General features: G+C 28.4%; 4 protein-coding genes across 4 annotated transcripts in view; 1 reads left to right on the top strand and 3 right to left on the bottom strand.

The window, feature by feature from the left end:
• Positions 1–30,086: 30,086 nt before the first annotated feature.
• LOC142225196 (uncharacterized) lies at positions 30,087–30,919 on the bottom strand. Its single transcript, XM_075294975.1, has 4 exons — positions 30,830–30,919; positions 30,768–30,770; positions 30,384–30,707; positions 30,087–30,233 (listed from the first exon to the last, which is right to left on the bottom strand). The coding sequence occupies exons 1-4, from the start codon at positions 30,917–30,919 to the stop codon at positions 30,087–30,089; spliced, it is 564 nt and encodes a 187-aa protein (XP_075151090.1).
• Positions 30,920–39,381: 8,462 nt separating this feature from the next.
• Positions 39,382–45,245, bottom strand: LOC142225195 (uncharacterized). The gene is made up of 4 exons (XM_075294974.1): positions 45,182–45,245; positions 40,115–40,119; positions 39,684–40,007; positions 39,382–39,528 (listed from the first exon to the last, which is right to left on the bottom strand). The coding sequence occupies exons 1-4, from the start codon at positions 45,243–45,245 to the stop codon at positions 39,382–39,384; spliced, it is 540 nt and encodes a 179-aa protein (XP_075151089.1).
• A 4,661-nt stretch (positions 45,246–49,906) lies between these two features.
• On the top strand, positions 49,907–68,921 carry LOC142225194 (uncharacterized). Its single transcript, XM_075294972.1, has 3 exons — positions 49,907–50,245; positions 67,714–67,823; positions 68,852–68,921. The coding sequence occupies exons 1-3, from the start codon at positions 49,907–49,909 to the stop codon at positions 68,919–68,921; spliced, it is 519 nt and encodes a 172-aa protein (XP_075151087.1).
• A 2,979-nt stretch (positions 68,922–71,900) lies between these two features.
• Positions 71,901–72,089, bottom strand: part of LOC142225193 (uncharacterized) — a 467-nt gene continuing 278 nt past the window's right edge. The window contains exon 2 of the mRNA XM_075294971.1: positions 71,901–72,047. Coding sequence (XP_075151086.1) covers positions 71,901–72,047 — 147 coding nt within the window. The remainder of the gene's footprint in view (positions 72,048–72,089) is intronic.

The raw sequence follows: 72,089 nt of genomic DNA, 5'->3' as shown, positions 1-72,089 counted from the left end.
TTAAATTAATTTTAATTAAAATTGAAATTAAATTTAAATTTCTGATTTTCTGTCATACTTTCCCTCGGTGTATTTTTATATTTAATTAAATTTAATTAAAAATAAAATTAAAATTTTAATTTAAATTAATTTTAATTACAGCTAAAATTAATTAAAATTAAAATTAAATTAAAAATTTAAATTAACTAAATTTAATTAAAAGTAAAATTTAAATTAATTTTAATTAAAATTAAAATTAATTAAAATTTAAACTAAATTTAAATTTCAGATTTTCCGCGGTGTATTTTTATATTTAATTAAATATAATTAAAAATAAAATTAAAATTTTAATTTAAATTAAATTTAATTGAACTTAAAATTAATTAAAATTAAAATTGAAATTAAATTTAAAATTAAATTTAAATTTAATTTCAATTTTAATTTTAATTAATTTAAATTAAATTTAATTGAACTTAAAATTAATTAAAATTAAAATTGAAATTAAATTTAAAATTGAATTTAAAATTAAATTTAAAATTTAAATTAACTAAATTTAATTGAAAATAAAATTTAAATTAATTTTAATTAAAATTGAAATTAAATTTAAAATTTAAATTTCTGATTTTCCGTCATACTTTCCCTCGGTGTATTTTTATATTTAATTAAATTTAATTAAAAATAAAATTTTAATTTAAATTTATTTTAATTAAACTTAAAATCAATTAAAATTAAATTTAAAAAGTTAAATTAACCAAATTTAATTAAAAGTAAAATTTAAATTTAAACTAGTTTTAATTCAAATTAAAATTAAAATTAATTAAAATTGAAATTAAATTTAAATTTAAATTTTTGATTTTCCGTCATACTTTTCCCCGGTGTATTTTTATATTTAATTAAATATAATTAAAAATGAAATTTAAATTTTAATTTAAATTAATTTTAATTGAACTTAAAATTAATTAAAATTAAAATTGAAATTTAAAATTAAAATTAAATTTAAAATTTAAATTAACGAAATTTAATTGAAAATAAAATTTAAATTTAAATTAATTTTAATTAAAATTAAATTAAATTGAATAAAAATTTAAATTTCTGATTTTGCGTCATACTTTCCCTCGGTGTATTTTTATATTAATTAAATTTAATTAAAAATAAAATTAAAACTTTAATTAAACTTAAAATTAATTAAAATTAAAATTGAAATTAAATTTAAAATTTAAATTAACTAAATTTAATTAAAAATAACATTTAAATTTAAATTAATTTTAATTAAAATTAAAATCGAAATTAAATTTAAAATTTAAATTAACTAAATTTAATTAAAAATAAAATTTAAATTTAAATTACTTTTAATTAAAGTTAAAATTGAAATTAAATTTAAAATTTAAATTTTTGATTTTCCGTCATATTTTTCCTCGGTGTATTTATTGATCACACTCATGCTTCATCAAAAAGTGCATAAATTACTTTCAGAGGGCTGATGCTTAAGTCGGAATGAATGAATGGAATGAGTGAGTGAGTGGTGGCCCGGTTGGATATTGTAAAGCAATGGCCCATAAATTTCGCTATGCTATATGAGGAAATGTTCAAAGATTAATAAATTTTCAAAATACAAATACCAGTAGGTGGATGTTAAGCCGGTGATAAATTATGTCAAGCAATCATAGAGATAGACCATAGCCGGTATGGTAGGGACAGACTCTGGTAGAATACATTGTAGCTGTCCTAAGATGTACAACACAAACGTTTGGTTTTTGGGCCATATTGAATGTATGTCAAAGACCAGCAGAGATGCCAAACATTCATCTTGTCCAACCACAAAAGGTTACATTAACTACATGGGCCAAATGCAAGAGCCAGCCACCACATAACTTGAAAGACATTTACATGGAACTCCATTAATATGATGATGATGGTCGTGGAGGCGATCTTCCAACTATGATGAAGACAATGACGAATAATCATTAACCACCATCTATCACAAAAGATGTTGAATAACTGGTTGTTTGATTGGGTGATTGTCTAGTTAGCCGTGTTCCAACAAGTTCTGATCTGATTATGACCACAAGTAAGAAGGAACATTGATAATTTCAAAAATGAAATTGGCCCATCTACCATTTGTGCCCAAACATAGATACAGCAGCTAGTCAACCAGCGAGCTACCAGCTACAAGCCATACATACACTGTCTCATAAAACTAATAGCCCAAATTTACATAAAAATCAATTAATGTCTTGCTGCAGTAACAATCATTAGGCCACATGAAAAATATCGAAATGTTCACATATAGTCAATGCTGGGTCATAAACTTCACATGTATGGAATTCTAAAGAGGATTTCATAAACAGAAGATTATATCGTATTTAAATTTACATAAAAAAATCATTGAGTGCGATTATGGCGGTGGAGATAAAACTGAGCTCATACCGCATTTTTTCAGTGGTGGCACTAGATTACCAAAAAACAGACTAGCTAGATTTGGATCTAAGAATTTAAACATAACTTTTTTTAATGTTTTTAGTTTAAAATTTTAAAATTATAAATTTTTCGATCCAAAAACATCGGTAAAAATAAATTTCGATACATAATTTCGATAAACCAACAATTTCGATTAAAATCGATTTTATGTTAAAAGTTATCGATAACAAAATTTATTATCGCTATAACTAGCTCTTATCGTCAGTTCATTTGCCTTTACGTTTCCCCTTATTCTGTCATGTCGCGACATACATATGGTAGGAAGGGTGCCGTATTCTGAGTATTCGTTGATCATTATTTTGAATTCTTATCACGGTTGGCAATCGAGCCCAAAATAATCTACCAAAATTGGACAAAAAATTTACCAAAAAACTACCAAACAAAGCAAAAAATAATAATATTTTGCTAAATTTTATTTCTATAGAAAATTGTGTCAAAATTTTATTTCTATAGAAATTTTTTTTCAAAATTGTGTTTCTATATATATTTTTTTTCACAATTTTATTTCTATAGAAAATTTTTTCAAAATTTTATTTCTATAAAAAATTTTGTCAAAATTTTATTTCTTAGATAATTTTGTCAAAATTTTTTTTCTATAGAAAATTTTGTCAAAATTTTATTTCTATAGAGAATTTTGTCAAAATGTTATTTCTATAAAAAATTTTCAAAATTTTATTTCTAAAGAAAATTTTTTCAAAATTTTATTCTATAAAAAATTTTGTCAAAATTTTATTTCTATAGAAAATTTTGTCAAAATTTTATTTCTAAAGAGAATTTTTTGACAATTTTATTCTATAAAACATTTTGTCAACCTTTTATTTCTATAGTAAATTTTGCCAAAATTTTATTTCTATAGTAAATTTTGTGAAAATTTTATTTCTACAAAAAATTTTGTCAACCTTTTATTTCTATAGAAAATTTTGTCAAAATTTTATTTCTATAGTAAATTTTGTCAAAATTTTATTTCTACAAAAAATTTTGTCAACATTTTACTTCTATAGAAAAATTTGTCAAAATTTTATTTCTATAGAAATTTTTTTCAAACTTTTATTTCTAAAATTTTGTCATAATTTTATTTCTATAGAATATTTTGTCAAAATTGTATTTCTATAGAAAATTTTGTCAAAATTATATTTCTATAAAAAATTTCAAAATTTTATTTGTATAGAAAATTTTTAAAAATTTTATTTCTAAAGAAAAGTTTGTCAACATTTTATTTCTATGGAACTTTTTTGTCAAAATTTGATTTCTATAGAAAATTTTGTAAAAATTTTATTTCTATAGATTTTTTTTTCAAATTTTCTATAGAAATAAAGTTTTGGCAAATTTTTTTTTCTATAGAATTTTTTTTTTCAAATTTTCTATAGAAATAAAGTTTTGGCAAATTTTTCTATAGAAATAAAGTTCTGATATAATTTTCTATAGAAATAAAATTTTGAAAATTTTTTATAGAAATAAAATGTTGACAAAATTTTCTATAGAAAAAAATGTTGAAAAAATATATCAACATTTTTTTCTATAGAAAATTTTCTCAAAATGTTATTTCTAAAAAAAATTTTCAAAATTTTATTTCTATAGAAAAATTTGCCAAAACATTATTTCTATAGAAAATTTGTCAAGACTTTATTTCTAAAGACATTTTTTTTTTCGAAATTTTATTTTATAAAAAATTTTGTCAAAATTTCATTTCTATAACAAATTTTCCAAATTTGTTTTCTATAGAAAATTTTATCAAAATTTTGCTTCTTTATAAAGTTTTGTGAAAATTTTACTTTATTTTATTTTTTATTTATTTTATATTTTGTCAAAATTTTATTTCTATAATTTTTTTTTTTAATTTTATTTCTATAGAAAATTTTGTCAAAATTTTATTTCTATAGAAAATTTTGTCAAAATTTTATTTCTATAGAAAATTTTGTCAACATTTTATTATTTCATTTGTCAAGACTTTATTTCTAAAGAAAATTTTTTCGAAATTTTATTCTATAAAAAATTTTGTCAACATTTTATTTCTATAAAAAATTTTCCAAATTTGTTTTCTATAGAAAATTTTAGCAAAATTTTACTTCTTTATAAAGTTTTGTGAAAATTTTACTTTATTTTAGTTTTTATATATTTTATATTTTGCCAAAATTTTATTTCTGTTCGTTTTTTTTCAAAATTTTATTTCTATAAAAAATTTTGTCAAAATTTTATTTCTATAGAAAATTTTGTCAAAATTTTATTTCTATAGAAAATTTTTAAAATTTGTTTCTTGTAGAAAATTTTGTAAAAATTTTACTTCTTTAGAAATTTTGTGAAAATTTTACTTTATTTTATTTTTTATTTATTTGATATCTTGTCAAAATTTTATTGCTATAAATTTTTTGCAAAATTTTATTTCGATAGAAAATTCTGTCAAAATTTTATTTCAATAAGAGATTTTATCAAAATTTTATTTCTTAGCATTGTCAAAATTTTATTTCTATAGAAAATTTTGTCTAAATTTTTTTCTATAGAAAATTTTGTCAAAATTTTATTTCTATAAACAATTTGCCAAAACTTTATTTCTATAGAAAATTTTTAAAAATTGTATTTCTAAAAAAAATGTTTTCACAATTTTGTTCTATAAAAATTTTGTCAAAATTTTATTATTTCATTTGTCAAGACTTTATTTCTAAAGAAAATTTTTTCGAAATTTTATTCTATAAAAAATTTTGTCAACATTTTTTTTCTATAAAAAATTTTCCAAATTTGTTTTCTATAGAAAATTTTATCAAAATTTTACTTCTTTATAAAGTTTTGTGAAAATTTTACTTTATTTTAGTTTTTATATATTTTATATTTTGTCAAAATTTTATTTCTATAAATTTTTTTTCAAAATTTTATTTCTATAGAAAATTTTGTCAAAATTTTATTTCTATAGAAAATTTTGTCAAAATTTTATTTCTATAGAAAATTTTTAAAATTTGTTTCCTGTAGAACATTTTGTAAAAATTTTATTTCTTTAGAAATTTTGTGAAAATTTTACTTTATTTTATTTTTTATTTATTTGATATTTTGTCAAAATTTTATTTCTATAAATTTTTTGCAAAATTTTATTTCTATAGAAAATTCTGTCAAAATTTTATTTCAATAAGAAATTTTATCAAAATTTTATTTCTTAGCATTGTCAAAATTTTATTTCTATAGAAAATTTTGTCTAAATTTTTTTCTATAGAAAATTTTGTCAAAATTTTATTTCTATAAAAAATTTGCCAAAACTTTATTTCTATAAAAAAGGATTAAACATTTTATTTCTAAAAAAAATGTTTTCACAATTTTATTCTATAAAAATTTTGTCAAAATTTTATTTCTATAGAAAATCTTGCCAAAATTGTATTTCTTAGCATTGTCAAAATTTTATTTCTATAGAAAATTATATCGAAATTTTATTTCTAAAGAAAATTTTTTCACAATTTTATTCTATAAAAAATTTTGTCAAAACTTTATTTCTATAGAAAATTTTTCAAAATTTTATTTCTAAAGAAATTTTTTTCACAATTTTATTCTATAAAAAATTTTGTCAAAATTTTATTTCTATAGAAAATTTTCCAAATTTGTTTCTATAGAAAATTTTGTCAAAATTTTATTTCTATAGAAAATTTTGTCAAAATTTTATATCTATAGGAAATTTTGTCACAATTTTATTTCTTTAGGAAATTTTGTCAAAATTATATTTCTATAGAAAATTTTGTCAAAATTTTATTTCTATAACAAATGTCGAAATTTATTTCTATAGAAAATTTTTTCAAGATTTTATTTCTAAAAATTTTTTTTTTATAATTTTATTTCTATTGAATTTTTTGTCAAAACTTTATTTCTATAGAAAATTTTGTAAAAATTTTATTTCAATAGAAAATTTTTTTCAACATTTTATTTTTATAGAAATTTTTTTCAACATTTTTTTTCTATAGAAAATTTTGTCCAAATTTTATTTCTATAGAAAATTTTGTCAAAAATTTATTTCTATAAAAAAATTTGTAAAAGTTTTTGTTCTATAGAAACTTTTGTCAAAATTTTATTTTATTTTATACTTTATGATTTATTTATTTTATATTTTGTCAAAATTTAATTTCTATAGAAAATTTTGCCAAAATTTTATTTCTATAGAAAATTTTGCCGAAGTTTTTTTTCTATACAAAATTTTGCCAAAATTTTTTGCCTATAGAAAAGTTTGTTAAAATTTTATTTCCATAGAAAATTTTTTCAAAATTTGATTTCTTTAGAAAATTTTGTCAACATTTTATTTGTATAGCAAATTTATGAAGGACCTCTTATTTCGAAAGGAATAATTTGCAAAATCTACCAAAACATCAAGAACTCTACCAATCTATAAAAAGTCTACCATTTTTCGTAGAATTCTATCAACTGTGGCAATCGTGGTTCTAATACGGTTCGCGATCGAACCATAATGTCTGCTATTGATTTCATTGCCCACCGACAACCTGTGAAAATGTTGAAATTTTGTGGCCTCGTGTTATTTCTTCACCAATTAACACATCCCATTATGACACGCAGTTCTGCCTGAAAAATTGTGTACATAGAATGTCTCCACATATACGTTCAGACTCGTCCTGCCACTCATTTTCGATCCTTCGGCATTATTTCCTTCTGGTATGTGTTCTGAGGCTCCATTATCCCTGTCCCAGGGGGATAATGGAATGACACACGCGGCCGAATATATGACCACGGATTGTTGCGGCATCCACCATTACACCCACCGTCTCTCCTATTATGCTTTGATGGTTATTCATGTTTCGTGTTTACGTCCATTCTCCACCTCTATAGGTCATAAGTTCAGTATCGTCTCCACGACTCTGGTTGACATGATCCATTTTATTTAGGTTTTAGGGATAATTTTCAAGGGCCCCATATTCATAGACCCTATACAAATATCGATTTTTGAAATCATTTAAAATTATCGATATAAATCGACTATCAATTAAAATAAATTTCTATCAAAATGCGAAGTTAAATCCGTATTCTTTTCTTACTTTTTTAATCATTTCTACTAAATAAATTGTATACAGGTGTCATTCTATGGCTTTGTATCGTTTACTCTCATCGATATTGTAACAAATGATGTGTTGAATTTATTTATGATATAAGCCAGTTTTATTGATTGTGATCCAAGGGATTTCTACAGAAAAACAAATTTGATTTTAAACGACCAACATTTATAATTGGAAATAAACAATCTCCGACCCATTTCCCTCCCTACAAACAAAAATGGTAGCATCAGCATTTCAAAAAACAATTAAAAATTATTAGGTCTCCATTCTTATGTTAATATTTTTTCCAAACAGACATCATTAGCGTTAAATCCAAACGAAAACCAAATCAGATAGCTAATTGTGTTTTTCGCACTAAAGCCACCATAATACGCAGGAATCTGTAGTGAGTTTTTTTGGGTTGTTTAGGTTTTTTTGTTTCGTTTGTTTTTTTTTTCAAAAACACTGAGGGACCAATTTAAAATTAACCCAAAACCAATATTTTGTGGTTTCTTATCATTTATCAACAAGCCCCGGCCACAGTTGGGACTGTTGACAAAAATAACAAATTATTCTTTGATTTGTTGCCGACTTTTTACGCCATTCAAACTTTGCATATTTGTAAATAATTATCCAGCTCAAAAAAATGCTGATACAAGCAATCAAACACCAGCCAAGTATTCAACCAATTATGGCTTTAAAACAAAAAATGAAACAACTTTGCTTTCCAATACCAAATTATCTGAAGAGGCTAGAGTGAAACAAGTATATACGGCCGTAAGTTCGGCCAGGCCGAATCTTATGTACCCTCCACCATGGATTGCGTAGGAACTTCTGCTAAAGGCTGTCATCCACAATCGAATTACTTGGGTTGCGATAACACTTGCCGATGGCAAGGTATCGTAAAACTTTTTAACACTGTCTTCTAAATTGTAAGTTAGTCCATAAGGGATATATATTAAACAAAAAAAAGGCCGATTAAATACGTATATAATTCAGTTTGACAAAATTTTCTATAGAAATAAAATTTTGACAAAATTTTCTATAGAAATAAAAACTTGACAAAATTTTCTATAGAAATAAAATGTTGACAAAATTTTCTATGGAAGTAAAATGTTGACAAAATTTTCTATAGCAATAAAATTTTGACAAAATTTTCTATAGAAATAAAATGTTGACAAAATTTTCTATAGAAATAAAATGTTGACAAAATGTTCTATAGAAATAAAATGTTGACAAAATTTTCTACAGAAATAAATTTTTTACAAAATTTTCTATAGAAATAAAATTTTGACAAAATTTTCTATGGAAATAAAATGTTGGCAAACATTGCTATAGAAATAAACTTTTTACAAAACTTTCTGTAGAAATGAAATTTTGACAAAACTTTCTATAGTAATAAAATTTGACAATTTTTACATGGCTGTTAGAGGCCATATACTAACGAAATGTACCAAATTTCAACCGCATCGGATGACTTTTGCTCCTCCAAGAGGCTCCGGAGGTCAAATCTGGGGATCGGTTTATATGGGAGCTATATATAATTATGGACCGATATGGACCAATTTTTGCATGCTTGTTAGAGACCGTATACTAACATCAGGTACCCAATTTCAAACGGATCGGATGAATTTTGCCCCTCCAAGAGGCTCCGGAGGTCAAATCTGGGGATCGGTTTATATGGGAGCTATATATAATTATGGACCGATATGGACCAATTTTTGCATGGTTGTTAGAGACCATATACTAACACCACGTACTAAATTTCAATTGGATCGGATGAATTTTGCTCATCCAAGAGGCTCCAGAGTTCAAATCTGGGGATCGGTTTATATGGGAGCTATATATAATTATGGACCGATATGGACCAATTTTTGCATGCTTGTTAGAGACCGTATACTAACAACAGGTACCCAATTTCAAACGGATCGGATGAATTTTGCCCCTCCAAGAGGCTCCGGAGGTCAAATCTGGGGATCGGTTTATATGGGAGCTATATATAATTATGGACCGATATGGACCAGTTTTTGCATGGTTGTTAGAGACCATATACTAACACCACGTACCAAATTTCAATCGGGTAGGATGAAGTTTGCTCCTCCAAGATGCTCCGGAGGTCAAATCTGGGGATCGGTTTATATGGGAGCTATATATATTTATGGACCGATATGGGCCAATTTTTGCATGGTTGTTAGAGACCGCATACTAACATCGGGTACCAAATTTCAACCGGATCGGATGAATTTTGCCCCTCCAAGAGGCTCCGGAGGTCAAATCTGGGGATCGGTTTATATGGGGGCTATATATAATTATGGACCGATATGGACCAATTTTTGCATGGTTGTTAGAGACCGTATACTTAGACCACGTACCAAATTTCAACCGGATCGGATGAATTTTGCTGCTCCGGAAGGCTCCGCAAGCCAAATTTGGGGATCGGTTTATATGGGGGCTATACGTAAACGTGGGCCGATATGGCCCATTTTCAATACCATCCGACCTACATCAATAACAACTACTTGTGCCAAGTTTCAAGTCGATAGCTAGTTTCGTTCGGAAGTTAGCGTGATTTCCACAGACGGACGGACAGCCGGACAGACGGACAGACGGACGGACGGACGGACATGCTTAGATCGACTCAGAATTTCACCACGACCCAGAATATATATACTTTATGGGGTCTTAGAGCAATATTTCGATGTGTTACAAACGGAATGACAAAGTTAATATACCCCCATCCTATGGTGGAGGGTATAAAAAAACCGAAACAAAACAACTATGATTAATGATATCCATTAGGGTTTCATATTTCTTCTTATTCTTCGAGGAGAAGGGTATCATCATAATCATCAGCAGCTACAGAAAGAACCTATAGGGGCTAAGGTCTTCTTTCATACTTTCTGAAAACAATTTTGAAAATAATTAGTAACAAAATTTCACAACTTCTCCAATTTCTATGCTTGAGAAGTCAATAAACTTTTTGTTTTTTTTTTGACGTATACAATTTGCTCAGAAAAATTTCTAATATAAAAATTATAGGCGTTGCTAATATGCATGTTCTCGTGTCTGGAATTTCACATAAAAATGTCTGTCGTTAGATTAGAACCATGGTAATTGTAATATAATTGAGAATTTTATGCTTTGGAGAAAGTTTTGCACAAATTAATTTTTTGTTTTAATTAAAATATGGGCTTATACTTGCGAATACTCAAAGTTTTTAAAATTATAAATTAAGAATTGATAAAAACTATTTCCATTGGCAATAGGATAAATATTGGATGAAATGATAAAATAAAACAGGCGATATATGATCTTTTATATTAAGCAGAATATCGGCGAATATTAATCGTTTTTTCTACCCTACACTACTTTGTAATCAAAGTAGTATGTATTAATCTATCAAGAAGACAATAGGAGAAATTCGTGCTATCTTTAAATTTTTTAGATTCTGATTGTGAGCAAAAAAAAAATGTACACCAATGTGACGTAAATTGTGAAACGATATGGAAAATATGAAGTAAATATTTGTTTTTTATACCTTAAATTAATGCTTGGATCTCTTAACTAAAGTACCGTTAGTACCCCTGTGAATGATTTAGTACCTTTTCTGAAGAACTTTTTGAGCTAATATCAGATTTATGGTATAATAGTTTTGACAAAATTTTTTAATATTTTGAGAAAGTTTTAACAATCTTATTTGCTTATAGTCTCTTACAAATTTGGTAAAACAGACAAGTCCATGCGGGAAGAAAATCTCGGTTTTGTCAAAGCCACAGTCTAAAACACGATTTTATTGAATTTCAGGAATGTTTTAGTCGACAAAAGCATATCTTTCTACATTACGCTTCCAAACGAACACTTTCTAGATAAGAAGTTATCGATCGCGTACTAAAATAATGCGAACAATTACAGTCACGGTCGAAATTTGAGACAAAAATAATTTAGCACCATTTGGAGAAAATCTTACCAAAAACTAAAAAAAAAATATTATTTTGAAATAACTTATTTCTTCCCAAAGTTTTGTCAAAACTTGATTTCTATAGAAAATTTTGTCAATTTTTTTTGTTTTGTCAAAATGTTATTTCTATAGAAAATTTTGTCAAAATTTTATTTCTATAGAAAATTTTGTCAAAATTTTATTTCTATAGAAAATTTTGTCAAAATTTTATTTTTGTAGAAAATTTTGTCAAAATTTTATTTTTGTAGAAAGTTTTGTCAAAATGTTAGTTCTATAGAAAATTTTGTAAAAATTTTATTTCTTTAGAAAATGTTGTCAAAATTTTATTTCTTTAGGAAATTTTGTAAAAATCTTATTTCTTTAGAAAATGTTGGCAAAATTTTATTTCTTTAGGAAATTTTGTAAAAATCTTATTTCTTTAGAAAATGTTGGCAAAATTTTATTTCTTTAGGAAATTTAGTCAAAATTTTATTTCTATAAAAATGTTTGCCAAAATTTTATTTCTATAGAAAATTTTGTCAAAATTTTATTTCTTTAGAAAATTTTGTCAAAATTTTATTTCTTTAGAAAATTTCTTTTGTCAAAATTTTATTTCTGTAGAAAATTTTTTCAAAATTTTATTTATTTAGAAAATTTTGTCAATTTTTTTTTTTTTATAAAATTTTGTCAACATTTTTTTCTTTATAAAATTTTGTCAAAATTTTATTTCTTTATAAAATTTTGTCAAAATTTTATTTCTGTAGAAAATTTTGTCAACATTTTTGTTTTCTTAGAAAATTTTGTCAAAATTTTATTTCTTTAGAAAATTTTGTCACAATTTTAGTTTTTTAGAAAATTTTGACAAAATTTTATTTTTTTAGAGAATTTTGTCAAAATTTTATTTCTTTCGAAAATTTTGTCAAAATTATATTTCTTTAGAAAATTTTGTCAAAATTTTATTTCTTTAGGAAATTTAGTCAAAATTTTATTTCTATAGAAAATTTTGTCAATATTTTATTTTTATAGAAAATTTTGTCAAAATTTTATTTCTTTAGGAAATTTAGTCAAAATTTTATTTCTATAAAAAATTTTGTCAATATTTTATTTTTATAGAAAATTTTGTCAAAATTTTATTTCTATAAAAAATTTTGTCAAAATTTTATTTCTTTAGAAAATTTAGTTAAAATTTTATTTCTATAGAAAATTTTGTGAATATTTTATTTTTATAGAAAATTTTGTCAAAATTTTATTTCTTTAGAAAATTTTGTCACAATTTTATTTCTTTAGAAAAGTTTGTCAAAATTTTATTTCTTTAGGAAATATTGTCAAAAATTTATTTCTATAAAAATTTTTGCCAAAATTTTATTTCTATAGAAAATTTTGTCAAAATTTTATTTCTATAGAAAATTTTGCCAAAATTTTAGGTCTATAGAAAATTTTGTCAAAATTGTATTTCCATAGAAAATTTTTGCAAAAATTTTATTTCTATTGAAAATTTTGTCATAATTTTATTTCTATGGAAAATTTTGTCAAAATTTTATTTCTATAGAAAATTTTGTCAAAATTTTATTTCTATGGAAAATTTTGTCAAAATTTTATTTTTATAGAAAATTTTGCCAAAATTTTATTTCCATAGAAAATTTTGTCAAAATTTTATTTCTATAGAAAATTTTGTCAAAATTTTATTTCTTTAGAAAATTTTGTCAAAATTTTTGTTTTCGTTAGAAAATTTAGTCACAATTTTATTTCTTTAGAAAATTTTGTCAAACAATAATTTTTACGGTAGTCTTTGTAATCGGATATAAAACTAAAAAAAAATTAAAATTGAGGAGTTGACAAAGAAAATTTTATTTTCTTTAAAATTCAGTCCAAAAGAGCTCTTTACAATAATCTTCCAGTGGTATTTATGTTGAAATTTAGTGAAAAGTATTTTTTCGCTAAAAAAAACCTTTTTTGTACTTTGTTAAAAATTGTATTTTCCATCCCTGGTGTATATTCATTACTCTCTTTGATGTATTGTAGTTGAGAGAAACAATGAGAAAACAACAACAACATATTTTTAATTGTAGTGGTTAATTAAAATAATTTTAATTTGGTGCAATTTATTTAATTTTAGTTAAATTAAATAGATTTATTGTAAATAAACTTAATAAATTTTATTTATTACAATAAAACTCAATATGGAAATAATAAATGTGTTACGGATTTTTCTCATATTTTCCTATAACTAATCAAGAGAGAAGTTCACCACTGTGGTATCACAATGGACTGAATAGTCTAAGTGAGCCTGATACATCGGGCTGCCACATAACCTAACCTAACCTAACCTATAACTAATCAAAGAGAGAGGTGAAATTATGCTTACGGTTGGTTTGTCTAACTCACTTTGATCGACAGACATATACAAAAGTTTAATTTAGTTTATTTTACATTCAAATAATTTATTTTTTTTATTTATGGATTTAATTGAATTTGATTATATTTCTTATTGGAAAATGTTACCACCTTATTTCACGTGCGAATTTATTTATTTTGATTTATTCCCTTAAAGGCGAAATTAAAAATTCTGTTTTAAATTTGTTTTCTCTCTTTAAGTTCTAAAATAAATTCTCGGCCAAAATACATTTTTTTAAAATTCTCTCTTTAAGTTCTAAAAAAAAAATCTCTACCAAAATACATTTTCTTAAAATTCGCTATATTATCCCTTTGAACCTACTCTCAAACAATAACAATAAAACTCTTCTTCTATTCTCCTGCAATCAGGATCAGGACTAAGTTCATTTACTTTGAATTTACTTGTCTCATTTATATTTATATTTTTTATTGGCTCTCAATTGCAATGCTAAACTTTCTTCGTGAAATTATATAAAAACAAGAAACTCTTCAAGTTTTTCTCATCTTCTACTATCTTAAGTGGCAATATTTGAAACATTTTCCTTGAATTAAGTTAATTTGCTTCTCAGTTATTCACCTTTGTCCGTTCCACCTTATTGGCATTGGCTAATTAAAACTTTTAATAGGAATCACTAATGTTTTAATTATTTTCCCGTTTGATATCACACGCGCCTTTGCTCACTTAGCCCCCTCCTTCTCCTCCCCCTCATGACCTAGTAAGGCGCAGATATTCTATCTTCTCTTGTATTTGGAACAAATTAACTGACTGAATGACGGGTCTGACCTCACTGGCTATTGGCCAAGTTTTCAGGCCAATTACTTGAATTGTTGGTTTAGTTGTTGTTGTTGTTGCTGTATTATTTTATTAGAGCCTCTTTCAACCAACCGCAGATTAGTCATTTTTAAGGTTAATTTCTTCTGTCAATATCCGTCAGATATGTAAAGCTATTAACAACGTTTCCCTTATTGTATTTGGGTGTGTGTATGTGTGGGTGTATGCACTTAGTCTGGGTAAAGCACCCGATAAAGTTCTTATCGCCATAGACTTTTAAGTGGAAAATCTACAAAAAAAAAAAAAAAAAAAAACAAAACAAAACAAAACGGGCAAAAAACCAACCAAATAAAAACCGTACTGAAAAGTTTTATTTTTTTTGTGTGTTTTGATCTGCAGTATTATTCCTTTGGCCCCATCTATCGTTCCTTTTTGTGGTCGGGGTCGATGTTGTTGAGTTTGCTCCTAGAAGTGAAAAATTCGACAAAAAAAAATTCGTACTGAAAACAAAATGTACAATTTTTTTGTGGGTTACTTATACATATTTTTGGCCTTCTTCTACCATCCACCCAAAAATATCACCCAAGGGCTATTGTCCTGTTCAGGGTTTGTTTTGTTTCCTGTTTGTTGCTTGCCAAGTACATAAAAGCGACCATAGGTTAAAAAAAAAAGTAAATTAACTTTAGTCGATTTGCTGGAACAGTGATTTAGAGGACAAAAAATATATATAGCTAATTTTTGTTTTACTATTGAATATTTGAATTTTATTACTAGCATTAAATTAAATTAAAAATCTATAAAATTTTCATAGCAAATTCGATGTTTCAAAAATTTTTCAAAAAAAAAAATAATAAAATAATAAAATTTTCATAGCAAATTCGATGTTTCAAAAATATATATTTTCATTGTAATTTGTTGATTGGAAAAATCAAATACAGGTCGATATTTGATTTTTCCAATTAATAAATTATTGATAAAAATGAGCACAAGGACTATGTTTTTAATTTATTTTTATTCAATATTTCGTCTTTCCTTTGAAACTCAGATCTCGAGCTCATTTTTATCAATAATTTATTAATTGAAAAAATATTTTCCATTAATATTAAATGTTTAACAAATAAAAAAAGGAGTCGAAAAGAGAATGTTATCATCCCTTTTAGTTGGCAATTAACTTTCAAAAAACACGCACGATAACTTTCTTGTTTTTTATTATTTTTGTTTAGTTGTTAAAAAAATTAATATCGCCATCGAAGACTAACGATATAATTCGAAATATTATAAAAAAAATTGTTTTAATAAAAATGATCTCAAGCCAAAACTAGATAAATTGCACAGTATGTTAGGTTAGGTTAGGTTGAAGAGAGGAGTCGGATTTCTCCGTCTCATGTCATATGACATACACCTAAGCCAGAAATCGGCTTGTTGTGCGCTCTAGTTTATAATTATAACCCCATGTCTATTTTAAGAATTCTGTGCTTTCGACGAATTCCTTAATTTGTTTCCATTTTACTCCCTTCAATCGGTTTAAATTTGGAATGTTTTCGACTCCAGTGACACAGATAAATTGAACAGTAAATTTAAATTGCATTGATTTTTCAGAGTGAATGTGATTAAAAAAAACAAAAACAATTTTTTAAATTTAATTTTGTTAATTTTTTTTGTAATAAATTGACACTCCGAAATTTCCCAGAAATTGTAAAATGTATGGACTTTTTGTAGAAAATAAATTTAGACCAATTTCTAGGGAAATTTTTATAGCCTCGAATTTTCTTTTTGTTTATTTGTTAAAAGTGTTAATATCACCGCCGAAGGTTAACAATATTATGTTAGTACCTCAATCCACAATAAGATAAGTTCACCGTAAATTTAAATTAATTTATTTTCAGAGTAAGTTTTATTTTAAAAAAATCGATTCTTTAGAATTAAAAGAATAATGAATACATCTAATTTGGAAATAAATTTAAATTTGTTGAATGTTTTTTGTAGAAAAATTTTCTTTCAAAATTTTCTAAAATATAAAATTTATGGACTTTTTCTAAAAAATTATTTTAGCCGAATTTCTAGCGAAAATTTTATTGCATCGAATTTTCATGCGTAATTTTATTTTATCGAAATTTCACATAAATTTTGATTTCAAAGATTTTTTTTAGATATAAAATTTTGTACTTTTTATGGAAAATTAGTGTTAATCGATCTTTTAATAAAAAAAAATATTAATAATAATAATAATAGGCGTTACACATTACGCTCACACATTTCTCGAGATTTGAGATCTTTTTTTTTATAAGACAAATGACATATAATGTGAATGCTTTATTACAGTATTTTCGTAAATATTTTTTTTAACGCTAGAAAATGTATTAACTTGTTTTATAAATATTTGTCATTTTGCGTAGTTGCGTTCATACGATTCTTTACAAATTTCAAAAAATTTCCCATCACAATCCCAACTCAAAATTCATGGGAAAATCCAAATTTGGTAAAATTCCCCATGTGGGGAAAATTCCCACTGCTGACAACACTGCTCACTTCATCAACTTTGTCATCTTGCCACTCTCTCTCTCTTTTCCTAAAGAGGCATAGGATGTGGGTGGTTGAATGAGTGTCTAGCAGGTAGTATAAGCTCTACCTGTATTAAGTGCCTAATAAAGGGTGATTTGTTAAGAGCTTGATAACTTTAAAAAAAAAACGCATAAAATTTGCAAAATCTCATCGGTTCTTTATTTGAAACGTTAGATTGGTCCATGACATTTACGTTTTGAAGATAATTTCATTTAAATGTTGACCGCGGCTGCGTCTTAGGTGGTCCATTCGGAAAGTCCAATTTTGGGCAACTTTTTCGAGCATTTCGGCCGGAATAGCCCGAATTTCTTCGGAAATGTTGTCTTCCAAAGCTGGAATAGTTGCTGGCTTATTTCTGTAGACTTTAGACTTGACGTAGCCCCACAAAAAATAGTCTAAAGGCGTCAAATCGCATGATCTTGGTGGCCAACTTACCGGTCCATTTCTTGAGATGAATTGTTCTCCGAAGTTTTCCCTCAAAATGGCCATAGAATCGCGAGCTGTGTGGCATGTAGCGCCATCTTGTTGAAACCACATGTCAACCAAGTTCAGTTCTTCCATTTTTGGCAACAAAAAGTTTGTTAGCATCGAACGATAGCGATCGCCATTCACCGTAACGTTGCGTCCAACAGCATCTTTGAAAAAATACGGTCCAATGATTCCACCAGCGTACAAACCACACCAAACAGTGCATTTTTCGGGATGCATGGGCAGTTCTTGAACGGCTTCTGGTTGCTCTTCACTCCAAATGCGGCAATTTTGCTTATTTACGTAGCCATTCAACCAGAAATGAGCCTCATCGCTGAACAAAATTTGTCGATAAAAAAGCGGATTTTCTGCCAACTTTTCTAGGGCCCATTCACTGAAAATTCGACGTTGTGGCAGATCGTAAGTCTATTCATGATGAAATGTCAAAGCATACTGAGCATCTTTCTCTTTGACACCATGTCTGAAATCCCACGTGATCTGTCAAATACTAATGCATGAAAATCCTAACCTCAAAAGAATCACCCTTTACAAGGTGAGAGTCTGAGTTGTTGCGTATGCTTGTTTGCCATGCTCTGTATATGAGAGTATACATGAATGCGTTTGAGAACCCTTGGTTTTATTTACCTCAGCCACATTGAAAGGTAAACAAACACAAGACACACACACACCCATATCCCCATGGGGTGGTAGGATACTCAGTTAAACACATTGAATGCTTTTCTTGAATTGTAGGATTATGCCAATGCATACACATTTTATGTGGATGTGTGCGTGTGTGTGCATATTCGGTGGTTTGGTATGCACTTTTTCCTATGTATGTGAGTTGCTCTGGTTGTTGAAGAGAAGTAGCTTTAAGCAACAATTAACCCAATTCTCAAATCCATTTGCACCTATATATATTTTTTTTGCCAGTGGAAATTGTGCGTTAAATTTTCGTTGATTTAGTATTCTTTGTTTTTTCTTTGCTCCCACTCTGTGCCTCCTGGTTTTTGTAGATGTGTTTTGTGTATTTTCATAGTATAAAATAGAGGGAACTGAAATACCTTCCTTGGTTTGTATTTCGAAGAATCGCACAAAAGTGTCACACACACTCACACAAATAAACGCACTTTGCAAATGAGTTTATTTGAATGTTGAATTCCATTTGGTTCATTGATTTGAACGTACATAATACTCTCATCCACCCATTTACTTGACTGCCATTGCAATCATGTTAATGGCAGGTCATCGTCGTATTAACCACACTGCCATTCAACCTATCTCTAAGACGAAGAAGAAAGTTTGAAAGGGTTATTCATTAATATAATGCCTCCGATGCTAAAGAAATTACGTAAGTATTTTTATAGAAGTTTATTGCAAAGGGAAAAATATTTTCAAAAAAAAAATATTTTGTTTGTCTAGTTTAGGAAAAAAAATTACGTGGTATATCTGTAACACTAATAGGATAAAAGATTCGAAATATTCTAGACCAGGTGATGCTTCCGATATTTATTTAAATTAGGAATATTTGCATTTTAACATTTTTTAAAATTTAAATTTTTACATTAAGTAAAATGTAAATCACTTCAAAGATACGAAATACGAACACTCAATTTTCAAAGATGAGCATCCTAACTTTAATGCAAAAATTGTTAAAAATAATGACTATACAATTTCACTTAATTAATTATATTTCCTGAATTTATGTTCACAGAAAAAACTTTCAGGAAAATGTTTCCAATTAAATTCTTAATTGAGTTTTAAAAAATACCCAATTAAACATTTAATTGAATCAACAAATTTTTTAATTGCAATAAAAATCAATCACACAAATTAATAGTATCAATTAACTGTCAATTAATTGTTTAATTGATTCTTTCATTTCTGTGATTGAAGACATTCCAATTAAAAAATTAATTGGATCAATAATTTCGTGATTGAATCAGAAAAAAATTTTTAGTGTGTTAGATAATATAATTTCTCATGTTTTTTTTTGGGCATAGAGTAGAATTGCAGAAAAATATATGTTTATTTTTTTAAATAATTATTTCGTTTTTAGAATAAACAAAGGGAAAAAGTGCTTTAATTTAAAGATAGACAAATTTAATGGTACACTGAAAAAAATATTGACCTAATATGGAAGATTATGCCACTTAAATTTTAGGACTCAAAATTTACGCAATGCTAAGGACAAAATTCTTTAAAACAATGACATTTTAATTAAAAGAAAGTTTATAATCCTTGTTTCAAAAAATTTTTTCATTAAATTTAGGACACAAATCTTGAAATTTTGCATCTCTCTGCTGAAGTTGTAGATCTTTGAAGTAAGGCAAATGTTCCTTAAAATAAAGAAAAACATTTTTAATTGAAAGAAATCGTCTTTAACTCAACCGAGATATTGAATTTTTTAATTTAAGATAAAAACGCTTCAAATATATGCTAAGATTCATTTTAATGATTTGCATCTTTGGTTTAAACAGTTTTTTTTAAGAAACAGTTTTTTTTAAGAAAACTGTTTTTACTTTGAAGTACCTGGCATAATTTGGATTTTGAAATTGGAATTTATTTGTACATAAATACCTTTATTAATATATTGCAAAAAGAAAATAAAAACTCGATGAATGAGATATGTATCCAATTTTAATTTTATTGATCCTAGATGTAAAGCCAGGGAGGTCCGTAAAAAATGTCTTTATTTTAAAGAAGCCGCATCTTTGGCTCGGAATCAATACTAAAGTCCTTAAGGGTAGGTCAAAATCTTTGTATCCAAGTAAACTTTTTTTGAGTGTAGTCTGAAAAGAAAAGTCTATAAATAATTATGAACCGAAATGAGCCAATTTTCGCATGGTTATTATATAACCAAATTTCAACCGGATCAAACGAAATTTGTTTCTCTATGAGGTTTTAGATGTCACATTTTGGTTTCTGTTGATGTCAAGTTTTCTGATATTCGATTTGGACAAAATTTTGCATTGTTGTTTGAGGTTGATTGACATCACGTACAAAATTTCAACAGGGTCAGATGAAATTTGTACCTCCATCTGAGGACCGGTTTATGTTGGGATTATTATGGACCAATCTGGACCAATATTTTCACATTTGGGGATCGGTTTATATGGGAACAGAATTGGACCAATTGTCACGTATTAAATTTCAACCGGATCGGAGGAGACTCAAGAAGTAAAATCTGGGTGCTATATTATATATACTTATGGATTTTTGCATGGTTGCTAGAGGGAATACATTAACACTACGTACCAAATTTCAACCGAATCGAATGAAATTTGCACCTCTTGGAAGCTCCGGAAATTAAATCTGAGGATCGGTTGGGGGGCTGTAAATAATTATAGACCGCTATGGATCAATTTGTGCATGTCTGATTAATTTATTAATCGAATCGAATGAATTTTGCTCCTCCAAGAGGCTCCGCAAGCCCAATCGATTTGGAATGGGGATCGTTTTATATGGAAGCTATATATAAAGTATAGATAAATTTTATATAGAAACAAAATTTTGACTAAATTTTTTATAGAAATAAAAATTTGGCAACATTTTCTATAGAAATCAAATTTTGGCAAAATTTTCTATTTCAATCAAATTTTGACCAAATATATATAAATAAAATTTTGAATAAAATTTTTATAGAAATAAAATTTGCATTTGTTTTGTTTTGTTATTGTTGGTTTTGTTCTTTAAGCATTGTTGTTGTTTTTTATTTCAGCTTAAAACCATACATTGACTAAACTACAAGAGTAGCTTAACCAACAGAGGAAAAGAATGTTTGTCAAATTTATTTGGGCAAAGCCCTATAGACTGCAAGATGGTTGGATGGACGCACGTTTCGGAATTACCACATTCCTCATCAGCATCCTCTACTTGCAGCAAAACTATCAACCAATTATCAGAATAAATTCAGGCAGTTTATTAAACCCAACAAAAACCACACTTGAACCCTCCGAAAAAAGGTTTTACATTGATAGCCGGCTTATGCCGAAATAAATTCGAAACAAACATATCTCTTTTCCTATGCCATGTGGCAAAATTTTTTTTATAGAAATAAAAGTTTGAAAAAATTATCAATAGAAATACAATTTAAAAAAAATTGTGTAGCAAACAAAAGATTTTTTCTAATAAAAAAATCTATTACTATAAAATTTTGGCAAAATTTTCTATAGAAATAAAATTTTGGCAAAATTTTTATAGAAATACAATTTTGGCAAAATTTTCTATAGAAATAAAATTTTGGCAAAATTTTCTATAGAAATAAAATTTTGGCAAAATTTTCTATAGAAATAAAATTTTGGCAAAATTTTCTACAGAAATAAAATTTTGACTTAAATTTTTATAGAAATAAAATTGTCAATAGCAATAAAATTTTGAAAAAAAAATTTTATAACAAACAAAACTTTGTAAAATTTTCTATAGAAATACAATTTTGCAAAAAATTCCATAGAAACCAAATTTTGACTCAATTTTCTATAGAAATAAAATTTTGACTAAATTTTCTATAGATAAAAATATTTCTATAATAATGTAATAAAATTTTGAATAATTTTTTTATAGAAATAAAATTTTGACAAAATTTGCTATAGAAATAAAATCTTGACAAAACTTTCTATAGAAATAACATTTTGACAAAATTTTCTATAAAAAAACAATTTTCAAAAAAAATTTTCTGTCAATATTCCACTTATGTATATGGCTTTAAAATAAATTAAAAAAAAAAATAATTTCGATTGTTCGAAATATTTCAAATAAATTGATATGGGCATTAAAATGGATCGATCCAGCCCATCTGCTGGTCTAACATTGAGAGCCACCGTGGTGCAATGGTTAGCATGCCCGCCTTGCATACACAGGGTCGTGGGTTCGGGAGCCACCGTGGTGCAATGGTTAGCATGCCCGCCTTGCATATACAGGGTCGTGGGTTCGATTGCTGCTTCGACCGAACACCAAAAAGTTTTTCAGCGGTGGATTATCCCACCTCAGTAATGCTGGTGACATTTCTGAGGGCTTCAAAGCTTTTCTAAGTGGTTTCACTGCAATGTGGACTCGGCCGTTCGGACTCGGCTATAAAAAGGAGGTCCCTTGTCATTGAGCTTAACATGGAATCGGGCAGCACTCAGTGATAAGAGAGAAGTTCACCACTGTGGTATCACAATGGACTGAATAGTCTAAGTGAGCCTGATACATCGGGCTGCCACCTAACCTAACCTAACCTAGTCTAACATTCTAGGAAACATAAAAAGATAGCCGTAATTCGAAGTTGATTTTCATTTACAATCATGCTGTACATTGATCGAATGAATAACGCAATGGAAACTAATTTGCGTAAAAACTTGCTTAGTTACAAAAATGTGAAGTGTTTTAAAAAATTTGGTTTAGCCGGAGCTGGAGTCGAGCAAAATTTTTACGACTCCGACTCCAGCAAAATCTTCAGACTCCAACTCCAAGACTCCGACTCCAAGACTCCGACTCCAAGACTCCGACTTCAAGACTCCGACTCCGGCTCCACAGCCCTGGTTTTAACAACGCTTTGTGGAAATCTCAAAATGTGGAGTAAAATTTAGTTCAATTTTCGTGCGTGGTAGTTCATTCTTTCTATGAAACAGTTCATTTTTTTCATTCTTCCTATGAAACAGTTCATTTTTTTCGGTCTATACACAGGTTTCATAGCTGACTAATTCGAATTTCCATAGCCTTCAGTGTAGATCTGACATTAGTTCTCCTTCGATTAATACAATTTTCGTTAAAATTCGTGTTTTAAGTTTAATATTTATTTGTATTTAATCATTATTAAGTCAATATTTCTTAGCACTTACAATTTCGTACAAAATCTTTAATGTTAATAATATTACATAAATCCATATTAGGAGTATTTGTTTCGTATCATAGAAATAACAATTTCTTCCAGTATAACCATTAAATTTCTCCCACAAAAAAAACCAAAGATTTCTTGCAAACGCAATTCCCCCTGGGAAAAGTTATTGGCGACGGGTTAAATGTGCTATAAATTAAATTTTCCCTTTTGTTGATTTTACTATCCACCAACTTTGTTACTTAAGATAGTCAGTGCATAAATTATAAGCCATCTATGAGGGGTTGTTTGTTTTTGCTTCAGTTTGCCCACCCCATCCAAAAGGACTTTTAACACCCCATTCAATTTCGCTGACTTTGTGCGAAAAAACGAAAGCATAAAAGCCTTTTTACATAATTCCGATGTTGGTTCCTTTTCTGCAACATCCTTTCATATCGTGTTTTTTTTTTTGTACCATCACTATCCTTTATGCTTACTAACACAATTTCTAGCTTCAAAGTTTATTGCTCTTCCCTTTTCTGTTCCCATCATCAATATCCATGAATATTCTCTTTGATCCTTAATAAAAAAAAAAAAACGAAGAAAACTCTCGAAAAACGTATTTGTATTGAATTTACTACTTTTTTCGATGTGTTTTTTTGAGTCCTTTATTTACAGGTTGTTGCAGTTTGTAGTTGGTTTGATGTGAATGCAGTCAAAAAAGGATTGGTTTTTGGCTGCCAGATGGATTGGATTGGTTTTCATCGATAAAAAGGATATACATCGGCTGGCATGGATTTCCATGCGTTGTTTTTTTTTGTTAAATAATTACAAACATGTTTTCTGATTTTCAGCTTTTTCTTAAATGATTTTAATGAATTTTCTATAAATATTTTAGCTATTTTTAATAAATTTAATCCCCTAATACTATAAAAACAAATTTATTTGCAGCCTCCCCCATTAAAAACAAATTTATTTTCAGCTTAACTATATTTAATAAAAATCTTTAATTAATATTGAATTTTATTTCAGCTTTCCATTAATTCCAATTGGATAAATTTGGAATTTTTTTCACCGATCATTTTTTTTTTTGCTAGAATATTAAATTCATTATTCCATTTATTCTTCCAGCACATTAGTTTTTAATTTGAATTATTATTATGATAATTTTTTTTTTTGTTTTTTTTTTTGGTAAAAACCAAAATCTCTTTTCAGCATACCACATAACCAGAAAAAAGCCATAGTGTGAGGATTGTTGGCAAACTTTTTTTTTTTGTTGGCAAAAGTTTATCATGATTGTCTGGTTTTATTATAGAATTTTAGCTTTAATAATCCTATGCCATCCACCAACCAACCATTCCCCCATAAAGAAAATCCAAGGGAGCTTTGGTTTGGTTGCTTGCCGTATTAATAAATAATTATGAATTTAAATTTTCATTTAGTTTTTCTGTTCTGTTTCATTTTTCACCAGAGGATTAAAGCTGTTCGCAAGATGGCGCCCTCACACACACACAATGGCTTAATGATGGAGGCATTATCGAAAATGCAAGAAAAAGTTCTTTTCACGCAAGACTTATTACTCTGAGGGAGGGAGGAATAAATATGTAATCTACAGAAACATTTTAAATTTTACCAAATCTCCAATGTATATTTAAAGATTTTTAATAAACAATTTTTATATTGTATATCACAACGAAAACAAAAACTGATGTTGTCTTTCTTTTTTTTTTTTTGGGAAATTGTATTAAGAAATAAAAAGAAAAAATCTCAAAACCATACGGTTGAAAGCGAAACTTTTTTTCGTCCTATAAACAAGAAAGAAAATTTAATTAAAAATGGCCTAACGAAAATATTCATTAAGACTATGAAAATGTTAATTAGTACCATGAAACATTTCATTATTAAATAGAAATTCATAACAATAACGAATTATTTCTTTGTATTTATGAAATGATATAATTGGTTAAATTGTAAGGGCCGATGTTGAATGTGAACCACACCTAAAAGCCAAGTTTTTTCCGAATTTTATTTGACATTTCTCTATTTCAGACTTACTTAATTTGAATTGGATTCGTCAATAAACAGAATTGCCGCATTTGAGCGAATGAGAATCCAAGAGTGATTGTCGAAAAACCAATGCACCCACAAAGAGTGACTGTTTGGTGCGGTTTATGGGCTGGCGCCATCATCGGGCCGTATTTTTTTCCAAAATGAGGCCGGTCAGGCAGTTACTGTGAATGGTGTTCACTATCGTGAGATGATAACGAACTTTTTATGGCCCGAATTGGAAGATATGGGTGTGAACGATATATGGTTTCAGCAGGACGGTGCCACTTGCCACACAGCTAACGAAACAATGGCTCTTTCGCGCAACAAATTCAATGGCCGTGTTATCTCACGTAATGGCGGTGTCAATTGCCCGCCAAGATCATGTGATTTGACACAGTTGGACTTTTTTCTTTGGGGTTATTTGAAAGAAAAGGTGTACGTCGATAAGCCTGCAACAATTCAAGAGCTAAAGGATGAGATAATTCGGCACATTAACGGCATAGAACCTCCATTATGCCTCAGCGTCATCGAAAATTTGGACCATCGGATGAAGGTGTGCCACCGAGGTCGCGGCGCCCATTTGACCGATATTTTGTTCCATACATAATTGAGTAATACCAATATATCATAATAAAATAAAATTACAATAATTTCCTAAATAGTTTGTGTTTTATTCAAAATCAACACCGGCCCTTGAAATTTTAACCACCCTTTATTAATTACAAATTTTATTAATATTACCTAGCTTTTTCTACAAATTTGTAAAAGCATAAACCAGGGATAACAAGTATATACGGCCGTAAGTTTGGCTAGGCCGAATCTTATGTACCCTCCACCATGGATTGCGTACAAACTTCTGCGAAAGACTCTTATCCACAATCGAATTACTCGCGTTGTGGTAATACTTACCGATGGCAAGGTATCTTAAAACATCTTAACATCGTTTTCTAAATTGTGAGTTAGTCCATACGTGGTATATATTTGACAAAAAAGTTATGTGTAGGTACGTCTACAAATAATTACGAATCGATATGGACTTTTGCACGGTACGTGGAGAGCCAGAATTGAAATATGGGGGTCGTTTATATGTGGGGCTACAATTATGAACTTGATATGGACCAATTTTTGTGTGATTGGAGATCAATTTATCTGAGGGCTATATATAACAATAGACCGATATGGACCCAGTTAGCCATGGTTGTTAACGGCCATATACTAGCACAATGTACCAAATTTCAACTATCTCGGATGTAATTTGCTCCTCCAAGAGGCTCCAAAACCAAATCTCGAGATCGGTTTATATGGGGGCTATATATGATTATGGACTGATATGGACCACTTTTGGCATGGTTGTTAAATATCATATACTAACACCACGTACCAAATTTCAACAAGATCAAATGAATTTTGCTTCTCCCAAGAGGCTCCAAAACCAAATCTCGGTATGGGTTTATATGAGGCTATATATAATCATGGAATGATATGAATCAATACCTGCATGGTTGTTGGATACCATATACTAACATCACGTACCAAATTTCAATCGAATCGGATGAATTTTGCTCTTTCAAGGGAAGTCAAATCTGGGATCGGTTTATATGGGGGCTATATATAATTATGGACCGATTTCGACCAATTGTTGCATGGGTGTTTGGGGCCACGTACCAAATTTCAACTGAATCAGATGAATTTTGGTCTTCCCAGAAGCTCCGGAGGTCAAATCTGGGGATCGGTTTATATGGGAGCTACATATAATTATAGACCGATGTGGACCAATTTTTGCATGGTTATTAGATACCATATACTAACACCATGTACCAAATTTCAGCCGTATCGGATGAAATTTGCTTCTCTTAGAGGCTCCCCAAGTCAAATCGGGGAATCGGTTTATATGGGAGCTATATATAATTATGCACCGATGTGGCCCAAGTTTTGCATGATTGTTAGAGATCATATGCTAACAACATGTACCAAATTTCAGCCGGATCGGATGAAATTTTCTTCTCTTAGAGGCTCCGCAAGCCAAATCTGGGGATCGGTTTATATGGGGGCTATATATAATTATAGACCGATGTGGACCAATTTTTGATGGTTATTAGAGACCATATACTAACACCATGTACCAAATTTCAGCTGGATTGGATGAAATTTGCTTCTCTTAGAGGCTCCGAAAACCAAATCGGGGGATCGGTTTATATGGGGGCTATATATAATTATGGACCGATATTGACCAATTTTTGCATGACCATTAGAGACCATATACTAACATCAAATACCAAATTTCTGCCGGATCGGATGAAATTTTCTTCTCTTAGAGGCTCCGCAAGCCAAATCTGGGGATCGGTTTATATGGGGGCTATACGTAAAAGTGGACCGATATGGCCCATTTGCAATACCATCTGACCTACATCAATAACAACTACTTGTGCCAAGTTTCAAGTCGATAGCTTGTTTCGTTCGGAAGTTAGCGTGATTTCAACAGACGGACGGATGGACATGCTCAGATCGACTCAGAATTTCACCACGACCCAGAATATGGGGTCTTAAAGCTATACTTCGATGTGTTACAAACTGAATGACAAAAGATAATATGCCCCATCCTATGGTGGAGGGTATAAAAACTACATTTTGTGGGAAAGTACACAAAAGGTATTTTGTTGGGCGAAAAAGTACTTTTCCGGTTTATTTTGAACAGCCATGAGTCCTACTCTAAAAAAGACATCGTCGTGAGCACAAAGATGATAAAAGATTCAACTTTAAAATGGGTATATTGATAGTAAAGAAACAACCGGCTATTACTACACCTCTACACTGCGCCACACTGTGGAACAGGGTATTATAAGTTAGTGCATATGTTTGCAGCACCCAGAAGGAGACGAGATAGACACATGGTGTCTTTGGCAAAAATGCTCAGGGTGGGCTCCTGAGTCGATATAGCGATGTCCGTCCGTCTGTCTGTGAACACATTTTTGTGATCAAAGTCTAGGTCGCAATTTAAGTCCAATCGCCTTCAAATTTGCCACATGTTCCTAATTTGGGTCAGAATAGAACCCTATTGATTTTGGAAGAAATCGGTTCAGATTTAGATATAGCTCCCATATATATCTTTCGCCCGATATGTACTAAAATGGACCCAGCAGCCCAGAGTTTTATACCGATTTGCTTGAAATTTTGTACAATCATAACACTTAGTCGTATAGTCAAGTGTGCAAAATTTGATTGAAATCGGTTCAGATTTAGATATAGCTCCCATATATATCTTTCGCCCGATATGGACTTATATGGCCCCAGAAGCCAGAATTTTTGGCCCAATTTGTTTGAAATTTTGCACTAGGAGTACAATTAGTAGTGCAGTTAAGTGTGCAAAATTTGATTGAAATCGGTTCAGATTTAGATATAGCTCCCATATATATCTTTCGCCCGATATGGACTAATATGGTTCTAATAGCCAGAGTTTTGGCCCAATTTGGTTGAAATTTTGCACAGGGAGTAGAATTAGCATTGTAGCTATGCGTGCCAAATTTGGTTGACATCGGTACAGATTTAGATATAGCTCCCATATATATGTTTTTCTGATTTCGACAAAAATGGTCAAAATATCAACATTTTCCTTGTAAAATCGCCACTGCTTAGTCGAAAAGTTGTAAAAATGACTCTAATTTTCCTAAACTTCTAATACATATATATCGAGCGATAAATCATAAATAAACTTTTTCGAAGTTTCCTTAAAATTGCTTCAGATTTAAACGGTTCCCAATTTTTTTTACTAACATTGTGTTCCACCCTAGTGCATTAGCCGACTTAAATTTTGAGTCTATAGATTTTGTAGAAGTCTATCAAATTCTTCCAGATCGAGTGATATTTAAATGTATGTATTTGGGACAAACCTTTATATATAGCCCCCAACACATTTGACGGATGTGATATGGTATCGAAAATTTAGATCTACAAAGTGGTGCAGGGTATAATATAGTCGGCCCCGCCCGACTTTAGACTTTCCTTACTGGTTTCTTATTAATATTGTGTTCCACTCTAGTGCATTAGCCGACTTAAAATGTGAGTCTATAGATTTTATAGAAGTCTATCAAATTCTGTCCAAATCGAATGATATTTAAATGTATGTATATGGGACAAACTTTTATATATAGCCCCCAACACATTTGACGGATGTGATATGGTATCGAAAATTTAGATCTACAAAGTGGTGCAGGGTATAATATAACCGGCCCCGCCCGACTTTAGACTTTCCTTACTTGTTTTTTACTAACATTGTGTTTCATCCCAGGGCATTAGCCGATTTAAATTTTAATTCTAGAGTTTTTGTAGAAGTACAAAAAATTGTTTCCATTAAAAGTATTTGTATCTGAAAATGAAAACTTATATAGCTCCCAGAAAATTTTATGTAGTTGAGATGGTAACACAAATGTTTGTCTACATAGAGGTGAAGGGTATAGTATAGTCGGCTCCGCCCGAATTTAGACTTTACTTACTTGTTTAAAGAGGTTTTGATAGACATATATTTTATTGATTATTAATAAGGTTGTTATAATACAGCTCTACTTGATTTAGCTTAATTTTAAAAAGAGGTCACATTTCTTACATGCATGTTTTCTATCGCGTAGAAAACTTTGAACTCTCTCAATTCTTATATTCAAATAACGAAGTAATAGTTATACGCTTTTTCCCATCAACTTCGAACTCAATTTTCACCATGTATAGGTTGTTCATCAAAGGTAATAGAGGACGTTGATTTGACAAAGTTATATTCTTTACATAGATATCGTGCTGTTGAAGATATCATGCAGAAGAAGTAAAAGTAGAAAACATATTGAATATCACAAAAATAAATTTCCGTAAGCTTGTTAAATGTGCAAAATTTTGAAAAAAAAAAAAACTAAACAAAACTATAATAATTTTCCCTGCTCATTTACTCACATTATAGGGACACGTATGATTCAAATTAGTATAAGGTTCAATGTAGCCAAACAGACGATTTAGGGCCCGATTAGTTTTACGACTTTTCATAAAAGCACATCCATCCCAAGTATTATCAATTTTTGGGGTACGTGTAGCACTCGCTACGCCCAATTGAATTCTCATTTTGGCATTGGTTACGGGTACTTGAAGTAGTTTTACAAAAACCGAAACCGCCGGGAAACGATTTTTGTCTGGTGCCAATTCGCATACATCGACTTTGCAAAATTCTGGATCAAGAGATTTACACGTAATGTTCTTCAATGTCAATCGACCGCAAAATATCTAAAACAAAAAATTTAAAGTTTCTTATTTCAGACAACTAATTGATTTTCCTTATATTACCTCCTGTAAAAAAAGTATAATGATGACATATTTAAGAGCCATATGTTGCAACATTTTCAAACTCCTAAGAATCCCAATAATTTTAGAATCCACCGAATATTATTTTTTAGATTTTCCACTTTGCTCTGTTTAAGTTTGAAGTGCAATGTCATTATATGTATATGAAATTTGTTTTATACAAATCATATACTGTCATAATGGATTTTAGTATCAAGATAACCAGACTGAACCTTATTATAATATAGCTTTCCTAATGAGTTATACACGGAAAATAAGTCCGTAGTAATGATAAATTTAAATTGTTTTTATTGCAAAAAAAAAAAAAAAATATTTGCACAGTTCAATGAATTATAACTCAAAAATTTTATGAACTAAATGTTGATATAAAGTTCAATGACCATACACAAATGTTCAATGTGAACTAAAGCAGAAGAAAAATTTTGTACGATTTTCAAAAATAGTGGTCATGATTTGGTGCCAATTTTATTCTTTACTTTAGTTACTTTTTTTTGTTTGTTTCTATGAGAGAATGTACTTTCGTAAATTGTAGTTAACAAGTATATGACCAGGTCATTACGTTTTTGTTCTTTCAACAGCGCATTGCGGAAATCTCAAAGAATGGAGTACAATTTGGTCCAAATTTTCGCATGACATAGTTAATTTTTCCCATCAAATCGTTTACGTTTTTATACCCTCCACCATAGGATGGGGGTATATTAACTTTGTCATTCCGTTTGTAACACATCGAAATATTGATCTAAGACCCCATAAAATATATATATTCTGGGTCGTGGTGAAATTCTGAGTCGATCTGATCATGACCGTCCGTCTGTCCGTCTGTTGAAATCACGCTAACTTCCGAGCGAAACAAGCTATCGACTTGAAACTTAGCACAAGTTGTTGTTATCGATTTAGGTCGGATGGTATTGCAAATGGGCCATATCGGTTCACTTTTACGTATAGCCCCCATATAAACGGACCCCCAAATTTGCCTTGAGAGGCCTCCAAGAGAAGCAAATTTCGTCCCATCCGTCTGAAATCTGGTACATGGTGTTAGTATTTGGTCTCTAAAAACGATGCACAAATTGGTCCACATCGGTCCATAATTATATATAGCCCCCATATAAACCGATCCCCCGCTTTGGCTTTCAGAGCCTCTAAGAGAAGCAACTTTCATCCGATCCGGCTGAAATTTGGTACATGGTGTTAGTATATGGTCTTTAACAACCATGCTAAAATTGGTCCACATCGGTCCATAATTATATATAGCCCCCATATAAACCGATCCCCCGCTTTGGCTTTCAGAGCCTCTAAGAGAAGCAACTTTCATCCGATCCGGCTGAAATTTGGTACATGGTGTTAGTATATGGTCTTTAACAACCATGCTAAAATTGGTGTACATCCGTCCATAATTATATATAGCCCCCGTATAAACCGATCCCCAGATTTGGCTTGCGGAGCCTCTAAGAGAAGAAAATTTCAACCGATCCGGCTGAAATTTGATACATGGTGCTAGTATATGGTCTCTAACAACTATGCAAAAATTGGTCCACATCGGTGCATAATTATCTATACGGACCCCCAAATTTGCAGACCCTCTGAGAGAAGCAAATTTCATCCGATCCAGCTGAAATTTGGTACATGTTGTTAGTATATGGTCTCTAATGACCATGCAAAAATTGGTCCACATCGGTCGTTAATTATATGTAGTCCCCATATAAATCGATCACCTAATTTGACCTCCGGAGCCTCTTGGAAGACCAAAATTCATCTGATTCAGTTGATATTTGGTACGTGGTGTTAATATATGGCCTCAAACACCCATGCAAAAATTGGTCGAAATCGGTCCATAATTATATATAACCTCCATATAAACTGATCCCCAGATTTGACCTCCGGAACCCCTTTGAAGAGCAAAATTCATCCTATTAGGTTGAAATTTGGTTCGTAATGTTAGTATATGGTATCCAGCAATCATTCAGGAATTGGTTCATATCAGTCCATAATTATATATAATCCCCATATAAACCGATCCCCAGATTTGACCTCCGGTGCCGTTTGGAGAAGCAAAATTCATCCGATCTGGTTGAAATTTGGTACGTGGTGGTAGTATATGATATTTAACAACCATGCCAAAAGTGGTCCATATAAGTCCATAATCATATATAGCCCCCATATAAAATGATCTCGAGATTTGGTTTTGGAGCATCTTGGAGGAGCAAATTTCATCCGAGTCAGTTGAAATTTGGTATATTGTGCTAGTATATGGCCGTTAACAACCATGCCTAACTAGGTCCATATCGGTCTATTGTTATATATAGCCCTCAGATAAATCGATCCCCAATCACACAAAAATTGGTCCATATCAAGTTCATAATTGTAGCCCCCATATAAGCGACCCCCATATTTCAATTCTGGCTCCCTACGTACCGTGCAAAAGTCCATATCGATTCGTAATTATTTGTAGACTTACCTACACATACCTTTTTGGTCTAATATATACCACGTAGGGACTAACTCACAATTTACAAAACGATTTAAGATACCACAACCCAAGTAATTCGATTGTGGATGACAGTCTTTCGTAGAAGTTTCTACGCTATCCATGGTGGAGGGTACATAAGATTCGTCCTGGCCGAACTTACGGTCATATATACTTGTTTCTATTGTACTGAAATAAATTTTAAAGCTTATTTTACATAGAGAGAAAGTTTCATTGAAATAAGAATAGTGACAATGTATTTTTCAGCAATTGCCTTAGGATTGGCAACCGCTAATAGTTTGGTCGTTTCTGAGCCAATTTGGCCAGAAGATTTTAAATATTTGCTTCAAGCATTTGCTGTGAAATGATTAAAGCTTGCAGGAGTTTTGTGTAGTACTCCGAGAGATTCAGTCGTATAGAAAAACCGATTTAACGCTACTGTCGAAAATTCTCATCAACTTTGTTTTTGCTGCGTTAGACTTCAGGCCTACAGCCTTGGTATCCTCATAGGACATGGAGAATTTTCAAAAGTATCCCCTCAAATTGGTTAGCAAAAAGGCAGATATCATCTGCATATTCGATAGCAAATAGAAATCCTCTCATATTCCATCGTAAGCCTTATGGTGCTTCTACATTTGTCTCTGCCATGGCACAGTCTAGGAGTAGGAGAAATATGGTGGATGATAGGAAGCAACCCTGTTGGACACCTACTTCTGTATCGAATTCATCACATTTTGCAAAGTATTATTTTCGACGGGATTCCTATGATATATAGAGTATCCCACAGTGCTGGACGGGATGCAGTGTCGAACGCGCGCTCAAAGCCGATCTTCCAGGTATGCACACTGGAAGACAGACATTGACATTAGTTTATTGACTGCATTCAGCAGCGTTATACTCCTCCAATTCTGCACAATCTGAGATCTCCTTTTTTTTGGAATCGTTACAATTACGTCATCTCTTCAGCATTCCATTATAGCTTCTTCTTCCCACACACTTGTAATTATAGGTGTCAGAACTTCTGCAATCGACTCCATGCGATGTTGTCAGAAAACAAAGTTTTATACCTATAGGAAAAGTTATCAAAAGTCTATTGCTATAGAAAATTTTGTTAAAGTTTTATTTCTCCAGAAAACTTTGCCAAAATTTTATTACTATAAAAGATTATTGCAAAATTTTATTTCTATAGAAATTTTTTTGAAAAGTTTATTTCTGTAGAAAATTTTGTCAAAATTTTATTTCTTTAGAAAATGTTGTCAAAAATTTTATTTCTATAGAAAATGTTGTCAAAATTTTATTTTTATAAAAATTTTTGTCAAAATTTTATTTCTATAAAAAATTTTGTCAAAATTTTACTTATACAGAAAATTTAGTCAAAATTTTATTTCTATAGATTTTTTTTTTTCAAAATTTAATTTCTATAGAAATTGTTTTCAAAATCTTATTTCTATAGAAACTTTTGTCAAAATTTTATTTCTATAGAAACTTTTTTTGTCAAAAATTTATCTCTATAGAAAATTTTGTCAACATTTTATCTCTATAGAAACTTTTGTCAAAATTTTATCTCTATAGAAAATTTTGTCAAAATTTCCTTTCTATAAAAATTTTTGTCAAAATTTTATTTTTGTAGAAAGTTTTGTCAAAATTTTAGTTCTATAGAAAGTTTTGTCAGAATTCTATTTCTATATAAAATTTTTTTCAAAATTTTATTTCTATAAAATTTTTTTTCAAATTTTTTTCTATAGAATCTTTAGTCAAAATTTTATTTCTATAGAATTTGTTTTTTTCAAAGTTTTATCTGTATAGAAAATTTTGTCAAATAGTTATCTCTATAGAAAATTTTATCAAAAATTCCTTTCTATAACAAATTTTTTCAAAATTTTATTTTTGTAGAAAGTTTCGTCAAAATTTTAGCTCTATAGAAAGTTTTGTTAAAATTTTATTTCTATAGAAAAATTTCGATGTCTATAGAATATTTTCTCAAAATTTTATTTCTATAGAGAATTTTGTCACAATTTTATTTCTATCGAGAAATTTTTCAAACTTTTATTCCTATCAAAAATTTTTGCAAAATTTTATTTCTATAGAAAATTTTGTCACAATTTTATTTTTATAGAAGCTATTGTCATACTTTTATTTGTATAAATTTTTTTTTTCAAAATTTTATCTCTATAGAAAATTTTGTCAAAATTTTACTTCTACAGAAAATTTAGTCAAAATTTTATATCTATAGATTTTTTTTCAAAATTGTATTTCTATGGAAACTTTTGTCAAAATTTTATTTCTATAGAAAATTTTGTCAAAATTTTATCTCTATAGAAAATTTTGTCAAAATTTTATCTCTTTAGAAAATTTTGTCAAAATTTTATCTCTATAGAAAATTTTTCAAATTTTAGCACTTTAGAAAATTTTGTCAAAATTTTATCTCTATAGAAAATTTTGTCAAAATTTCCTTTCTATAAAAAATTTTGTCAAAATTTTATTTTTGTAGAAAGTTTTGTCAAAATTTTAGTTCTATAGAAAGTTTTGTCAGAATTTTATTTCTATAGAAAAATTTCGATGTCTATAGAATATTTTCTCAAAATTTTATTTCTATAGAAAATTTTGTCACAATTTTATTTCTATAGAGAATTTTTTCAAAATTGAATTTCCATAAAAAATAGTTGAAAAATTTTATTTCTACAGAAAATTATTACAAAATTTTATTTGTTGTTGTTTTTTTTATTTTATCTTAAAACATACATTGACTAAACTACAAGTGTAGCTTAACCAACAGAGGAAAAGAATGATTGTCAAAGCACTATAGACTGCAAGATGGTTGGATGGACGCACGTTTCGGAATTACCACATTCCTCATCAGCATCCTCTACTGGCAGCAAAACTATCAACCAATTATCAGAATAAATTCAGGCAGTTCATTAAACCCAACAATAAACCACACTTGAACCCTCCGAAAAAAGGCTTTACATTGATAGCCGGCTTATGCCGAAATAAATTCGTACAAACATCTCTCTTTTCCTTTGCCACCATCAAATCATCGATTTGAGTGAAGTTGGTAACAATGATTAAAGAACAAAAACCAACAATAACAAAACAAAACGAATGAAAGAAAGAAGAGGAAGCACGCTCAAAATAAAACCCAGCCAAATTCACTCAAATCGATGATTTGATGGTGGCAAAGGAAAAGAGAGATGTTTGTACGAATTTATTTCGGCATAAGCCGGCTATCAATGTAAAGCCTTTTTTCGGAGGGTTCAAGTGTGGTTTATTGTTGGGTTTAATGTACTCCTGAATTTATTCTGATAATGGTTTATAGTTTTGCTGCAAGTAGAGGATGCTGAGGAGGAATGTGGTAATTCCTAAACGTGCGTCCATCCAACCATCTTGCATCTTTGGGCTTTGCCCAAAGAAATTTGACAAACATTATTTTCCTATGTTGGTTAAGCTACACTTTTAGTTTAGTCAATGTATGGTTTTAAGCTGAAATAAAAAAAAAAAAAACAACAACAATGATTATGGAACAAACACCAACAATAACACAACAAACCGCATGTAAAAAATTTTATTTCTATAGAAATTTTTTGTCGAAATTTTATTTCTATAGAAGCTATTGTCATAATTTTATTTCTATAAAATTTTTTGTTTTCAAAATTTTATCTCTATAGAAAATTTTGTTAAAATTTTATCTCCATAGAAAATTTTGTCACAATTTCCTTTCTATAAAAAATTTTGTCAAAATTTTATTTTTGTAGAAAGTTTTGTCAAAATTTTATTTCTATAGAAAAATTTCGATGTCATAGAATATTTTCTCAAAATTTTATTTCTATAGAAAATTTTGTGACAATTTTATTTCTATAGAGAATTTTGCCAAATTTTATTTTTATATAAAATTTTGTCTAAATCTTATTTCTATAGAAACTTTTGTTAAATTTTTATTTCTACAGAGAATTTTGTCAAAATTTTATTTCTATATAAAATTGTGTCTAAATTTTATTTTTATAGAAACTTTTGTCAAAATTTTATTTCTAAAGAGAATTTTGTCAAAATTTTATTTCTGTACAAAATTTTTTGAAAATTTTATTTCTGTAGAAAATTTTTGTCAAAATTTTATTTCTATAAAAAAATTTTTCAAAATTTTATTTCTATAGAAAATATTTTCAAAATTTTATTTCTATAGAAACTTTTGTCAAAATTTTATTTCTATAAAATTTTTTTCAAAATTTTACCTCTATAGAAGATTTTGTCAAAATTTCCTTTCTATAGAAAATTTTGTCAAAATTTTATTTTTGTAGAAAGTTTTGTCAAAATTTTAGTTCTATAGAAAGTTTTGTCAAAATTTTAGTTCTATAGAAAGTTTTGTCAAAATTTTATTTCTATAGAAAATTATTACAAAATTATATTTCTATGGAAAATTTTTTCAAAATTTTATTTCTGTAGAACATTGTTTCAAAATTTTATTTCTGTATAAAAATTTTTGTCAACATTTTATTTCTCTATAAAATTTTGTCAAAATTTTATTTCTATTGAATCTTTTGTTAAAATTTTATTTCTATAGAAAATTTTGTCAAAATTTTAATTATATAGAATATTTTGTCAAAATTTTATTTCTATAGAAAATGTTGTAAAAAATTTTATTTCTATAGAAAATGTTGCCAACATTTTATCTCTATAGAAAATTTTGTGAAAATTTTGTCAAAATTTTATTTCTATAGAGAATTTGTCAAAATGTTATTTCTATAAAGCATTTTTGCAAAATTTTATTTCTATAGAAAATTATTACAAATTTTTTCTATGGAAAATTTTTCCAAAATTTTTATTCTGTAGAAAATTTTGTTTCTATATAAAATTTTGTCAAAATTTTATTTCTATAGAAGCTTTTGTTAAAATTTTATTTCTATAGAGAATTTTGTCAAAATTTTAATTCTATAGAATATTTTATTAAAATTTTATTTCTATAAAAATATTGTCAAAAGTTTTATTTCTTTAGAAAATGTTATAGAATTCTATAGAATATAGAAATTTTTATTTCTACAGAAGCTTTTGTTAACATTTTATTTCTATAGAGAATTTTGTCAAAATTTTAATTTTATAGAATATTTTGTCTAAATTTTGTTTCTATAGAAAATGTCAAAAATTTTATTTCTATAGAAAATGTTGCCAAAATTTTATCTATAGAAAATGTTGTCAAAATTTCCTTTCTATAGAAAATTTTGTCAAAATTTTAGTTTTATAGAAAATTTTGTCAAAATTTTATTTCTATATAAAATTTTGGCAAAATTTTATTTTTATAGAAACTTTTGTTAAAATTTTATTTCTATAGAGAATTTTGGCAAACTTTTATTTCTATAAAACATTTTTGCAAAATTGTATTTCTATAGAAAATTATTACAAAATTTTATTTCTATGGAAAATTTTTTCAAAATTTTATTTTTGTAGAAAATTTTTTAAAAATTTTATTTCTGTACAAAAATTTTGTCAAAATTATATTTATAAAGAAACATTTGTCAAAATTTTATTTCTATAAAACATTTTTGCAAAATTATATTTCTGTAGAAAATTTTGTCAAAATTTTATTTCTGTAGAAAATTTTTTCAAAATTTTATTTGTGTAGAAAATTTTTTCAAAATTTTATTTCTGTGGAAAATTTTTGTCAAAATTTTATTTCTATAAAAAATTGTGTCAAAATTTTATTTCTATAGAAAATTCTATCAACATTTTATTTCTATAGAAACTTTTGTCATAATTTTATTGCTATAGAAAATTTTGTCAAAAGTTTATTTTTATAGAAAATTTGGATCTCATTTGATTCTCTGGTTTGATATCTTTCGGCAACTTTCTCGGTTTTCATTTCTAAGACGTTCTTTTTTCCATCTCCCTCTCTGAATACAATGCTTACTCGAATATTCTAATTAAAATATGTTTATATCCTTATATATTATTTTGTATGAAACATTGAAGTCCCAAACATAATATCATCCGACATATAACATATTTATCCCAAACATTTTGTGCTAATTTCGGAATATTATATACTTGCATGAATGTAAAAAAGAGATATTGTTAGACATAGCTTTTATTAGAATTATTTAGAATTAGGTTCACATTACAAAGAGGTCAGGATGTTTCCCACCCTCAATTCTTATAGTCAAATAGTGCAGTAATGGATAGACGCTTCTTCTCATCCACTTCGACCTCAATCTTCGTCATGTATAGACTGTTCAGCAAAGGTAATAGTGGTCGTTGATTTGACAATGTTATATTATTAACAAAGACATCGTGCTAAGTAAACAGAAGTAGAAAATATAAATCAATATTAAAAAAGAAATCAATATTAAAAAAAACCTCTAATATTTTGAATAACTAAGGTATAAAATTAAAAAATAATCGAAATCAAAAACAAAATATAAATTTTTCAATACTGATCATTTACTCACATTATAGGGACATGTATGATTCATATTAGTATATGGCTCAATGTAGCCAAATAGACGATTTAGGGCGCGATTTGCCTTTCGACTTTTCATAAAATCACAACCATCCCAGGTATTATCTATTTTTGGGGTACGTGAAGCACTCGCCCGACCCAATTGAATTCTAAATTTGGCATTAGTTACGGGTAATTTTAGTAGTTTTATAAAAATCGATACCGCCGGGAAACCATTTTTATCTGGTGACAATTTGCATACATCGAATTTACAAAATTCTGGATCAAGAGATTTACACGTAATTTTCTTCAATGTCAATTGACCACAAAATATCTAAAGCAAAAAAAAAATAAAATTATAAATAAAAAACAAAAAAAAAAAATAGCTCAAAGAAAATTCAATTTTCTTTCAAGTCAAGTACATAATTATCCTAATATTACCTGGTCTAAAAACAATAAAATAATGACATATTTAAGAGCCATATGTTGGAACATTTTCGAACTCATAAGGATCCTAATAAGAATCCACCGAATATTGTTTTTCGATTTTCGACTTCGCTCTATTTAAGTTAGAAGGGAACTGTCATTATATGTTAATTTTGTTTACAAATTATATATTTTCGTATTGGATTTTAGTATCAAGATAACCAGAGTTAATCCAATTATAATATCGTTTTCCTAATGAGTCATATCGGTTAAATTCTCTAATGCGTATTGTACATAGAGAGGAAATTTCATTTAAATTATTACAACAAAAATTTATATTTCCACACTGAAAGTAGGATGTTCTTTTTTTTATCAAAATAAGGATTTATTATCATGAGAGTTTTTCTCGCTACTACTCACATCAAAAGCGAAACGAAATTTTACTCAAACGATGTTTTCTTTTATTGACCAGCAAAAACTAACCTTCAAACACATTGTCTGGATTCACACAAATTTTTTTTTTCTACTTCAATCACCAAATTAATTGATCCAATTAATTTTTTAATTGAAATGTCTTCAATCACGAAAATGATAGTATCAATCACAGTTTTAATTGGGCATAGAAAAAATTCTTGATTAAAAAATTAATTGATTTTTTTAGCAAATTTCAATTAATTTTTTAATTGATGTTGATTGCAAAACTCAGTTAATTTATTAATTAAAAAATGTAACTATTTTTAATTACATTCTGATTTGGCTTAGAGTTTTTATTTGGATTAACAAATGATTGTTTGAAATACATTTTTAATTAAAAATTAAAAAAAAATCAACATTTTTTTAACTGAATTAGTCTTCCGAATTTGATTAAGAAGTTAATTGTATCAATTAATTTAAAAATTTTGAATCATTGACTTAATTAACTTAATGTTTCTATCATGATTAAAAAGTTAATTGTATCAATTAACTTATTAATTGAAAAAATTTTCAACTTCAATTAACATTTTAATTGGACATTTTTTGGTGACATTTTTTTCTGTGTTCCCTAATTGTGATCCGGAATTAGTGCAAATTTAGATCATCTCAAATGAATTTTACATGGGCTTGTCATATATGGAAGTACTTCATTTTCGGATCCTTTACATTGCTTTAGAATTTGTGCCTTGCACACTCAGCCACAAAAGCTACACACAAAATTTTGTTTTTTTCTGTTTCAATCACGAATTTAATTGATCCAATTTATTTTTATACCCACCACCATAGGATGGGGGGTATATTAACTTTGTCATTCCGTTTGTAACACATCGAAATATTGCTCTAAGACCCCATAAAGTATATATATTCTGGGTCGTGGTGAAATTCTGAGTCGATCTGAGCATGTCCGTCCGTCCGTCTGTTGAAATCACGCTAACTTCCGACCGAAAAAAGCTATCGACTTGAAACTTGGCACAAGTAGTTGTTATTGATGTAGGTCGGATGGTATTGCAAATGGGCCATATCGGTCCACTTTTACGTATAGCCCCCATATAAACGGACCCCAAAATTTGGCTTGCGAGGCCTCTAAGAGAAGCAAATTTCATCCGATCCGGCTGAAATTTGGTACATGGTGTTAGTATATGGTCTCTAACAACCATGCAAAATTGGTACACATCGATCCATAATTATATATAGCCCCCATATTCACCGATTCCCAGATTTGGCTTGCGGAGCCTCTAAGAGAAGAAAGTTTCATCCGGTCGGGCTGAAATTTGGTACATGGTGTATATGGTCTCTAACAACCATGCAAAAATTGGTCCACATCGGTCCATAATTATATATAGACCCCATATAAACCGATCTCCAGATTTGGCTTTTGGAGCCTCTAACAGAAGCATATTTCATCCGATCCGGCTGAAATTTGGTACATGGTGTTGGTATATGGTCTCTAACAACCATGCAAAAATTGGTCCACATCGGTCCATAATTATATATAGCCCCCATATAAACCGATCCCCAGATTTGGCTTGCGGAGCCTAAAAGAAAAGCAAATATCATCCGATCCGGCTGAAATTTGGTACATGGTGTTAGTATATGGTCTCTAACAACCATGCAAAAATTGGTCCACATCGGTCCATTATTATATATAGCCCCCATATAAACGGATCCCCAGATTTGGCTTGCGGAGCCTAAAAGAGAAGCAAATTTCATCCGATCCGGCTGAAATATAAACCGATCCCCAGATTTGGCTTGCGGAGCCTTAAAGAGAAGCAAATTTCATCCGATCCGGCTGAAATTCGGTACATGATATTGGTATATGGTCTCTAACAACCATGCAAAACCACGTCGGTTCATAATTATATATAGCCCCCATATAAACCGATCCCCAGATTTGGCTTGCAAAGTCTCCAAGAGAAGCAAATTTTATCCAATCCGGTTGTAATTTGGAACATGGTGTTAGTATATGATCTTTAACAAGCGTGCCAGAATTGGTCAATATCGGTCCATAATTATATATAGCCCCCATATAAAACGTTCTCCAGATTTGACCTCCGGACCTCTTGGAGGAGCAAAATTCATCCGATCCGGTTCAAATTAGGAACGTGGTGTTAGTATATGGTCGCTAACAACCATACCAAAATTGGTCCAATTACACAAAAATTGGTCCATATCGGTTCATAATCATGGTTGCCACTAGAGCCAAAAATAGTCTACTAAAATTTTATTTCTATAGAAAATTTTGTCAAAATTGTATTTATAGAGAAAATTTTGTTAAAATTTTATTCGGTTCATAATAAAATTTTCATCATTGTCAAAATTTTATTTCTATAGAAAATTTTGTTCAAATTTTATTCGGTTCATAATCGTGGTTGAAACTCGCGCCAAAACTAATCTACCAAGATTTTATTTCTATAGAAAATTTTGTCAAAAGTTTATTTCTATAGAAAATTTTGTGAAAATTTTATTTCTATAGAAAATTTTGTTAAAATTTTATTTCTGTAGAAAATTTTGTCAAAATTTTATGTCTACTTTGTCAAACTGAATTATATACGTATTGGATCGCTCTTTTTTGATTTAATATATACCACGTATGGACTTACATACAATTTAGAAGATGGTGTTAGGAGGTTTTAAGATACCTTGCCATCGGCAAGCGTTACCGCAACTTAAGTAATTCGATTGTGGATGGCAGTGTTTAGAAGAAGTTTCTACGCAATCCATGATGGAGGGTACATAAGCTTCGGCCTGGCCGAACTTACGGCCGTATATACTTGTTTTTTTATTAAACATTGTTCTAAAAAAGTATTTTTTTAAGCATCATTTTTATTTTGTTATTTTCGACACATATTTTTGTATAAACATATTTTTATAAGCTCCACCATATGATAGGGGGAAAGCTTAATTTGTAGTTCCTTGTGTAACACATCGGAATATTGGCCTCTGACCCCATAAACTATATATATTTTGTTTCGTGGTGAAATTCTGAGTCGATCTGGAGATGTTCGTCCGTCTCTTGAAACCACGCCAATTTTCGAACGAAAGAAGCTATCCACTTGAAACTTGACACAAGTAGTTGTTAGTGATGTAGGTCGGGAGGCATTACAAGTGGACAATATCAATCCCCATATAATATATAGTCCCCAGATTTGGTTTGGGGAGCATCCGGTAGGAGCAAATGTAATTTGATCCGGTTGAAATTCGATATGCAATGTTAGTATATGTCTTCTAACAATCGCACAAAAATTGGTCCATAATTATATATAGACCCCATATAAGTCTATCCCCAGATTTGACCTCCCGACCCTATTGGAGGAGTAAATTTTAATTCAATTCAATTGAAATTCGATATGCGATGTTAGTATATAGCCTCTAACAACCATTCAAAAATTGGTCCATATATTGGTCCATCATTATATATGGCCGCCACACAGAAATAAAATTTCGCGAAAAATTTTCCAATTAAAATTTTTGTTGAGTTTTAAAAAATATTCAATTAAAAATTTATTTGATTCGACAAAGTTTTTAATTGAAACAAAAATCTATCACAACAAGTATATACTGCCGTATGTTCGGCCAGGCCGAATCTTATGTACCCTCCACCATGGATTTCGTAGAAACTTATACTAAAGACTGTCATCCACAATCGAATTACTTGGGTTGCGGTAACACTTGCCAATGGCACGGTATCTCAAAACTTCCTAACAGAGTCTTCTAAATTGTAAGTTAGTCCATACGTGGTATATATTAGACAAAAAAGGTTTATATAGGTAAGTCTGCATATAATTACGAACAGATATATACTTTTGCGCGGTAATTAGAGAGCCAGAATCGAAATATGAGGGTCGCTTTATATGGAGGCTTTGTACAAATATGAACCGATATGGACCAATGTTTGTGTGATTGGGGTTCGGTTTATCTGAGGACTATATAACTATAGACCAATATGGACCTAGTTTGGCATGGTTATTAGCGGCCATATACTTACACCATGTACCAAATTTCAGCCGGATCGGATGAAGTTTGCTCTTCCAAGAGGCTCCGGAGCTCAAATCTGGGGATCAGTTTATATGGGGGCTATATATAATTATGGACCGATTCCTGCATGGTTGTTAGAGACCATAGAGACCTCGTACCAAATTTTAACCGAATCGTATGAAGTTTGCTCTTCCATGAGGCTCCGGAGATCAAATCTGGGTACCGAAACCCCAAATAAGCCGATCCCCAATCAAAGAAAAATCACGATTGCTGCTCGAGCCAAAAATAATCTTCCAAAATGTTATTGCCATAGAAAATTTTGTCAGAAACATTTTTAATTTTTTTTTTTAACTTTTTTATTGATTTTCTCTTCATTTTGGGGACATTTAAATGTACAAAATTTGAATTTTCACAAATGGCCAAAAAGCGTATTTTCTATCACGTTTCCAAAAGAACTTCATCGGAAGTGGAAAAAAATTGGTGGAGGATCCCGGGATGCGCATAAAAGGAAATATTTGTCGAACAACAAATTAAAATATTTTTACTAATGCTAAAAATAAAAAAATTTTAATGTTTTAACATTATATTTAATTCCACAGCGAAAGGGTTAAGTCCACGGAATATAATGCTTACACAAATGGGCAAAGTCCAAATCATATAAGCTACTCATGTTAATAAGCTCTTGACGAGCCCTCATTAGTTCAATTGGTTTATAGTTTTAATTCATGATTAGATGAGCCTCAGACATTTCCTAGTTATGCCAATGATGGCATAACTAGATTGGCGCAGTCACGGTTTGATTCGCTCAGGGAGATAGATATTCTAAGCTGACCACTACTCGCATACAAAATGACCATGTTTGGACATAATTACCTCAGCCATTTTGTGATTATATAGAACATTTAATTGTCGTATTTGTTTTCTTCACAAGCATAATAAACTTGCCGAAATCATCAAAATTTTGTCCCCATTTGGGATGTGTTCACTAACACTCTCAAAAAAAAAATCGCCTCTGTAACATATACTCCCAAACATATTCTGCTTCCAGCATATATATTTTTAGAATGCGTTCAAACACAAAAATTTTTTGCACTGTCCAAACATATTATATTTCATTCTAAGCATATCTCCAAATCGCCAAATCGTCATTTAAGACATTTTGCTTGCAGCAAAATATCTTAAATATATCTCTGTATGTACACCCTCATAAAAAATCGCTTCTGTAACATATACTCCCAAACATATTTTGCTTCAAGCATATACATTTTTGGGTATTGCCCAAACATTTATATGTTTGATCTCTTCCAATATATAATATGTTTGAAAGCATATTGGTCTAAACAATATATGTTTGGGTAGTCTAAGTTCCAAACATTTTGTATTTTTGCATCCAAATTCAATAATGTTGTCTTCCAAAAAACAATATGTTATTATGTGACCATATAATATGTTTGGAAGCATTTTGCACCCAAAAATATTATATGCTTAAAAAATTCTCCCAAACAATATTGTGCTCAAAATTTTATTTATTTATTTATATATTTACAATCATAATGAATTATGAAAATAAACAGGTAATATAGGTGCTAACAACATAGGTTTTCGACCTGAATGCTCAAAATTTTGTTTCTGCCCAATTGTATATTCCCCGACATCTTTCTCACTTCCACGAGATTTTTTAGTTCTTAGCACCTTTTTCTGTAATACAAACATTGTAGTAGAAATTATTCAATTTTATGATTTTTTTTTTATTTTAATTTTACCTTTTGCCGGACGGGGATTCGAACAGCGGACCACACAGTTTGTAAGGATCAAAGAAGTAGCTGATCAATTGCCCAAGGAAAAATAAAATGTTAATTTTGTAATAACAAGCAACAACCACCAACTTAATTCAATATCGCTCCCTGTTAAATAGCGCTCCAAGCTACTAAACACATATATGTTTATAGGCTATTTCTAAATTAATATATGTTTGCATCCAAGCATATTATATTTACAAACATTTTTTGTCCCAAACATAATATGTTCTAACATATTAACATATATGTCCCAAACATGTTATGCTAGTTTATGAACATTATATGCTTGCACTCAAAAATATTGTGTTTAAAAATTTGTGTTCCAAACATATAATGTTTATAGCCAAACATATGAAAAACAGCCTTTTTCATCCGTGTATACAAATAAAACCATTTATTTATATACAAAATGTGTCGAAAAAGTCGCCATAATTTTTATACCCACCACCATAGAATGGTGATGGGGGTATAATAAGTTTGTCATTCCGTGTGTAACACATCGAAATATCGACTTCCGACTGTATAAAGTATATATATTCTTGATCAGGGAAAAATTCTGAGACCATATAAGCATGTCCGTATGTCTGTCTGTCTGTTGTAATCACGCTACCGCCTTCAATAATTGCGCTATCGTCCTGAAATTTGGCACAGATTCGTTTTTTGGTTGCAGGCAGGTCAAGTTCGAAGATGGGCTATATCGGTCCAAGTTTTGATATAGTCCCCATATAAACCGATTTCTCGATTTGGGGTCTTGGGCTTATAAAAAACTTAATTTTTGTCTAATTAGCCTGAAATAGAAAATCTAGAGGTACTTGAGGACCATAAAGAGGTGTGCCGAAAAATGGTGCCCATCGGACCATGTTTTGGTATAGCCCCATATAGACTGATTTTGCTTCTTGGGCTTCTAGAAACTGTATTTTCTATCCGATTTGCCTGAAATTTAAAATCTAAAGATATTTTAGGACCATAAAGGGGTGTGTCGAAAATGGTCCGTATCGGTCCATGTTTTGGTATAGCCCCCATATAGACCGATCTCTCGATTTTGATTCTTGGGCTTCTAGAAACTGTATTTACTATCCGATTTGCCTGAAAATCTAAAGGTATTTTAGGACCATAAAGAGGTATGTCGAAAATGGTCCGTATCGGTCCGTGTTTTGGCATAGCCCCCATATAGACCGATCTCCCGATTTTGGTTCTTGGGCGTCTACAAACTGTATTTTCTATCCGATTTTCTTCAAATTGAAAATCTAGAGGTATTTTATTACCATAAAGAGGTGTGTCGAAAATGGTCCGTATCGGTTCATGTTTTGCCGAAAATTAGAAATCTACACTAATAGAAAAAATTACGTTCCATAGTCGTGAACGGACGGTGACAAAATGAAACGGAAACGTTCACAAAAAATCAAAACGGAATGTTCACAATTTCGTCCACGGGCGTTCACAATTTCATGAACGGCATTCGTTTTTCTTTGGCCATGAAAAGTCTTAAAATAATCGTTAGACGTTATTATGGCAACTCCCTCGGTGGTGCAATGTGCTAAGGCGACTGTTAACGCGTATGGTGCAGGAAACACAGGTTCGAGTCACGCTAGCGGAAGTTTTTTTTTAATTTTGTTTATAAAGTCGTAACCATAACGTTGTCAGATCATGAACGCTGGTTGTTGTTTTGACAACGCATGGTGTCATTTTATCGTTGTCAGATTGACACCGCCTGTTCACAGTTTGACACCACATGTGTGTTGTTTCACTTTCATGAACGAATCGTTTTGAAATGAGCACGCCGTGCATGATTTTTTCTATGAGTGTAGATGTATCTTAGGACCATAAATAGGTGTGTCGAAAATAGTCCGTATCGGTCCATGTTTTGGTATAGCCCCTATATAGACTGATCTCCCGATTTTACTTCTTGGGCTTCTAGAATTCGTAGTTTTCACCCAATTCGTCTGAAAGTGGAATTCTAGAGGTATTTGAGGAACATTAAGAGCTTGGGAGTATTGGTCCATGTTTTGGTATAGCCCCCATATAGACCTAACTCCCGAATTTATTTCTAGGACTTGTGGAATCCGGCTGACCACAAATAGGTCAGCCGAATATGGCGTGTGTAGAGCCATGTTTTAGTATAGCCTCCACATAGACCGATCTCCAGATTTCAGTCCTTGGACTTCTTCCAGTATATTTACAAAAATGTAAATATACTGGAATTTTAGACCCTCAAAAATCTGTATCGCATTTATTTTTACCGGTCCGTTTGGTAACCGATTTAACTTCTTCAGGGTACACCAAAAGAAAAAATATTTTCCTCCTGAATGAAATTTTAGACAAACGAAATTCCCGTTTCGTTTAAAGTATTTTCGTTTAGAGCAAACTAATCCGAATTTTTGATAAGCGATTTAACGATTGTCTCTAAAATTTGTATCAAAAGAAAACTTTGCTTGTCTAATATTTCGTTCCTCAGAAAAGAAGACACTTCTTTCAGGGTATAGTTAAACTGAAAGAAGTGTCTGAAACTGAATGTAAAATTTGCAGATTTTACTTCTCGTAATCATTTAAATAAAGAGGGGTAAAAATCTACAGATTTTAAATCATGGCGTTATTTAATCATTTGGATGGTGTCCGCTTTTCGGAGTGTCCAAGTTTGTGCGTTTTCACTGTTTCACAAATTCCAAGAATATAACATGGTTGCAAGAAACATTTTTCCCGTGAAAAAGTAACATTATGCTCTTGAAACAGGTTTGGGATGATTATATTCCTTCTCTGATCCCATGTCATTAAGCTAAACATATTTAGAATCTGGCAGCACTCCGAGATAAGAGGGAAGTTCACCACTGTGGTATCACAATGGACTGAATAGTCTAAGTGAGGCGGAAATATTTAGCTGCCACTATATCTAACTTATTCCTTCTCTGTGTGTATGTTATATAATGTGGGATCGTAGGTCTAATAATTTTCATTGGTACATTTAAAATTCATACTTTATTTGCATAAAAAATCTAATTTATCCATATATCCATGACTAATTTATTATTATTATTTTTTTACCTAAATATTATTATTATTACTATTATTTTGGTTTAATAGCAATAGCAATTGAATACATAATTGTTGTTTATTAGTTCACATATAAATTAGTTTCAAAACAAATCGTTTTTATGGTTAGCTTTGATTAGAAACACGAGTTCGATAGGAAATTAAAATTTTGTCCAATTTAAAATCAATATTCACGATATAGAAAAATATATCAATTAATATTTTGAACATGGGTGACAAATTGAAACGATTCCATAGACCAGGGAATATTAATAAATTAGTTGGAAATCGCTTTTAAAATAAATAGGAAGCCACAGCTAAAAATAAAAAACTAAAAATACTTTTAAAATGTTTTTAACTATTTTCAAATATTTCTTAATAATAATCATTTTAAAGCAGGTAAAATTAAATTTTACGTCTCCATTTTAATGAAGCTCCGTTAAAGCACTGACTTTTGACTAACTGATAAACATATTCTCCTTAATGCTTAACGGAGCTAAATGAAAATCGCCATAACTGCTATATCTATACCATGCAAAACTTTCAGATAACCGCCAGCAAATATGAACTTAAAACGATTACCTGTCGCACACATGATCCGGACTATACTAAATTCGATTTATGTGAATTGGCTCCAAATGCCAAAAAAGTTCCTGCTTTATCCATAGTCATACATTTCTTCAAATTTCCCATAACAAATCTGCAGATACGAATTGCAATTGGTCGTAGCGGTTCCATACCATTGACAGCTATTAATAGGACTTGGGATGCTTGTGCTTTTCTGAGAGATCGTAAAACCAATATGGCTCTGGGACGTTTAAATCGATTTTTGGCTCCATTCACCAATTTGAATCATTCGTGTCCATATAATGTAAGTACAATATTTTCCATGAAATTATGGGTTTGGGTGATAACTTAAAGTGATTTCGATTGGTAAAAAAACTCGTTGCATCGCAAGACCAAATTTTCTATAGAACTAAAATTTTCTATAGAAATAACATTTTGAAAAAATATTGTAAAAATTTTTTAGAGAAATAAACTTTTGACAACATTTTCTATAGAAATACAATTTTAACAAAGTTTTCTATAGAAATAATATTTTGACAAAATTTCCAATAGAAATAAAAATTTGACAAAATTTTCTATAGAAAAAAATTTTTGAATAAATTTTTCTTTAGAAGTAAGATTTTGGCAACATTTTCTATAAATTTAAAATTTTGACAAAATTTTCTTTAGAAATAAAATGTTGACATTTTCTATAGAAATACAATTTTGAGAAAATTTTCAATAAAAATAAAATTTTGAGAAAATTTTCAATAGAAATAACATTTTGAGAAAATTTTAAATAGAAATAAAATTTAGACAACATTTTTGTGACAAAATTTTCTATAGAATTAAAATGATGACAAAATTTTCTATAGAAAGTAAATTTTCAGAAAATCTTCTATAGAAATAAAATTTTGCAATAGTTTTCTAATGAAATAAAATGTTGACAAAATTTTCTATAGAAATAAAATTTTGAAAAAAAAAAAAATTATAGAAATAAAATTTTGACAACATTTTGATGGAAATAAAATTGTGACATCATTTTTTATAAAAATAAAATTAAAAAAAATCTATAAAATTAAAATGATGAAAAAATTTCAGAAAATCTTCTACAGAAATAAGATTTTAACAAAATTTTCTATAGAAATAAAATATTGGCAAAATTTTCTATAGACACAAAATTTTGAAAAACTTTTTTATAGAAATAAAATTTTAACAAAATTTTCTATTGAAATAAAATTGTGAGAAAATTTTCAACAGAAATAAAGTTTTGACAACATTTTGATAGAAATAAAATTGTGGCAAAATTGTCTATAGAAATATAATTAAAAAAAAAAAAACAAAAAAACAATTTCTATAGAATTAAATTAAATTTTCTATAATAAGATTTTGAAAAAATTTTCTATAGAAATAAAATTTTGCATACGTTTTCCAATGAAATAAAATTTTCTGTAGAAATAAAATTTTGACAAAATTTTCTATAAAAAATTAAAAAATTTTCTATAGAAATACAATTTTAACAAAGTTTTCTATAGCAATAATATTTTGAAAAAATTTTCTATAGAAAAAAAAAATTGACAAAATTTTCTATAGAAAAAAATTTTGAAAACATTTTTCTTTAGAAGTAAGATTTTGGCAAAATTTTCTATAAATTTAAGATTTTGCAAAATTTTCTATAGAAATAAAATTTTGACATTTTTTATAGAAATAAATGTTTAGAAAAATTTCAATAGAAATAAAATTTTGACAAAATTTTCTATAGAAATAAAATTTAAAAAAAAAATGTTAAATAGAAATAAAATTTTGCAATAGTTTTCTAATGAAATAACATTTTGACAAAATTTTCTCTAGAAATAAAATTTTGACAAAATTTTCGATAGAAATAAGATTTTGACAACATTTTTATGGAAATAAAGTTGTGACAAAATTTTCTATAGAAATAAAATTTTGACAAAATTTTCAATAGAAATAAAATTTGGCAAAATTTTCGATAGAAATAAGATTTTGACAACATTTTTATGGACATAAAATTGTGACAAAATTTTCTATAGAAATAAAATTAAAAAAAAAAATTATAGAATTAAAATGATGACAAAATTTTCTATAGAAATACAATTTTGTAAAAGTTTTCCAATGAAATAAAATTTTCTATAGAAATAAAATTTTGACAAAATTTTCTATAAAAAAATTTACAAAATTGTCTATAGAAATACAATTTGAACAAAGCTTTCTATAGAAATAATATTGTGACAAAATTTTCTATAAATTTAAAAATTAGACAAAATTTTCTATAAATTTAAAAATTAGACAAAATTTTCTATAGTAATAAAATTTTGGCATTTTCTATAAAAATAAATTTTGAGAAAATTTTCAATAGAAATGAAATTGAGATAACATTTTTATAGAAATAAAATTGTGACAAAATTTTCTATAGAAATAAAATTTTCAGAAAATCTTCTATAGAAATAAAATGTTGCAATAGTTTTCTAATGAAATAAAATTTTGACAAAATTTTCTATAGAAATGACATTGACAAAATTTTCTTTAGAAATAAAATTTTCAGAAAATTTTCTATAGAAATAAAATTTTGAAAAAATGTTTAATAGAAATATATTTTGACAAAATTTTCTATAGAAATGAAATTTTGGTAAAATTTTCTATAGAAATAAAACTTTGACAATATTTTCTACAGTAATAAAATTTCGACAAATTTTGTCTTTAAAAAAAATTACAAAATTTTCTATAGAAATTAAATTGTGACAAAATTTTCTATAGAAATAAAATTTTGACAAAATTTTCTACAGAAAAACAGTTTACAAAAAAGGCAATAGGAATAAAATGTTGACAAAATGTTCTAAGAAATCAAATTTTGACAAAGTTTTCTATAGAAATAATATTTTGACAAAATAATATTTAGACAAAATTGTCATTCAACATTTTTATGGAAATAAAATTGTGACAAAATTTTCTATAGAAATAAAATTAAAAAAAAAAAAATGCATAGAATTAAAATGATGACAAAATTTTCTATAGAAATACAATTTATAGAAAATCTTCTATTGAAATAAAATTTTGCAAAACTTTTCTAATAAAATAAATTTTTCTATAGAAATAAAATTTTGACAAAATTTTCTATAAAAAAAAATTTACAAAATTTGCTATAGAAATACAATTTTAACAAAGTTTTCTATAGAAATAATATTGTGACAAAATTGTCTATAGAAAAAAAATTTTCTATAGAAGTGAGATTTTGGCAAAATTTTATATAAATTTAAAATTTAGACAAAATTTTCTATAGAAATAAAATGTTGGCATTTTCTATAAAAATAAATTGAGAACATTTTCAATAGAAGTAAAATTTTGAGAAAATTTTCAATAGAAATAAAACATTTTTATAGAAATAAAATTGTGACAAAATTTTCTATAGAAATAAAATTTTCAGAAAATCTTCTATAGAAATAAAATTTTGCAATAGTTTTCTAATGAAATAAAATTTTGACAAAATTTTCTATAGAAAAAAAATTTGACAAAATTTTCTATAGAACTAAAATTTTGACAAAATTTTCGATAGAAATAAAATAAATGTCAATAGTTTTAGTAAGCTTGAGATCTTAGTTTCCTTTATTTATTTGTAATCAATCATTCCTAATATTTCGCAATTATCATTGAATTCCTTCTTCAGAGGCGAGTTGATGTATGAGGCAATGATCACAAGCAATTATTATTCTAATGGAGCATCACTGCTCTCGTCTACTTTATCTATTGCACTATTGACATTTATTAAAAAGAAAAAGATCGAATAAAACACCAAGAAACAAGAATAGAAATAAAATTTTGACAACATTTTTATAGAAATAAAATTGTGACAAAATTTTCTATAGAAATAAAATTAAAAAAAAATCTATAGAATTAAAATTATGACAAAATTTTCTATAGAAATAACATTTCTACAAAATATTCTATAGAAATGAAATTGACAAAAGTTTCTTTAGAAATAAAAATTTCAGAAAATTTTCTGTATATAGAATTTAGATTTGGACACAATTTTCTATAGAAATAAAATTTTGATAAAATTTTCTATAGAAATTAAATTTTGGTAAAATTTTCTATAGAAATAAAACTTTGATAATATTTTCTACAGAAATAAAATTTTGACAAAATTTTCTATAAAAAAAATTACAAAATTTTCTAAGAAATTAAATTGTGACAAAATTTTCTATAGAAATAAAATTTTGACAAAATTTTCTACAGAAAAAAATTTTACAAAAAAGGCAATAGGAATAAAATGTTGACAAAATTTTCTAAGAAATAAAATTTTGACAAAGTTTTCTATAGAAATAATAATTTGACAAAAATTTGTTTGGAAATAAAATTTTGACAAAGTTTTCTGTAGAAATAATATTTTCCATAGAAATAAAATTTTGAGAAAATTTTCTATAGAAATATAAATTTGAGGAAATATTCTATAGAAATAAAATTTTGTCAAATATTTTTTTTTTATTTGGTAAAATTTTCTAGAAATTTTAGTAACTTGTTTTTGGCTCAAGTGTCAACCGTGTCTACAATACACTCGAAATATTTTCATCATTTTACGTTCACAACAATAATCGTTCAGATCTTAATATAGTCCATTCCAAGATGATGTCTTCGAGAAAGTAATAAAAAAAATAATGCCCATATTCATAACACTTTACTAAAAGTTTATCGAAGGAATTTGTGAGGTAATAGTAGGTTTTAAGTTTACATTAACTTTTATAAATATGTTACAGAATTTTTGATTATATTTACATTACATTACAGTGGAATAAAACAAAATTATGTTTTTTTAATTTTTAACATTATAAATAAAATTAATTTTAATGCGATCTGCGCCATCTATAGTAAATAAGGCATTCACAGTATAATCACCGTTTGGCAAAGGTATCAACGTATTTTGTCCCAACAGTGTAAAATTCTTTACATAAATGTCATGCTGATAAAAAAATAATAATAATTAATTGAAAATATTAAAATTAAAAAAACTGAACAATTTTTTTACTAACATTATAGGGGCAGCTGTGATTCAAATTTGAATATGGACGTATATATTCATAAATACGGTAAAATAAATTACCGCGCTTAAGGTTCTTCAAGATCTTGCATGCATCCCATGTGTTATTAATAAAAACCCAGTTTTTGTGATAAATTATTTTAACAGTGACAAAGCAATTCGTGACAGGGGCTTTTAGTTTAAGAATAATATTTACCAGGTTAACCTTTTGGATAAGGTCACATAATTCCACTTTTGAGAATTTCGGATCTACAGACTGGCAGTGTAAATTTTTCATAGTCATTTGAACGCCACATACCTATTAAATAATTAAAGTAATAATTCAAGTATATTTGGCTATATTCCTATATACAATTTTTTTGCTTTTAATATAGGAAACCATGCTCACCAAACGATTTCCAAGCAAAAGGAGAAAAATTCCAGGAAATATTGACATTTTACTGAATTCCAAATGGATGGGTTTAAAACTTCGGTTTGATTTTGTGTCATGAAAAGCCATGGGCTGGTATATATTTTTAATTACTTGTTTTTGGTTTTGTGGAAAATTAAATTGGCATATTATTAATATTCGGGTAATAATACCGATTTAAATATGACCTTGATAAACAATCGTATTTTTAAAAATAGTTAATCGTAGTGAAGTATTCAGGATTCTTCGCTTATTTCCCACTACGGTTAAATTAATTGCCATAAACTTAATTGCAAACATTTCTGAATTGTTTTATATTTTTTCATGCTTTTAATACTAAAATACATGATTGACTTCCATGAATTACCCACCTCGGTCTGCTGCTCACATTGTATCCGCAATATGAAAAATCATTATATTTTCTGTCATATAAATATCCCTTTGTACATAGCATTTGCACAAAAATGTGTTTCATACCATTTTTTGCATAACACATGTGGTAACTACAATCAACTTCAATTTTTGTTGGGTTGTCACTGGCAACTTGCCACAGAGGAAAATTGGGACACATTTTCGGGCGAAAGATATATGGGAGCTATATCTAAATCTCAACCGATTTCAAATTAATTTGGCAGACATAGCTGCATGTTAATTTTACTCCTTGTGCAAAATTTCATGTAAATCGACCTACTACTATCTACCAAATTTTGATGAAATTTTACCACAAATCTACCAAATTAAAAAATCTTATATTATTTTAAAAAATCAAATTTTTTGTGAATATTTTTTTCTATAGAAAATTTTGTCACAATTTTATTTCTTTAGAAAATTTTGTCAACATTTAATTTCTATAGAAAAATTTGCCAAAATTTTATTTCTAAAGAAAATTTTGTTACAATTTCATTTCTATAATAAATTTAGCGAAAATTTTATTTCTATAGAAAATGTTGTCGAAATTTTATTTCAATAGTAAATTTTGTCAAAATTTAATTTCTATAGAAAATTTTGTCAAAATTTTATTTCTATAGGAAATTTTGTCCAATTTTTTTTTTCTATAGGAAATTTTTCAACATTTTTTTTCTATAAAAGATTTTGTCAAAATTTTATTTCTATAAAAGATTTTGTCAACATTTTATTTCTATAAAAGATTTTGTCAAAATTTTATTTGTATAGAAAATTTTGTCAAAATTTTAGTTCTATAGAAAATTTTGACAAAATTTTATTTCTATAGAAAATTTTGTCAAAATTTCATTCTATGGAAAATTTTGTCAAAATTGTATTTCTATAGAAAATTTTGTGTAAATTTTATTTATATAGAAAATTTTGTCAATATTTTATTTCCATAGAAAATTTTGTTAACATTTTATATCTATAGAAAATTTTGTATACATTTTCTTGTATTGAAAATTTTGTAAAAATTTTATAGAACTCTGATAGAAAATGTTGCCACAATTTTATTTATATAGAAGATTATGCAAAAAATTAGTTTTCTAGGAAATTTTGTCATAATTTTATTCCAACAGGAAATTCGGTTAAAATTTTATTTCTATAAAAAAATTTGTCAAAAATTTATTTCTATAAAAAATTTTGTCAAAAATTTATTTCTATACAACATTTTATATCTATAGAAAATTTTGCCAAAATTTTATTTCTATAAAAAATTCTGCCTAAATTAAATTTTTATAAAAAATTTTGCTAAAATTTAATTTCTATAAAAGATTTTGCTAAAATTTATGTTGTCATAATTTTATTTCTATACAAAATTTATTTAAAATTTTAATTTTATGGAAAATTTTATTTTAATGAAAACTTTTGTCAAAATTTTATTTCTATAGAAAATTTTGTCAAAATTTTATTTCTATAGAAAAATTTGTCAAAATTTTATTTCTACAGAAAATTTTGTCAAAATTTTATATCTATAGAACATTTTGTCAAAATTTTATTTCTTTAGAAAATTTTGTCAAAATTTTATTTCTTTAGAAAATTTTGTCAAAATTTTATTTCTATAGAAAATTTTGTCAAAATTTTATTTCTTTAGAAAATGTTGTCAAAATTTTATTTATATAGAAAATTTTGTTAATATTTTATTTTGCTAACATTTTATTTCTGTAGAAAATTTTGTATAAATTTTCTTGTATTGCAAATTTTGTAAAAATTTTATAGAAATCTGATAGAAAATTTTGCCACAATTTTATTTATATAGAAGATTATGCAAAAAATTTGTTTTCTAGGAAATTTTGTCATAATTTTATTCCAATAGGAAATTTGGTTAAAATTTTATTTCTATAAAAAATTTTGTCAAAATTTTATTTCTATAGAAAATTTTGCCTAAATTTAATTTTTATAAAAAATTTTGCCAAAATTTAATTTCTATTGAAGATTTTGCTAAAAATTTGTTTTCTAGAATATGTTGCCATAATTTAATTTCTATATAAAATTTTAATTCTATGGAACATTTTATTTTAATGAAAAATTTTGTCAACATTTTATTTTTATAGAAAATTTTGTCAAAATTTTATTTCTATAGAAAATTTTGTCAAAATTTTATTTCTATAGAAAATTTTGTCAAAATTTTATTTCTATAAAAAATTTTGTCAAAATTTTATTTCTTTAGAAAATTTTGTCAAAATGTTATTTCTATAGAAAATTTTGTAAAAATTTTATTTCTATAGATAATTTTGCCGAAATATAATTTTTATAGAAAATTTTGTCGAAATTTTATTTCTATAGAAAATGTTGTCAAAATGTTATTTCTATAGAAAATTTTGTCAAAATTTTATTTCTATAGAAAATTTTGTCAAAATTTCTTTCTATTGGAAATTTTGTCAAAATTGTATTTCTATCGAAAATTTTGAGTAAATTTTATTTATATAAAAAATGTTGTCAAAATTTTATTTCTGTAGAAAATTTTGTTAACATTTTATTTCTATAGAAAATTTTGTATAAATTTTCTTTGTATTGAAAATTTTGTAAACATTTTATAGAAATCTGATAGAAAATTTTGCCACAATTTTATATATATATAGAAGATTATGCAAAAAATTTATTTTCTAGGAAATTTTGTCATAATTTTATTCCAATAGGAAATTCGGTTAAAATTTTATTTCTATAAAAAATTTTTCTCAAAATTTTATTTCTATAGAAAATTTTTCCAACATTTGATATCTACAGAAAATTTTGCCAAAATTTTATTTCTATAGAAAATTTTGCCTAAATTTAATTTTTATAGAAAATTTTGTCAAAATTTTATTTCTATAGAAAATTTTGAGTAAATTTTATTTGTATAAAAAATGTCACAATTTTATTTCTGTAGAAAATTTTGTTAACATTTTATTTCTATAGAAAATTTTGTGTACATTTTCGTTGTATTGAAAATTTTGTAAAAATTTTATAGAAATCTGATAGAAAATTTTTCTACAATTTTATTTATATAGAAGATTATGCAAAAAAATTGTTTTCTAGGAAATTTTGTCATAATTTTGTTCCAATAGGAAATTCGGTTAAAATTTTATTTCTATAAAAAATTTTGTCAAAATTTTATTTCTATAGAAAATTTTTCCAACATTTTGTATCTATAGAAAATTTTGCCAAAATGTTATTTCTAAGAAAATTTTGCCTAAATTTAATTTTTATAGAAAATTTTGCCAAAATTTAATTTCTATAGAAAATTTTGTCAAAATTTTATTTCTATAGAAAATTTTTGTCAAAATTTTATTTCTATAGAAAATTTTGTCAAAATTTTATTTTTTTTTTTAAATTTGTCAAAATTTTATTTCTTTAGAAAATTTTGTCAACATTTTATTTCTATAGAAAATTTTGTCAAAACCTTATTTCTATAGAAACTTATGTTAAAGTTTTAGTTCTGTAGAAAATTTTGCCAACATTTTATTTCTATTGATAATTTTGCCAAAATATAATTTTTATAGAAAATTTTGCCAAAATTTAATTTCTATAGAAGATTTTGCTAAAATTTGTTTTCGAAGATAATTTAATTTCTATAGAAAATTTGTTTAAGATATTAATTCTACGGAAATTTTTATTTTATTGAAAAATGTTGTCAAATTTTATTTCAATAGTAAATATTGTCAAAATTTGATTTCTATAGAAAAAATTGCCAAAATTTTATTTCTGTAGAAAACTTTGCCTAAATTTAATTTTTATAGAAATTTAATTTCTATAGAAGATTTTGCTAAAATTTGTTTTCTAGGATATGATGTCATAATTTTATTTCTATATAAAATTTATTTAAAATTTTAGTTCTATGGAAAATTTTATTTTAATGAAAAATTTTGTCAAATTTTTATTTCTATAGAAAATTTTGTCAAAATTTTATTTCTATAGAACATTTTGTAAAAATTTTATTTCTTTAGAAAATTTTGTAAAATTTTATTTCTAAGAAAATTTTGCCAAAATTTTATTTCTATAGAAAATTTTGTCAAAATTTTATTTCTTTAGAAAATTATGTCAAAATTTTATTTCTAAGAAAATTTTGTCAAAATTTTATTTCTATAGAAAATAATGTCAAAATTTTATTTCTGTAGAAAATGTTGCCAACATTTTATTTCTGTAGAAGATTCTGCTAAAATTTGTTTTCTAGGATAATTTTATTTCTATAGAAAATTTGTTTAAAATATTAATTCTATGGAAAATTTTATTTTAATTAAAAATTTTGTCAAAAATTTTTTTCTATAGAAAATTTTGTCGAAATTTTATTTCAGTAGTAAATATTGTCAAAATTTGATTTCTATAGAAAATTTTTTGTAAGTTTTATTTGTATAGAAAATTTTGTCTAAATTTTATTTCTGTAGAAAATTTTGTTAACATTTTATTTGCATAGAAAATTTTGTATAAATTTTATTTGCATTGAAAATTTTGTCAATTTTGTTTTTTAGGAAATTTTATCATAATTTTATTCCAATAGAAAATTTGGTTAAAATTTTATTTCTATAGAAAATTTTGCCAAAATTTAATTTTTATAGAAAATTCTGCCAAAATTTAATTTCTGTAGAAGATTTTCCTAAAATTTGTTTTCTAGGATATTTTATTTTAATGAAAAGTTTAGTCAAAATTTTATTTCAAAAAAAATTTTGTCAAAATTTTATTTCTATAGAAAATTTTGTCAAAATTTTATTTCTATAGAAAATTTTGTCAAAATTTTATTTCTGTAGAAAATTTAGTTAAAATATTATTTATCTTGAAAATTTTGTGTAAATTTTATTTGTATAGAAAATTTTGTCAAAATTTTATAGAAATCTTATAGAAAATTTTACCACAATTTGATTTGTATGGAAAATTTTGCTAAAATTTGTTTTCTAGGAAATTTTGTCATAGTCTTATTTCAATAGAAAATTTGTTTAAAATTTTTTTCTATAGAAAATTTTATTTCTATAGAAAATTTCGTCAACATTTTTATTTCTATAGAAAATTTAATTTCTATATAAAATTTTGCCAAATTTTATTTCGCATTGTTGTTGTTTTTTTTATTTCAGCTTAAAACCATACATTGACTAAACTACAAGAGTAGTTTATTTCTATAGAAAACTTTGTCAAAATTTTATTTCTATAGAAAATGTTGGCAAAATTTAATTTCTATAAAAAAAATTAAGTAATTTTATTTCCATAAAAAAAATTAAGTAATTGAAGTGGAATAGTTTCAAAAATCTTGCAAACAGAAAGAAGTCTACTAATCTACCAAACAGTGAAACATCTACCATATTTGGTGGAATTGTACAAATTATGGCAACCGTAAATGCATAACCAGAACGTTAATTCTACTCCTTGTGCATAGCTTCAAAGTCGGACGAATGATATATATACTTTACGACATTCTCAGTTGTAATCTTTTTGCAAAATTTAAAGCAAATGAGGGAAAACCCCAGGATTCTGGAGCCACTTTTGTTTTCTTTGCAGAAGAGCAATTTTCTTCCTCTTGTATTGCTTACTCTCTGAGAATAATTTATTAGAAAGAATAATAATACCCTGCTCCACACTGTGGAACAGTGTGGAGCAGGTGACTATGTCACCATAACAGTTGACAAAAGTGGTGACTTTGAGACACTAAACCCCAGTCTTCCTACAGGGTATATATGTATTCTGGTATGTATAATAAGTTTGTCATTCCGTTTGTAACACATCGAAATATCGATTTACGACTATATAAAGTATATATATTCTTGATCAGGGAGATCTTCTAAGACGATATAACGATGTCCGTCTGTCTGTCTGTCTGTCTGTTGTAATCACGCTACAGTTTTCAATAATGAAGCAATCGTGCTGACATTTTGCACAAACTCGTCTTTTGTCTGCAGGCAGCTCAAGTTCGAAGATGGGCTATATCGGTTCAGGTTTTGATATAGTCCCCATATAAACTGACCTCCCGATTTGGGGTCTTGGGCTTATAGAAATCGAAGTTTTTATCCAATTTGCCTGAAATTTGAAATCTAGAGGTATTCTAGGAAAATAAAGAGATGTGCCGAAAATGGTGATTATCGGTCCATGTTTTGGTATAGCCCCCATATAGACCGATCTCCCTATTTTACTTCTTGGGCTTATAGAAACCGCAGTTTTTACCCAATTTGCCTGAAATTGAAAATCTAGAGGTATTGTAGGATAATAAAGAGATGTGGGGTATATCGGTCCATGTTTTGATATAGCCCCCATATAGACCGATCTCCCGAATTTACCTGAAATTGGAAATATAGAGGTATTCTAGGAAAATAAGGAGATGTGCCGAAAATGGTGATTATCGGACCATGTTTTGATATAGCCCCCATATAAAACGATCTCCCGATTTTATTTCTTGGGCTTCTAGAATCCGTACTTTTTACCCAATTTGCCTGAAATCGGAAATCTACAGGTACTCTAGGAAAACAAAGAGATGTGTCGAAAATGATGATTATCGGTCCATGCTTCGATATAGCCCCTATACAGATCGGTCTCCAGTTGTACTTCTTTGGCTTCTATAATCCGTAGTTTTTATCCACTTTGCCTGAAATTGGAAATCCAGAGGTATTGTAGAACCACAAAGGGATGTGCCGAATATATTGAGTATCGGTACAGTTTTTGATATAGCCCCCATATAAACCGATCTACCGATTTTATTTCTTGGGCTTCTAGAATCCGTAGTTTTTACCCAATTTGCTTGAAATTGGAAATATAGAGGTATTTTAGGAAAATAAAGAGATGTGCCGAAAATGGTGATTATCGGTCCATGTTTTGATATATCCCCCAATAGACCGATCTCCCGATTTAACTTCTAGGGCTTCTAGAATCCGTAGTTGTTATTGATGTAGGTCGGATGGTATTGCAAATGGGCCATATCGGCCCACTTTTACGTATAGCCCCCATATAAACCGATCCTCTAAGGGAAGCAAATTTCATCCGATCCGGCTGAATTTTGGTACATGGTGTAAGTATATGGTCTCTAATGACCATGCAAAAATTGGTCAACATCAGTCCATAATTATATATAGCCGCTTTATAAACCGATCACCAGATTTGACCTCCGGATGCTCTTGGAAGACCAAAATTCATCTGATTCAGTTCAAATTTGGTACGTGGTGTTAACATATGGCCTCAAACACTTATGCAAAAATCGGTTGAAAAATTTGTAATTAAAAAATTAATTGATACAATTAACTTTTTAATCAAATTCGGAAGACTAATTCAGTTAAAAAAAGTGCTGCTTTGTTTTAAATTTTTATTTAAAAAGCATTTCAAACAATCATTTGTTAATCCAAATAAAAACTCTAAGCCAATTCAGAAAGTAATTAAAAATAGTTTCCTTTTTTAATTAATAAATTAATTGAGTTTTGCAATCAACATCAATTAAATTTTTAATTGGATCAATTAAAAAATTAATTGAAATTTGCTGAAAAAAATCAATTCATTTTTTAATCAAGAATTTTTTCTATGCCCAATTAAAACTATCATTTTCGTGATTGAAGACATTACAATTAAAAAATTAATTGGATCAATTAATTTGGTGATTGAATCAGAAAAAAATTTTTTTGTGTGTACACACAAAAAAAATTCACGAAAATGTTTCCTACTAAAATTTTAATTGAGTTTTAAAAAATATTCAATTAAAAATTTAATTGATTCAATAAATTTTTTTAATGGAAACAAAAATCAATCACAAAAATAATAGTATCAATTAATTTTTTAATTGGATCAATTAACTTTTTAATTGACCTTCAATTAATTTTTTAATTGATACTATCATTTCTGTGATTGAAGACATTTCAATTAAAAATTAATTGGATCAATTAATTTCGTGATTGAATCAGAATTTTTTTTGTGTGTACGTATCGTGAAAAAATCCATCTTTCGTAGAAGTTTCAACGCAATCCATGGTGGAGGGTGGGAGCCACCATGGTGCAATGGTTAGCATGCCCGCCTTGCATACACAAGGTCGTGGGTTCGATTCCTGCTTCGACCGAACACCAAAAAGTTTTTCAGCGGTGGATTATCCCACCTCAGTAATGCTGGTGACATTTCTGAGGGTTTCAAAGCTTCTCTAAGTGGTTTCACTGCAATATGGAACGCCGTTCGGACTCGGCTATAAATAGGAGGTCCCTTGTCATTGAGCTTAACATGGAATCGGGCAGCACTCAGTGATAAGAGAGAAGTTCACCAAAGTGGTATCACAATGGACTGAATAGTCTAAGTGAGCCTGATACATCGGGCTGCCACCTAACCTAACCTAACCTAACCTATGGTGGAGGGTACATAAGATTCGGCCTGGCCGAACTTATGGCCGTATATACTTGTTTTTTTTTTTCAATTTTACCTTTCGTCTGGATGGAGAATCGACCCGCGAACCATACGGTTTGTAAGCCAACACCCTATCCACTGGGCTACGTCATCCACAGCTGTCTAGTCATCAACGAACAAGCAGTTATATTTATAGAGTATAATTTTGGGGCGCCCACGAGCTGATGTAAAGAAACTGTATTTAACAGAAACATACCTTTACTTGGCCACCGTGGAGCAATGGTTAGCATGCCCGCCTTTGCATACAAAGGGTCGTGGGCTAAATCCCTGCTTCGACCGAAGTCCAAAGAGTTATTATTGTGAGAACCGATATAATGTAATTTTAAATATATTCCAAAAAATTTCGAAAAGATGTTCGGCATTTCATACTACTGTATCATATGTTTACTATGAAACTTCAAAATGACATAAAATAAAAAAAGAACAGTGCTTGATATAAACGAATTGAACAGTGTGTTTGGAACAAAAACTATGTTTTTTTAATGCAAAGATAAAAACTTTGTAATTTTTGTTTGTTTTGGTGATAAAAATTTTTAAATTTTCGAAGAGCCCCAAAGCTCCAATACACAATACCATCGCATCGCATTTCTTTTATGCTTCTTGCATTTAATTAGATCTACATTTTCCATCTCAACTATGGCGTCTGTGATCATATGTGTGTAAATCGGGCGAAAAATATATGTGTGGGGGCTATATCTAAATCACCATTCAACCATTTCAACTAAATTTGGCACACTCAACGACAATATTGTACTTCTATCACAAATTTGCATCAGCTTTACGATCTAAAAAAACATGGAATATTATACGGTCTATTGATAATGGCAAAGCTTTTGGTTGTAATGATAACGTTGATGTTGATGAATTGAATATGAAATTTTTTAATATTCCTGTTATTCCATAAAATTTCTACGATTTTGACGTTAAGTTAGGTTAGGTTAATTTGATAATACCGTATGGTACTGCCATGTTTTGCGTACCGCCTGTACCGATCGGTATTGATATTGTACCATACGGGGTTGGCTAACTATCAATACCGTACGGTATCGATTTGAGACCGTATGATTTTTCTATGGATGTAGATGTATAAAATCCTTAATAATTATTTTCATACATTTTTAATTTTAGCGCGCACTTTCATAATTTTGGGGCCCATTTTCATACACTTAAAATTATTTTATGACAATGGGCATCAATTTTTTCTTTGGGGTCCATCTTCATTTTTATCACTTATAGAATTGGGGCCCATGTTCATGGGGTTTTATATTCATAACGAAAAATGACTCCGACTTTGGGGTCCTGCTTTATTTACAATTTGGGGCCTACTTTCCTGGGGCCGTAGTTCATAGTGCCATAAGAATCTATTTTTCTTGTTGTACAGGTTATTGAACTAAATCATATCAAATTAAATAAAAACTTTAAAAGGAAACACTTTGAAAAATTGTCAACTTATAACTACGTTGCTTTAAAAATCATCATATGCCAATTTGGTCATACCAAAATAATTAAAATAATGAAAAACCATCAGAGTTGCGTACCAGGGATGGAAAATAAGAAAGTACAAACAAAGGTATTTTTTGAGCGAAAAAGTACTTTTCACTAAATTTCAACAAAAATTCCATTGGCAGAATATTGTCAAGAGATCCTTTAGACTGAATTAAATAAAAAAAAAGTATATACGGCCGTAAGTTCGGCCAGGCCAAAGCTTATGTACTCTCCACCATGAATTGCGTAGAAACTTCTACTGAAGACTGTCATCCACAATCGAATTACTTGGGTTGTGGTAACACTTGCCGATGGCAAGGTACCTTAATACTTCCTAACACCGTAATATATACCACATAGTCCATACGTGGTATATATTAAACTAAAAAAGACCGATTAAATACGTATATAATTAAGTTTAAAGTTTCTATAGAAATAAAATTTTGACAATATTTTCTATAGAAGTAAAATTTGGAAAAAATTTTCTATAGAAATAAAATTTGGAAAAAATTTTCTATAGAAATAAAATTTGGAAAAAATTTTCTATAGAAATAAAATTTGGAAAAAAATTTCTATAGAAATAAAATTTGGAAAAAATTTTCTATAGAAATCAAATGTTGACAACATTTTCTATAGAAATAAAGTTTTGACAAAATTTTCTATAGAAATAACATTTTGACAATGTTTTCTATAAAAATAATAGATTATAATAATAGATTATTTTTGGCTTGAGTGGCAACCATGATTATGAACCGATATGGACCAATTTTTGTGTGATTGGGGATCGGCTACATATAACTATAGACCGATATGGACCAATTTTGGCATGGTTATTAGCGGCCTTATACTAACACCACGTTGCAAATTTCAACAAAATCGGATGAATTTTGCTCCTCCAAGAGGCTCCGGAGATCAAATCTGGGGAACGGTTTATATGAGGGCTATATATAACTATGGACCGTAATGGATCAATTCATGCGTGTTTGTTAGAGACCACATTCTAACACCATGTTCCAAATTTCAACCGGATCGGATGAATTTTGTTCCTCCAAGAGGCTCCGGAGGATAAATCTGGGGATCGATTTATATGGGGGCTGTATATAATTATAGACCGATATGGACCAATTTAGGCATGGTTGTTAGAGACAATATACTAACACCACGTACCAAATTTCAATCTGATCGGATGACTTTTGCTCCTCAAAGTGGCTCCGGCGGTCAAATCTGTGGATCGGTTTATATGGGGGCTATATATAATTATGGGCCGATGTGGACCAATTTTTGCATGGTTGTTAGAGACCATATATTAACACCATGTACCAAATTTCAGCCGGATCGGATGAAATTTGGTTCTCTTAGAGGCTATACGTAAAAGTGGACCGATATGGCCCGTTTGCAATACCATCCGACCTACATCAATAACAACTACTTGTGCCAAGTTTCAAGTCGATAGCTTGTTTCGTTCGGAAGTTAGCGTGATTTCACCAGACGGACGGACGGACGGACATGCTAAGATCGACTCAGATTTTTTTTTTGATTGATTGATTGTTTTATTTATGACATGTACAACAAGAATATTATATTCTTATAATTACAGTTACATGTTACAATTATCCATTTAATATAAAATAATAACATTATAATACCTAAGAATAAAAGTTTTGGTAAATTTATATTTGATATTGTGAATCCATGAAGAAAAAAATTTAACATATGTACATAAAAATGGAAACAACAAAAAATTTAAAGAAATTATATTAAAACAAAAAAAAATTAAATTAAAACAAAAAGAAATATACGATTCAAATTCAATTGGTATAAAAATTACACTATTGTAAATAAAAATTGAAAGGTGTAAGAAATAGGTTAAATAGAAAAACAAATAAACCAATAAAAAATGAACAAATATGAAAAAAAACGAGAAATTGTTAATCAAAAATGAAATAAAAAAGTAAATAAATGTAGCATTCAATAGAAATTTATCCTCTGCTGTATGCGAAAATTATCAAATAATATATTTTTAAATTGCAAAATGTCACTTGTTGTTTGAATATTATGTGGAAGTGTATTCCAGAGACGTATGGATGATATGAAAAATTGCCAATCAGAGACCAATGTACGATGCACCAGTGGTATAAGTGTTCTTCTCCTGTTAGAACGAGCAAATCTAAGTCTATCGAATAGGTATGCCGGAACTTCCGAGTGTATTATCTTGTGTAGAAATAAAAGGCCCCTACACTCTCACAAAAAATCGCTTCTGTAACATATACTCCCAAACATATTTTGCTTCAAGCATATACATTTTTGGGTATTGCCCAAACATTTATATGTTTGATCTCTTCCAATATATAATATGTTTGAAAGCATATTGGTCTAAACAATATATGTTTGGGTAGTCTAAGTTCCAAACATTTTGTATTTTTGCATCCAAATTCAATAATGTTGTCTTCCAAAAAACAATATGTTATTATGTGAACATATAAAATGTTTGGAAGCATTTTGCACCCAAAAATATTATATGCTTAAAAAAATTCTCCCAAACAATATTGTGCTCAAAATTTTATTTATTTATTTATATATTTACAATCATAATGAATTATGAAAATAAACAGGTAATATAGGTGCTAACAACATAGGTTTTCGACCTGAATGTTTCTGCCCAATTGTATATTCCCCCACATCTTTCTCACTTCCACGAGATTTTTTAGTTCTTAGCGCCTTTTTCTGTAATACAAACATTGTAGAAGAAATTATTCAATTGTATGATTTTTTTATTTTAATTTTACCTTTTGCCGGACGGGGATTCGAACAGCGGACCACACAGTTTGTAAGGATCAAAGAAGTAGCTGATCAATTGCCCAAGGAAAAATAAAATGTTAATTTTGTAATAACAAGCAACAACCACCAACTTAATTCAATATCGCTCCCTGTTAAATAGCGCTCCAAGCTACTAAACACATATATGTTTATAGGCTATTTCTAAATTAATATATGTTTGCATCCAAGCATATTATATTTACAAACATTTTATGTCCCAAACATAATATGTTCTAACATATTAACATATATGTCCCAAACATGTTATGTTAGTTTATGAACATTATATGCTTGCACTCAAAAATATTGTGTTTAAAAATTTGTGTTCCAAACATATAATGTTTATAGCCAAACATATGAAAAACAGTCTTTTTCATCCGTGTAATTGACATTAGTTCATCAAGCGAAACTCCATATATAGTGCGAGAGAATTGTGTTACAGAGTCGCGTCGTCTCAATCCATAGACATAACGCGTAACGTTATTAAAAAATACATTCAATCTGCACCTACTAACCGAATCGCAGCTTGCAAAAAGTTCAACGCCATATAAAATCCCCGGTATCACATAACATTTCGCCAAGAGACACCTTACCTTAAGAGGAGTGTAACAATGAGTCGACCAAAGTGTCCTCAGCTTCGAATTACCCTGTCCGATTGCAGCACTTATGTGATTGGACCAGGTGAGGGTGTTATTAAAAACAATGCCAAGATTCCTAGCAGTCGTAACATTTAAAATGCGTTCATTATTGATCCTAACATCCAAAGAAGGTATTGAACTAGAAAGCCTTCTACCAATCGCGATGTATTTCGATTTCGAAGGATTGAGGCAAAGCCCGTTCGCCGTCGCCCAAGTGTATATTTGAGATAAGTCAAAGTTCAGTTTGCAAATACAATCATCTAGTTCCGCAACTGGGCTCGAAATATACAACTGGACGTCATCCGCATACAAGTGTACCCTACTGAACGAAAGTTGGCACGGTAAATCATTGGTGCACATGGAGAAAAGTAGTGGACCCAAAATTGACCCCTGTGGAACCCCTTTATTTATGGACAAAACTTCTGAAACCATCCCATTACTACAGACAGATTGCGTTCTATTACATAAATAAGACCAAATAAACCGTGTCGCACAAGACGAAAACTTAAAGATATTCAGAAGTTTGGCGCAAAGAAGTTTGTGATCAACTGAGTCAAATGCTTTAGAGTGATCAAGCAACACCAGGATCGTCACCTCATTTTTCTCCATGTTACATCTAATGTCCTCTGAGACATCAATCAAGGCAGTTATGCAACTATGATTGGGTCGGAACCCAGATTGCTTCTCAAAGAGCAATGAATTGTCAGAGAGATAATCAGATACCTGCTTATACATAATCTTTTCAAGTACTTTGGAAAGAAAATTTAAGATAGATATCGGCCTATATTCGTTGCAATTCTTCGGTAATGGGATGATCGTGCTATGTTTCCATGCTGTAGGAAATGAACCTGTATAAATAATCCTGTTAAACAAGTTTGTTATATATGGTAATAAGATCGGTAATAATATTTTTAGAAACCGGGGGTCAATGCTGTCGTAGCCCATAGCATTCGATTTCACAAGAGTGAAACTATGCACAACATCGCCTGAATCAATACATGAAAATTCAAATCCGCTATCATTCGCACCAAAATCCAATGTGTCAATGTCAAAATCATAAAAATCGTGCCCGATCGGAACGTTCGGAATGTCAATAAATTTACGATTAAGTTCATCGACGTCAACAAGGTCATCGCTAACTGAGTCCTTGCCTAATCCAATCTCCCGTATTATCCTCCATGTATGTTTCGATCCCAGAGCCGAGGAGAATCTGTCATAAAAATAACGTGTCTTAGCGCGTCTTATCACGACATTCGATCGTTTCCTAAGCACACGAAATTCCTCCCCTCAAAGAGGACGTTCTAAATCGTTTCCATCTTGAAAAGGCTAAGTCTCGTTCCCTTATAGCTATCCGGGCCTCATCGTTGAACCATGGCTTTGAATTCGAAGAGACCCTCTTTGTCTTCAAAGGCAATAACGTGTCCTGAAGACATTTGATATTATCCTGTAGAAAAAAGAGTTGGTCATCAACGGATACCATACCGTTCATTAGATCCCAATTTACACACGAAGCCAATGCTTCCAAATGGACATAATTAATATTCCTAAAATCCCTAAAGGTATATTCCTAAAATCCCTAAAGGTAATTTCACCACGACCCAGAATATATATATACTTTATGGGGTCTTAGAGCAATATTTCGATGTGTTACAAACGGAATGACAAAGTTAATATACCCCCATCCTATGGTGGAGGGTATAAAAATTTGTTTGTCAAAGTTTTTAAAATAAAAACTTTTTTTGTTTAATTTTATATCCGCTTACGAATATTCTGAGATAAATAAAAAAAAAATTGGGCAAAATTTTCTATAGATACACAATTTTGACAAAAGTTTTTATACAGATAAAATTTGTACAAAATTTTTATAGAAGTACAATTTTGATAAAATTTTCTATAAAAATAAAAGTTGGAAAAAATTTTCTATCGAAATAAAATGTGGACAAAATTTTCAATAGATATAAAATTTTGACAAAATTTTCTATAGAAATAAAAGTTTGACAAAATATTCTATAAAAATAAAAGTTTGACAAAATATTCTAAAAAATAAAAGTTTGACAAAATCTTCTCTAGATATAAAATTTTGACAAAATTTTCAACCGAAATAAAATTTTGACAAAATCTTCTATAGATATAAAATTTTGACATAATGTTCTATAGTTATAAAATTTTGCTATAGAAATAAAATTTTGACAAACTTTTGCTACAGAAATAAAATTTTGACAAAGTTTTCTATAGAAATAAAATGTTGATAAAATTTTCTATAGAAATAAAATTTTGAAAAATTTCCTATAGAAATAAAATTTTGACAAAATATTCTACTGAAATAGAATTTTAATAGAATTTTCTATAAAATAAAATTCTATAGAAGTAACCTTGTAGCAAAATAGAAATAAAATGTTATAGAAATAATATGTTGACAAAAAATAAAACAAAATTTTGACAATATTTTTCAAAAGAAAACATATTGACGAGATTTTCTGTAGAAATTAAATTTTGTCCAAACTTTTTGAAGAAATACAATTTTTTTAAAATATTAAAATATTTCGTCAAAGCTATCGGTACCATGAATATGATATCGGCTCGAAAATGTCTACACAAAAGGTATTAGATCATTCGCGGAGGTACTACGGTACTCACCATGGTAAAAAGTATTGAAAAAGGTACTATAGTACTGCATTTTCCATCCCCGTTGCCTACCGCTTCATATTAGATTAATTTTTTAGAGAGACTGATTTTTGTCTTGATTGAATTTTGACTTTATTTATATTACCTTACAATTGTCCACCACCAAAGAATACTATATATATTAATTTTTAATATTAAAAATATAATCAAGTCGAAAACGATCCTTGCTATCTACACCGAATCGGAGTTTCACACTAAAATCTCCATTTGGCATTGGAAGCATAACATTTTTTCCAGTCAGTGTAAAATTCTTTAGATAGATATAACCCTGAAATAATAAAAAAACAAAACAAACGTAATTAATTGATAA

The sequence above is a fragment of the Haematobia irritans genome, chromosome 2 (assembly GCF_050003625.1).
Source record: "Haematobia irritans isolate KBUSLIRL chromosome 2, ASM5000362v1, whole genome shotgun sequence".
NCBI classification, from domain to species: domain Eukaryota; kingdom Metazoa; phylum Arthropoda; class Insecta; order Diptera; family Muscidae; genus Haematobia; species Haematobia irritans.
This window is presented reverse-complemented; position numbering and strand designations above follow the sequence as displayed.

What these genes read in the sequence shown, in the direction of transcription:
- LOC142225196 (XM_075294975.1), bottom strand. Translation starts at nt 30,919, where the DNA reads ATGACATTGCACTTCAAACTTAAACAGAGCAAAGTGGAAAATCTAAAA. An exon ending in ATCATACGTGTCCCTATAAT is followed by an intron (nt 30,234 to 30,383) that starts GTGAGTAAATGA and finishes TATCTTCAACAG; the next exon opens with CACGATATCTATGTAAAGAA.
- LOC142225195 (XM_075294974.1), bottom strand. Translation starts at nt 45,245, where the DNA reads ATGAGGGCTCGTCAAGAGCTTATTAACATGAGTAGCTTATATGATTTG. An exon ending in ATCATACATGTCCCTATAAT is followed by an intron (nt 39,529 to 39,683) that starts GTGAGTAAATGA and finishes CTGTTTACTTAG; the next exon opens with CACGATGTCTTTGTTAATAA.
- LOC142225194 (XM_075294972.1), top strand. Translation starts at nt 49,907, where the DNA reads ATGCAAAACTTTCAGATAACCGCCAGCAAATATGAACTTAAAACGATT. An exon ending in ATCATTCGTGTCCATATAAT is followed by an intron (nt 50,246 to 67,713) that starts GTAAGTACAATA and finishes AGTGTATTCCAG; the next exon opens with AGACGTATGGATGATATGAA. An exon ending in AATCTAAGTCTATCGAATAG is followed by an intron (nt 67,824 to 68,851) that starts GTATGCCGGAAC and finishes AATTGACATTAG; the next exon opens with TTCATCAAGCGAAACTCCAT.